At 32.2% G+C, this 53,590-nt stretch overlaps 7 protein-coding genes across 7 annotated transcripts in view; 4 read left to right on the top strand and 3 right to left on the bottom strand.

Moving 5' to 3' along the window:
* The window catches only part of LOC113399985 (mpv17-like protein), a 2,928-nt gene extending 2,625 nt beyond the window's left edge, over positions 1-303 (top strand). The window contains exon 4 of the mRNA XM_026639329.2: positions 1-303. This exon is cut by the window's left edge and continues 1,673 nt beyond it. The gene's annotated coding sequence lies outside the window, so the exon portion shown is untranslated.
* An 873-nt stretch (positions 304-1,176) lies between these two features.
* On the top strand, positions 1,177-6,471 carry Pex23 (Peroxin 23). Its single transcript, XM_026639270.2, has 6 exons — positions 1,177-4,240; positions 4,323-4,519; positions 4,785-4,994; positions 5,090-5,176; positions 5,327-5,648; positions 5,880-6,471. The coding sequence occupies exons 1-6, from the start codon at positions 1,435-1,437 to the stop codon at positions 6,056-6,058; spliced, it is 3,801 nt and encodes a 1,266-aa protein (XP_026495055.1). The 5' UTR covers positions 1,177-1,434; the 3' UTR covers positions 6,059-6,471.
* A 5,836-nt stretch (positions 6,472-12,307) lies between these two features.
* LOC113399947 (splicing factor 3B subunit 1) lies at positions 12,308-21,847 on the bottom strand. Its single transcript, XM_026639266.2, has 21 exons — positions 21,664-21,847; positions 21,148-21,416; positions 20,941-21,067; positions 20,474-20,553; positions 20,177-20,374; positions 19,902-20,094; positions 18,986-19,236; positions 18,692-18,881; positions 17,981-18,264; positions 17,297-17,500; positions 17,017-17,215; positions 16,776-16,934; positions 16,377-16,669; positions 14,764-14,922; positions 14,267-14,455; positions 13,997-14,179; positions 13,690-13,868; positions 13,325-13,570; positions 13,008-13,220; positions 12,609-12,825; positions 12,308-12,499 (listed from the first exon to the last, which is right to left on the bottom strand). Exons 1-21 carry the CDS (start codon positions 21,689-21,691, stop codon positions 12,341-12,343), a joined length of 4,020 nt encoding a protein of 1,339 aa, XP_026495051.1. The 5' UTR covers positions 21,692-21,847; the 3' UTR covers positions 12,308-12,340.
* A 1,120-nt stretch (positions 21,848-22,967) lies between these two features.
* On the top strand, positions 22,968-32,199 carry LOC113399948 (vigilin). Its single transcript, XM_026639267.2, has 17 exons — positions 22,968-23,039; positions 23,129-23,195; positions 24,828-25,092; positions 25,450-25,665; positions 25,748-25,954; positions 26,366-26,581; positions 26,670-26,853; positions 26,930-27,060; positions 27,165-27,348; positions 27,425-28,381; positions 28,689-28,975; positions 29,091-29,336; positions 29,432-29,569; positions 29,654-29,748; positions 29,820-30,033; positions 30,139-30,351; positions 30,555-32,199. Exons 3-17 carry the CDS (start codon positions 24,874-24,876, stop codon positions 30,852-30,854), a joined length of 3,807 nt encoding a protein of 1,268 aa, XP_026495052.1. The 5' UTR covers positions 22,968-23,039; positions 23,129-23,195; positions 24,828-24,873; the 3' UTR covers positions 30,855-32,199.
* A 1,997-nt stretch (positions 32,200-34,196) lies between these two features.
* On the top strand, positions 34,197-35,453 carry LOC113399992 (phosphatidylinositol N-acetylglucosaminyltransferase subunit P). The gene is made up of 3 exons (XM_026639336.2): positions 34,197-34,289; positions 34,486-34,614; positions 34,824-35,453. Exon 3 carries the CDS (start codon positions 34,948-34,950, stop codon positions 35,422-35,424), a length of 477 nt encoding a protein of 158 aa, XP_026495121.1. The 5' UTR covers positions 34,197-34,289; positions 34,486-34,614; positions 34,824-34,947; the 3' UTR covers positions 35,425-35,453.
* A 5,002-nt stretch (positions 35,454-40,455) lies between these two features.
* LOC113399967 (serine/threonine-protein phosphatase 2B catalytic subunit 3-like) lies at positions 40,456-43,461 on the bottom strand. The gene has a single exon (XM_026639301.2). It carries the CDS (start codon positions 43,232-43,234, stop codon positions 41,747-41,749), a length of 1,488 nt encoding a protein of 495 aa, XP_026495086.1. The 5' UTR covers positions 43,235-43,461; the 3' UTR covers positions 40,456-41,746.
* A 4,740-nt stretch (positions 43,462-48,201) lies between these two features.
* LOC113399986 (protein RER1) lies at positions 48,202-53,383 on the bottom strand. Its single transcript, XM_026639330.2, has 5 exons — positions 53,108-53,383; positions 52,652-52,756; positions 52,193-52,289; positions 50,519-50,742; positions 48,202-48,604 (listed from the first exon to the last, which is right to left on the bottom strand). Exons 1-5 carry the CDS (start codon positions 53,183-53,185, stop codon positions 48,521-48,523), a joined length of 588 nt encoding a protein of 195 aa, XP_026495115.1. The 5' UTR covers positions 53,186-53,383; the 3' UTR covers positions 48,202-48,520.
* Between the last annotated feature and the right edge of the window lie 207 nt (positions 53,384-53,590).

Raw genomic sequence — 53,590 nt, 5'->3', positions numbered from 1 at the left:
TATATAAAAGAAGATTTTACAATCGTCCGAACTTTTTGTAGATAAGTCTTAAGTAAGTCGCAAATGAGCATTACTAACCACTTAAAAATATTTTAAAATAAATGTGGTTACAAATAAATTTGTATACCCTACTATTATATAAGCTGCCTCAAGGTATGCCTAATAACTGAACACTACCAATCTTAGTTATAAAATATCAGTTAATGTGTTGGTAATAGGTTTAGATGCCTACCAAAATTATTCAAATATCATGTCCTCCAGTGCAATCGTATGTAAAAGCAATTATAATATGAAATCTCAATTGATTCAAAAAATAAAATATACAAAAATATATGTATAAATAAGGTTATTTTATTATTAAGGTTAGATTAGGATTTATTAAAATATAATTTTAACGTTTTCGATGACTAATTAAAAAAAATTAATTAATTCCGCATTTTTATTGTGCCATTTTCCCAAGAGTTTTAAAATTTGATTAAAATAATTTCTAGTATCAGTTATTCATTTTATGTAATTAGAAATAAAGATGATAAAATACAGGGATTCCAATCGACTTAACTTAAAACTGCTGTTCAAATTCGATCCAGTTCAGGTTTCTGATGATGATATACCTATGTATCTACCTGCAAGATATTGTAATAAGACAATATCTTTTAACTTTTACACAAAATTCCGCATTAAGAGACTACTTTAGTTCCTTATAAGATAGTCAATATGAATAAAGTAATTAAAAAAATATATTTATTTATAGGTTTTGTCCACGTGTCGTACTTGACTGGTATTATTAAAACTGATTGAGAGGCCTACATCCATTATTGGAATTTTAGCATGGCTGCAAGATTTATACTGATATCAGACATTTTTAAAAGAAAAATTGATTCACGAAAAAATTTTCGCTTTTATGAGTAGCCAATATTATACGTGATTACACACATTATTCTTAAACAGTTTATAGAAAAGTTCCCGACTTTATATGATGGCTATCGATTTAGTGCTAGTGCTACTCGCGCGAAGCTAACGCAAGTTGCTAGTAGAATTACTTTTATATTATTCGAAATGTTCTGGATATTTTTGTTCATGTATGGTAGCGGACCTTCAAGCAGCCATTTCTGATTGGATCGGTTATATGAATTTTTTGTTCTGTGGAAAATGTCATTGTCAAAATGTAGTAAAATTGTCGCAAAAATATTATCTCGATTGATTACTGAAAGATCTACCAATTTCAAATACGTACAAATACAACTAGATAATAATTACTCTTACAACTTACTATAATTCTTATAATTTAAATTAAAGTCAACAGAAAAAGTGCAAGTCAACAGATATTATCTGAAATATGTTTTGCATGTGTGAAGTGTTTTTATCAATAATGTACAAACATTACATTTAAGTTAAATCGTCAGGAACGCCCATATTACATACGTTTTTTCCAATATGAGCAGTAATTCTCTTTTGTTTGCCATAAACAATGAGGGTAAGGTTTACGCTCTTTCTACGAGCGGATCTTGTTGGAGAGAATTTATGTATCTCGGTTTAGAATTTAAAACATTATCAGCGGTTCCGCACTTTTTATGGGCAGTCGGTGGGGATCGACAAATATATTTACATGTTCACGGCTTAGAGATTCCGATTAGAGTGAAAGAAGAATCATATGAAAATGAAAGATGGCTTCCATTAGAAGGTTTTAGCGGAAGACTTTTGCCTACGGACCGTTACCATTTTTCTTCTCAAGATGGAACAAAAGATAGATCAATTGACTATATTAGACTGCCTTCAATGGCATGGCAATGGGAAGGCGACTGGCAGCTTGAGCTTACATTGGATGGCCAACCACTAGACCATGATGGGTGGACTTATGCTGTGGATTTCCCTGCACAATTTGGCTCAGTGAAACAATGGAAGTCATGTGTAAGACGAAGAAAATGGATTAGATACAGAAAATTTAGTGCTATGAATTCATGGTGTGCTATTGCACCTCTTCATAAAGATCCGACTCAGGAGCCTTTCATAGATGTAAGTATTGGTGGGAATCAAATACCATACGCCTCTGCGGGAACCTTGGCTGTTTGGGCTATAACTGCTCAAGGGCGTGTCATGTATAGGGTGGGTGTTAGTACAATTTCACCGGAAGGCTTAAAATGGATAAATGTTAGTATTCCTCCAAATTGTGACATCAAACAAATTTCAGTTGGACCCACTGGATTAGTGTGGGCACTACTTTGGTCAGGAAGAGCAATAGTAAGAAAAGGTGTCACTAAAGATTGCCCCTCTGGTGAAGCCTGGCTGGAAGTTAAATCACCTCCTGATACCAAATTGATCACTGTGTCAGTTGGATATAATACAGTTTGGGCTGTTAGTTCTGATACAAGGGTATGGTTTAGGAAAGGTATAGAGGGAACCCTAGTAGGAAATTCCGAAACAGCTGCAATGGGGACTGGGTGGTTAGAAATAAATGGTAATATGATCCACATTTCAGTAGGCATTAACGATCAAGTATTTGCCATTGGAGAATCTAATAAAAGTATTTACTGGCGTTATGGAATAACACCTTCTGAATTAACCGGCAAGAGGTGGAGAACTATACAAGCAAATATGCAACTTAGTCGCACATCTAGCTCTACTAGTATAATTTCATCATCATCAAATCCTAAGCACCACAGCTTAAGTTTACTAAATGAAAATGTTCCAGAATTAAAGACAAATATAAATTTACGAAATTCTTGGGAAGAGTCACATTCAGCACCTATTGAAAACACATTACCACTAAAGCCATCAAAAGAGATACGACCAAAGAAAAACTCAAATGTAGAACATATTGATTTATCTGGAAAAAGCTATGAAACAACATTGAAAAATCCAAGAGCTTGGAGTCCAGTTCGAAGTGTTGGTTCTGTGGTAGGAATGGAAGCTCAACCAGACAGTGACAGTAGTGTTTTTGATTTAGATTCTGGAATGTATTTTGATGAAGAAGTGAGTCAAACAGCTTGGGGAACTTGTGATGCAACATGGACATTCATAGAAGCTGGAGCTTGTTCTATAGATACTGTACAGGCACCACATTGGTTTACAGATTCCAAAAATGCTTACAACACTGATATTACAGCTAAATGGCGATTCCAAATTCTTGATTCTTTAAAAAGTAGAAATATTTTAGATGTTGACCACAGCAACTATGGATTAGCAATTGAAATGAAAGGTTGGACTCGAAGTTGTGAAGCAAGATTGATGTGTGAAAATAACTCCAGTGAAGATTCTATAGTGTCACTGTATTGGCATGCTTCAGAAAATACCGGAACATTATCAGTGTTTCAGCCAGATGGAACTATCAAATTTATACTTAATTTAGGTGAAATAACTAGTATTATAACATCATCAGAACCTGGTTGTCCTCGAATTACATTAACAATTCCAAATCAAAATCAAAAGATTATTAAAATTCAATTTGCATCTGAAATGGAGCAAGAAGAATGGCTTAATGTCTTAGTGGACATTTCATCTCAGATTAATGCTTTATCTGGTAAACCTTCAAATCATTCAGCATGGGTTGTAACTAATTCTGGTGATGTACTCAATTGGGATCCAAAACCAGCAGAACACAATACTGATCGCAATGGCAGTTACACAAAGGAGTTTCAAGTTTTTGGTAAAGACATTATTAGAGGCTTTACAACAACTCTACATAATAACTTTCCACCTGGAACCATACTAAATATGACAGGATGTTTATTTGATGAAATTAATCGATTTCACATTAATTTGCAAGGCCCTGAGATTAAAAAACAAAGGCATAACATTGAAACAGAAGTAACTGAACTACCATTACATTTCAATGTTCGATTCGATGAATCTACTGTTGTTTGTAACACGAAAAAGTCTGGTTTCTGGGGAGTAGAAGAGCGACATGTCATGCCTTTGAAGCCTGGTCAAGAATTTTCTATTAAAATAACATGCGAAAGTAACGGATTTATTATAAATGTTAATGAAATTCACTTTTGTTCTTTTAAACATAGAATAAGTCCAGAAAGTATTACATCTTTATTAATCATGGGACCATTAAAGTTATACACACTAGAGTACAGTTCTGCAAGTGCTATTATTGGACCTGATGAAATGATCTGGCGTATGATGGGCGGCTATTTACGAAAAGTTGAATGTTGTAAAAATGGGGTAATTTGGGGAATATCTCATGACCATAGAGTATGGGTTTATACAGGTGGTTGGGGTGGTGGTGTTCTTAAAGGTACTAATATTCGAAATTGCTATTAATAAATCAGTTTTGTTAATATTAATAAATTCGCATATCAATGTATATTTACTTGCAGGAATTGGAGGTAATGAAGGTATTCATGCAATGACAGATACACAAACTTACTGTGTCTATGAAAATCAAAGATGGAATCCTTTGTCTGGTTATACTTCAACTGGTCTACCAACTGATCGGTTCATGTGGAGTGATGTAACAGGCAAACATAAAAGGACCAGGGAGCACACAAAATTACTTAGCCGACACTGGCACTGGGTAATAATTTCCTATTTACTTTGCAATTTAACTATAAATAATTTTAAAATGATTAATTGATGCTTTAATATTAATTTAGGATGATTAAAATAATATGAACATTTTCTTAAAAAACATATTCTTTTTTATAATAAACTTTTATAGAAATTTTAAATAATACAATCATTGGAATTTTTTCCAGGAAACACCATATATATATATTCATTTAAATATTATGAGTATAACTACTTTGGTGTGTTTAAAATATAAAACTTTTATCCAACAGATTTCTGAATGGATGATAGACTACAATACTCCAGGTGGAGTAGATGGTGAAGGTTGGCAGTATGCAACAGATTTCCCAGCTCCATACCATGGAAAGAAAGTCTTTACTGACTGTGTGAGGCGTCGAAGATGGTACAGAAAAGCTCAAATTGTCACAGAAGGTCCATGGATTAGAGCTGGAAGTACTGCCTTACTCGATGTTTCATTGTGGGTTAGTATAGTAATGAAAAATGAACATAGAAAATTATCTAATTAATTTTGTCTGTATTTTGTAAAATCTTTACCAAATCAAATCATTTATTTTAGGCTCACGAAAAAGAAGTATCTTTGTGGGCTGTCACATTAGCTGGTGATGCAATTTATAGAACTGGAGTCACAGCAGCCACACCAACGGTATTTGTAAAATTAATTGATGGTGTTAAATTATTACATATTAAAATTTTGCTTTCATTATACTAATATGTACATAGTATATTGTGTTACAGTGTGTTAAGCCACAGAGTAATTATATTTTCAAATATCAATTATCATTATATATTCTAGGGTCTTCATTGGGAACACATAAATTGCCCTCATACACTTGTTGCAATAAGCACCGTCAATAATTTGATATGGGCCGTAGGTCGAAAAGGAGAGTTGTATTACAGAGATGGTGTTACAAAAGAGAACCCTGGTGGTTCCAATTGGAAATTAATTGAAGCTCCTAAATGCACCGTCCCTTTCAGCCAAAAAACTAATATTGGTGCAAAGTTGGTATCACTATCACAGAATTCAGCATGGGTTATCCTCACAAATGGTATTATTGCTGTAAGAACTGGCATTACTAGCAACTTGCATGAAGGCAAACAGTGGAAATATTTAACAGGTAACTCATATTTCATCTGTTGTTACTGGAAAAGATGAAAGCAAACATAATGTACTAAAATAATCCTTACTTTAAAATTAATAACACTTTTTTATTATTATATAAGCAGCTTTCAAAACTTTTTAATAATTAACCAAGGTTTAATTATTTTACTGTTGTTTTACTGAAGTGTCGAAACATTCGTATTGGTATCATGATATATATGAAATAGACAGTAATTTCATTTTTCAGATTGTGATTTACCATTTAAACATGTGTCGTGTAAAGAGCAAGAAGTATGGGCGATAAGAAATGATGGTGTACTTCAAAGGCGCCTCGGCGTAACTGTGGATAACGTGGCCGGCATCGCCTGGCAAGAAGTTCACTGCGGGCCTTTAGTTCATGTCTCAGCGAGAATCTGTTCATCTTAATGATAAACTTTTGACAGAGTATGGCTTGTTTATTGCTTTAATTATTCATATATTGTGCATGCGTTATATTTAATATAATATGAGTATTCTAATCTGATGGCAGTTATATGACAATGCATTCCTTAATTATTTAATTAAATTTTATACCTTAGATATTTAAGCGATATTTGTGATATTCTTTGAACTCCAAAGTCGAATTTTCGAATAACGTGTATCTCTTTATTCCAAAAACTGCTCATTATATTTTTAGTTTATTATTAGCATATTCTTTATTATAAGATAAATGATCTAGTCATAAAAATGTATCAAGTTCCTTTGTACTTAATTTTTAGTTTTATAGCTACATTAAATCATATACAACATATTTATACATAGCAGGATCAGAATAATGAATAAATGATATTATGAAAGAAGTAATTGCGTTTTATATTAAAGTTATTTTCTTCCTCAAAATACACATAATATTACATTACAATATCATTATATTGTAATGTAATATTTCTGTATAATATAATGAATTATGTATATAATAAATTAATTCTGTGTATATACACACACATTTCATATTAAATGTAATATGGGAGACAGGAGCCCATACTGAGTTAAAGTCGGGTTAAAATGCCCTCCGCCACTTGTTCCCGCATAACAAAAAAAAAATCACTTACTGTACATGATGTAAACGGATTGATACTAGCTGTGCTCGCTAATTTATCCGCAATTATTTTAGTTTGTAACTAGAAGAGTAAATAAAATAAGATGTTATTGCTATTATCGGATAGTCGGTTAAAAAGATTCAGATTTTTATTTGATATCTATTACAAACAAACCTTTATTCATAATATTATTGTATAAGACTCGGTCCGCATGGTCTCCGCTAAAATACTTTTTATTATTATAATTTTATGTTATAATTATCCATATAATAGTAAGTAATTGTTTTTAATAATTCTTTTATTAAAATAACATTAAAATTCTTATGCCATAATTACTTTAACTTCAATAACATTAGACTTTCATACAAACTACCATCCCCTGTTTTAACCCCAAAAGGGGATCCCCTTAGGGGGTTGATTTCTAACGATACATTATTAATACACCTGCACACTATACACTACATACATTTTAAATTTCAAGTCTTACTTCAAAAACAAGACTTTCATACAAACTTCCAACCCCGTTTCACCCCCTTAGAAGTATAGTTTCATAAAATCCTTTCTAGACTAGACCTACCTACCTTAAAACACCTACCTGCCAAATTTCACGTTTGTATATTTGTATTGTTATAGTTTCTGAGATTTCTTTATTAATCAGTTAGTGGTATTCCGCTTTTATATATTTTTTTTTATAATAATAGTGTGTTTTAATAAATCAAATCAAAATATTATTCATTCAAGTAGGCTCATAAAGCACTTTTGAATCGACATGTTACAATGTTGAGAGTAGATTATGTCAAAAAACAACAATAATTTATATATCCTGCCTAGAAGTCAATAAATACTAACGGTCTTATTCATAATGAGTTATCGGAGGTTTAAAACATCGCTAAAAGTAGATTGTCAAAAAGTGTTATTCATAATCGTTCGATAACACTAAAACGTTCGATAAATCTCCGATAAAGTGTCTTTGATTTATACAAGCTAAGACCCTACTATAAACCTTCGATAAACGTATATTAGCAAGAAACATGGCCGACTTTGATCAGTTGACGTTTGCAATGACATTTGATTTCTAATACATATCCGACATTGCAATTTTTGTTGAAATAAATCTTACGTATTTTCCTAAATATGCAAGCATTACAAGCCCTGGAAAGTATTGCGGTCGTTGAAAATGATGTCATTAATCGGCGCAGAAAAGTGTATCGGTCAAGAGGGAATCCATTTTCTTTGGACGATGAAGAATTCCGGAAACGATATCGGTTTTCAAAAAAAACGGCTACTTTTATTATAAATTTAGTCCGGGAAGACTTGAAGCTGAGCGCTAAAGGTTGTGGTACCTCACCAGAGTTGCAAGTATTGACGGCAATAAGATGTTGGGGACGTCGTGAGGTATGCGAACTTATACATAATGTTCATCCTTTTCATTGTTAATGTTTCTTTACTCGTTTTAAAATGTGTTTTTTTAGGTTCAAGAAGATGCTGGAGACCTTCATGGATTATCTCAGGCTACTACTAGCCGTATATGCAACAGGGTGGCGCGGGCGCTAGCACGACATTCATCAGAGTTTATAAAGATGCCTACATCTCTTGCAGAAGAACAGAAGCTGATGATGGAATTCCGCCAAATAAGGAACTTCCCATCGATAATTGGCTGCATTGATTGTACCCATATTAAAATAAAAAAGCATGGTGGTGATTTAGCGCAATATTATATTAATAGAAAGGGTTATTACTCCCTCAATGTTCAGGTACGTATGTTAATGATTATACTAAGGAAGTTTTTCTTTTATGTTATAAAATCTAAAGTCAGGATTGTTGTAGGTGACCTGTGATGCTAGTCTGCGCATCAGAGACATAGTTGCAAGGTGGCGAGGAAGCACTCATGATGCACGGATATTTAACGAATCCGTCCTTAGAGAACGCTTTGAAGCAGGGGAGTTTAGAGGAAGATTGCTAGGTGACTCTGGATACAGACTAGAGCCATATTTGTTTACTCCGATATTAAATCCACATAACCATGCTGAACAAAATTATAATGAGGCACATATTGCAACAAGAAATGTTGTAGAACGTTGTTTTGGTGTATGGAAACAGCGCTTTCAATGCCTGCTCCATGGCATGCCAATGAAATTTGGCAATGTTAAAACTACTATTGTGGCACTTGCAGTTTTGCACAATATTGCAATTGTATATAAAGATACAAATGTGGTGGAGGACAATTGTGAGCCCAGTACAGAAGAGCTATCAGAACAGCCCAGTAACATGGACTCGAACCATAGGCGAGGTAGAAATGCTGCAATCTTGCAAGCTTTTATTGCAAGGCACTTCGATGAATAAACTCCTCCTCGCTTGCAGGTAAATGCTTAAAAAAAACAAAATAAGATTTATATTTAAAAATTTAATTGCCCATTTTTTTTTTATAATATTCTATTTTGTTTTTTAACAATTTTGCCTCTAACTTTAAATTATCTGTTTTAATTTTTTCATTTTCAATTTGTATTTTGTGCAGTTCCCTCCTGCATTCCATTTCACAAGCAGCAATTAGTTCTGCAGGTGAACCAACTTGACTTGTGGTACTGAGACACTGCAATAAGAGAACATAAACATTGAATGCTAAGTTCAATATTACAACATCTTTTTCTTGATATGAAACTACTTTTATATACCTTTTTCTTATTTTTTCTAGGTTTTGAACCCAGAGAGTTTGGAGATGGTGGATCCAATACTGGTGAGCTTGAAGGCTTTGGCGGAAGTGGTGCCTCTGCATTATCTACATTAATACTTATCTGAAAATATGTAAATGTTTTAATAAATAATAATTCGTGTATATCAATACTTGTTGATTTGCAGGATGTTGATTTTTGTTGGTTGCAGGGAGGATATATTATATATAATAACTTTGTATTTTAAAATGTTGAAAAAGAGTAACTACTGAGTTTCTTGCCGGTTCTTCTCAGTTGAATCTACATTCCGAACCGGTGGTAGCTTTACTTAATATAGTTTGTAAAATCACATTTCAAAAATAGTTGTACAAGCTTACTTGAATAAAATATTTTATTGATTTTGATTTTATTAAACTTATACATTAACATAAATTGTTTTGTTTTCTTTTCCAAACTCATTCTAAAACAAATATGACTAAATCAATTGATTCCACTACTACATCCATAATAAACATTTTTGAATTACACTTACCATATCATTTAATTTTGAAGAAGTGGAGGGATGTAACATGCACTTTCAGTGCATTAGAGTTCGTGTCGGTGTTCTTATTTTCAATAGCACGAACTCTCTCCTTCACCAGATCTTTTAAAATAATCTTAAGAAGCAAAAACAGTAAATGTTACAAATGCATGCGTGAAAATTACAGTGCAAAATTGTAGACTTGCAAATATAATAAAACTGTTACACTAACCTTATCTTCTTCTACCCAATTTTCACTTCTCAAAGATGCATTTTTTTTAAATTCGTGTTTATCCACACATTAAAAACTCGTTGAAACTATTTTCTACCATTCACATTTTACCATTTTTTTACCGAATGGCAATATTATGTACAATAACGGCATTATAGTAATCGGAGGTTTATCGAACGATTATGAATAAAGATTTTTATCGAACGTTTGATAGGCTTATATGACGATTTAACTAATATAGGTTTATACCTTCGATAAGTGTTTCATTATGAATAAGACCGTAAGTCCACGCTTTTTTATCTTTAATATAATCTTGTATTGAGTTATATGCCTTATTTATCAATGAGCTTTAAATTTTTTAATAGGCCCAGTTAAAAATATTTTTGGAATCTTATTATAGAAACGAATATCGTGCCCCGGGAAGGATGTGATAACTTTGCGAAGTCTGAAACTAGGTGTTATTAGTTTACCTTTCCTCCTCGTGTCCATACAATGATTGTCACCGTTTCTTTCGAAAATATGTATATTATTGTGAATATATGTATAGGTATGTTGTAAATATATTGTGCAGCAACTGTAATTATACCCGCTCTATTAAAAATATCTCGAAGGGAGTTTCGAGGTCCATGATTATAAATAGACCGAACAGCTATTCTTTGGTTAACTTTATGGAAGTCTACGAATAAATATTATTTATCCGTCGATGTGAGTGTGGTGTGTTTGTGTATGGTTGAAAGTATTTTAGATATTTATATTTAGTAACTATTCTGTGACTTCGTATTTGAGCGTGAGAAGCCATTTTATGAGTTTCTCCTACATTCTATTACGATAAATGTAAAGCAATTTATTAGCTATATTGTATAGACGATTACCTTGGGAAAAAAATGTGACTAAAAGCAGTCCTAACTGGTACTGTTTGACAAATCTGAAAATGACGCCGCTCGATTACATAACTGATAAACATTTTAACAAATTGTTTAAATAGCTCTGATATTTCTAATAACAATCTAATTTAATAAGCGACTTAACTGCACCACCCCAGGAAGAGATACAGGAGGAAATGTTGATGGTCTGTATATACGGTTTTTATAACTTTAGAAACAGCTATCGGTTTTAGCTGTTTGTATAAATATACTAGTTTACGAACTCTCTTGTTAACATCAGCCAGCCATCAACAGTTCTGTAAAATTGAGGTTTATAATGACTCCAATATGTTTTATGAATTTTGTTTTATTAATATTTGCAGTTATAAAATTGTGCTTTTTGTTGTCAAGTTTGATAAAGAAAGCATCTCGAATGAGGGAAGATTATAAATGAGTTTTAGTTAAACTCAGGGTTTGTGAGTTTATACCTTCTAAAAAAGATGTGAGTTGTGTCATCAGCAGAAGATATAAATGAACAAGTTTGCATAAACAAGGAATGACTTAAGATGCTTCTGTAATGGACTCCCAAAGTTAATAGAACTCACCGCTCAATATGTCAGCTATCCTTACCCGTTGTGTTCGATTAAAGGGATTGAAATGAAAAAAAAACCTATTTTTTACTGTTATTAACTAAAAATAACACGTAACTAACGTTCAAATATGAACGTTATTTACGTGATTTTTAGTGTTTTTACATTCGTAAGCAAAGTAGAACACATACTTTTACTACATAATATTGCCCTTAATAAATTTCTCAATCCTAACTTATGTATGCTCATTAATATTAAGGTTTCCTTGGTCTGTAGCAATACCCTTGGCTTTCATCAACTCATTCGAGAAACCGTTTCCTGCCAGAAGGACATTGTAGATTAGTAGTAGGAGGCTAAGTAAATGATTCAAGAAAAACATTTTCTAAATTTTTTAACTGGTAAATTGTACCTGACTTTTTGTAAAAGCGTATGCATTCTCCCACTACAGTTTCCATCTCTGGGTATTGGTGTAATAAAGACTATTATGTTTCAATCTCACTGGTAGAAAACTACAATATTCCTGAGTGCTATATAGGATATAAATTACATATATATATATATATATATCTCTCATATATTTTTTTCTAAAGCCGGGTGGGACATTAACTATACAAGAAAATAGGTGTATAATGTAGGTAAAATGTTAAAACGTGCAGTTAATTTTACTCATAAAACGTTTTATTATTATCCAATTTACTTTAGAATAACTAAATGAAACACTATTCGCCACACGCATATATTTATTAATAAACGTGTTACAACAAATAATCTAATTCGTATCTAATAAAGTGATTGTTTGGATCATTTTGTATTCGGGGGTATCCACCCACCAAAGCATCTTGACCTCCAATATACAAAGTGTTATATATCTTCCAATAAACGTCGCGAACTTTTCTTGCGGGGTGGAATAGACCCTGAAATAATAAAAAAGAATTATTATCACACAATTTACAACAACAGCACAGGTGAAAGATCACATATAAGATGTAACATATTACAATAATATATTTTCATTCCACTGACCTGTAAAGCATATTGAAGTATTTTAACAGGCCCAAGAGCCACTCTCATGCCTTCTACAGCATCCATAAAGGCTTGTACGAGATGGGGGGATGTTTCAAATATGTTAGGCCAGACATGATTCAACAAGTGGATGAGAGCATCTTCGCAACCAAATCCATATACACCCAGAGCCATATGTTTTATAGCTGCACATGCAGTCTGCCGATGAACAAGGTCTCTGTAAATTTAATAAAAACATGATTAGGGGACAAATTTATATGCTGTGATGCTTAAATGCTGGGAGACCGGACAAGTAATAATGTAGATTAATTGCCAGAACAAATTAAAGTCAATATTATTAGTCATACTTGGATAATGTATTTAATCTAAATATCTATTGTTTTATAAGCTATGTTATACCTGTCCATAAGTGCGTCTTCGAGGAGTGGACAAACGGCGTAAATGTAGTCCTTTCCCATCTCACCAATATATTCAAACAAGAAAGACAACGACTTGAGAACACCATTTTGTACATTCAACTCTGGCACTCTGTATTCGTTCATCAAAGCCGGTAAAACAGTGAAAGGGGAACATGTTTCTGCTACAATGGCAATGGCCACTGTTGTGCACACTCTGAAAAATAGTTATTAATTTTTAAAAATAAAAATACCATAAAATAAATTTATTTAGCTCTTGAACATGATTAATATTATATAACTAAATACAATTCTAACTACCTGTTTTGTCTCTCTTGCACTTTTAAATTATTGAGCAGCGTTGCCAACACGTCATGTGGACCGATAGCTTTAGCGATGTAACCGAATGTATTCACTGTCGCTCGCCTAATAGCTTTCTTGTGTGCTTTGAGCAGTTCAAGCAATTCGAAGCAAATCCTCATCCATTCTCTCGCCGATACAAACTCTGGACCCCTGTCCGCAATCCGCCCGACCAAATCAATGCAATTTTCTTGCACTTTTTCATGCCTGTAAAAGAGACAAACGACATTTTAGTTCTTTAACAATAATTTGATCCTATCTCATTTTAAAACACGAGACATATGAGCCAAAATCCAAATTAACAATTATTATTTAGTTTCAAGTACCTGTTTTTCAAAATTGGTGTCAATCTAGGCAAAAGGTCTTTGATGGGTGGCGTCATCTTCGTCATACCGATAACATTAACGATTGCTTTCAGTGCGCCTAATATCGATCCCAGTACTTCTGGGTATTCTTCACCTAAATATTCGTATAGTACGACACCTAAATGCCCCATAAGTTTTTCCTGATAAAACATAAGATAGTTTATTTCAGTTATAAAAAAAAAGAAATTCTGAAGGAACTTAGATTCAAATATATATATTTATTTTATAATAAAAAAAAAAGTATTACGATTAGAAAAAAAACTAGTACCTCTTGGCAAGTTTTCATTACGACTGCAATCCGGGAGATGAGATCGGCAGCCTGTTGACGGACCTTCGCTGATTTGTTGTTCATACGCCAGAGGATAATACCACAGATTTGTGGTAGATAAGGCTTCACGCGTTTGCCTAGCTGATTTACTATTGTCCCGAATCCGTTTAACATTACGACATCCTGATCAAAACATTACAAATTACTCGTTTTAAATTAATGTTCAAGTTTCAGCTGTAAAGTACTTAAAAATAAAACTTAACTACTCACCTCTGTGGTTTGTTCTTGGAATGCGTACAGTATGCCGTCAATTAAGGCTTCTTCAAGTTTAGAGTCAATATCCGCGGCGCCTAGATTAGCAAGGATCTTTTCAATAGATTCCATTACCATTTTTCTGTACTGTTCATTGTCGTCTTTCAGATCATCCACAATTCTGTTAATAATTTCTGATGCACCAACCTTAAAAAAATATTTCAATCTAAACAAGACGCTTAATGCGACATACTGCAATTATTAAAAAAAATAGCGAAATGCTGAACTTATTCTCTTTTGTGGATTAAGTTTTATAGTATGTGTCGATTTTATGTGTCAAAATAAAATTAAATTTCTGAAAAAAATCTCGAATTTTAAGTTTCTCTAAGATATTATATTATAGTGCAGTATACATATTCTAATCCAAATTTTTGAAGTTTCAATTTTGTCAATTTAAACATGTTTTACGGTAGAACTTTTAGAAAAAAATAAACGTATCATTGTAAAATACATGCCTTGTTGGCTATTTCAACAGTAGTATCGACTAGTTGCCTGTAATTGCGACGATCGAGCGCCATTCGATGGTTCCAAAAGTGTTTGAAAAAGTGTGGAAGAATTTCATCCATAATATACTGAGGTTCAACACCGTCAGTACCGCAACACTGCTTCACTACCTGCAGAAATATTGTTAAAATTTTAAGTCTATTTTAAAGTAAATATAAAAGGGGACTGGTGAATTACTATCAACATTTAAGGAGAATACTCAGTACATGATTCTCATTCGAATTATGTAAAAAAATAGGTACTTCATTCTTGACCAAATTTCCAAAAAATTCAATTTAAATAAATGAAGTGTGGTCACACATTGCACAGCGGCGCGTGCGGCTTGGTGTTGTACTGTGTCGCTTGCCACCCGCAACCCCCGCCCCCTGGGCCGGAGCTAATTACGTCAGTAGGGCGAGCGCCACCGTAACGTAAGGTTTGTAAGTCCGCCTTCCCGCGCGCGCGCCTAGCGATCGATCTTACGTGTAATCTGCCGTTTTTGAGTGTGACCCGTCATTAATAATTAGGTATGGCTTATCAATACACAAATGCTGAGACCTTGGACATGATTCGTGCTTATACGTGTGCGAATGATAGCTTGCCGGTTGCTACCAATTTGTACCGGGACATGTTCCCAAATTGCTGAGTACCTACCGCGAGCGTAACCTTAAACACTAATCAAAGACTACGAGACTTCGGACAGTTCCGTATTCCAACACATGTCCAAGGAAACATCTCGTGTATGTTACAGAGTATGCAAACAGAGAGGAGTTGAAATTAAAAATCACCAGTACTTTCGAAACTGTTAAAAGTGACCCATTCGTGTTAAATCGTGTGAGAGACAATATGCGTAAACGTGCCGAACTGTGTATCACACGAAAAGGAGCTCACTTTAAACATTGTTAAGGTTAGTGTAGTTATGCAGGTAAATAGGTACAGTTTAATGTTTGTGTGTTGTAAATAAGTATGATTCTTTTTATACACGTCGGCTATATCATGATAGGTAAACAGTTCATATTATTTTTTGTCCCAAGTTAACATAATTTACCTAGTCAACAAATTTGTTGCTTAAACGAGTGACATATCTTGGTATTTTTGCCTGTCCTAGGCGAGGATTAAAGTATGAAGGTTGATTGGATCATGCATGTTTATCAAAGATAGCCTGCTACCCTGTTAACCCATGGCGGCGTTTATACTATATATATACTACCGCGCGATAACTAAATGCACCTATCTACATACCTATATTGTGCCGACAGCGCAACTAGGGTGTCCACACGACGCGTAATTAAATATATAGCTTTTGGTTAACTTTACTTAGAAGTTTATCAATATATATGTATTTTCTTTGTCATGATCGCCAAATATCACGTCCTTAAGTATCGATAGTATTCAAAGTAATGCCGTATACAAATTGTAATTTTAAATTAATATCAATAATTATAAAATTTATTACTTTATTATATTACTTTTGAAGAGAGGAATTACAAAAAAAAGACTAACGGAAAAACAGGAAAGATCACCATTTTATGACTAAACATATATGAAAACTGCGAAATTATTATTATTTCCACATTCTTTTTACCTTTAAGACGATCTTTTTCATTTCTTCATCTGGTGACTGAAATTCACGAATAAGAATGAGCATCACTTCACGCGTGTAATAGTTCGCGTATTCTGCGTCCATCAAAGGTATAAGGTAACCAATGGCTTTAAGAAAGGCGGCTAACCCTTTACCGCGATGTGTTCTGATACCCTTCCACAAGGGCTTGAGCACGGAATCGAAGGATTCGATACCGTAGGGCGTGGCCGCCTCCGCCAGCGCGGCGCTGGCTAAAGCAGTAATCGTTCGCACTTTCTGCTGTTCATCGACCAATCCTGTTTTTGAATAAAAGTTGTTTGATTTAATTGCATTGAATGATACATATTTACTATAATAAAAGGTCATTTTAATTAGACTAAATTCATAAACAAGTCGACTTACCATGTTCAATAATTTCGACAAGAGATTTCAGATGTGGTAGTATAGCACATCCCATCAAAATGGCAATCTGTTGCACGATTTTGATACCAGTGTGCCGAGCTTGCCATGATTTTTTCGACCTACAAACAGCTTTTAAGAATGGTAACAGTGATGGTATACCTGAAAGATGTGTTGAACAGAAAGTTTAGATAATATTATATTTAAATAGTATAAAATATTTTATATTGTTCATTGTACTTACCGAGAGCAGATGCAACCACAGCAAAAGCTCTAGCAGTGGTGTTCCGCACATATTCATCAATATTGTCAATATCAGGTCTCATAGTAGATATCATAGTGGCTAACCCGGCAGCTTTAGCCAAATTCGAAATAATCTCACGTCCTTCAACACGAGCATAGTAATCTTCGTCAATCAAGAGTGGTTCTATTACGACCAAAATCTATAAAACGAAAATATATTATGTTTTCAAATTGATATATTGATTTTTTTAAGACATGGCTCTAGATACAATATAACTTACTTTGTGTACATAAGGACGAACTAAATCATCCAACTTATAGAGAATTCTGTCAATGACTTTCACAAGCAAATGGCGCTCCTGGTCTTCAAGGGTGGGGCTCATAAGCAATGGTAAAATTTGATTGAAGAGTGGACCAGCACCGAAGTCGCGGGCTTTGTCAGTGATTTGACGTAGCGCTGCTTTGCACATTGGCGGGGTGCCATTCTATGAAAATAAAATTAATAAATTGTATGCTTGTATTATATAAATAATTTAGATGTATTATAGATAAACACAAACTTTAAGGTCTTTATCATTGGTGTTTATCAAATTATTATGTATACTCTATTCCAACCATAAGAGGAGAAAAGCCCAATAAACAACATTTGACAGCAAATTGACGCGATATCATCGAGAGCTTGATATTTTGAGATGATATTCACTATGAATTTGCGAAAAAATTGTGTTTTGAACGTTGACGAATAGTTATCGGAAGTCGAAGAAACTATTTTCGGGATTTCGGAAGTAAAATTAAAGTGGAAATAAGAAATTAAGTGTAATATTATAAATAAAAATATATTAATCATAAACTTTTAGTAGTGCAAAATATAGCCGAGTTATTAGCAAATCGCATGAAATACGTAAATATAAGGTTTATTTATCTTTTTTCCTACTTCCATTGGAATAGGCTACAGTTATTCTTACTTTAATTTTAAGCAGCAATTTCATGATTTTCCTCTCTTTTAATTCCTCTGGTGAAAGAGAATCCTCGTCTACTTCTATAAGCAGTTTGTCGAAGTACTGAGCATCCTCGGGCTTCATAAAGGGCAGCTGCTGACTGCCCTTGGGCTGCGGGTCGAGGAGGCGCGCCGCGGCCGCCGCCGACCCCCCCACTTCCTCCGTCTGCATGAAAAAGCCGATTGGGGTACCAGCCAAAGGCGTGGGCGTTGCGGTCAGCTTACGAGCCGGGGTCCGAATCGGAACATAACCTGGGCAACAACATAAAAGATTAACGATGCAATCGTATGCCATCAAACGGAAAACTATTTGGTTATGCATAGTTTCGCATGCTCTGCTAAATATACAAAACGGCAACTGAGGAATTAAAGCACAATCTGGATGTCTATCCGACGGCATGACTGTAAAGCCTTATTTGTCATCATTCATCTGAAATAAAAATGTATTATTAAAATTGGTTCTTTGATATTTAAAATTAAACAACACATGTATTGTGATTGACACTTTTACGTCGATGTACATCCGTGACTTTGATGTTGGCTTTTAATACATGTGTCCTGAAACTAAAGTTATGATAAATTACTAAGAGTTTACCTGTGCCTTAAATCGATTTTAAGTTGTGTGAAAATAAATAATAATTTAAAAAAAACGTGAAACCCTAGAGTATACGGTACTTACCAGCCGGCGGAGGCAAAACCTTGTACCCAGCTGGGAACATGGCGTCGAGTTCTTCATCTGTGTAGGGTCTGTTTCGCTCATCTATTTCTTTTTCCCAACGGTAAGCTTGAAGTTGCTCTGGTGTCATTGCGGCTATGTGGCCTGGCGTAGGCGTAGCCATAGCCATTGCCTTCACACCCACTGGGGTAGACTATAAAAAATATAAACAGAATAATGATGAATAATTGAAATCTTATGTTAAATTTTTATAGATTTTTGATTGAATTAAAACATATTGTTCACAAGAGTACTCACACCGCCAGGTGTAAAAATGGGCGTGTGCGGCGTAGGTGTGGCGTGTGAGGGCGTGGCGTGTGAAGGAGTCGCGTGTGAGGGCGTGGCGTGCGACGGTGTGGGCGTGGCCGCGGCCGGCGTAGCGCCCGGTGTTTCATCCCATCGGGACCGGCGCTTTGTGCCCGGCGTCGGAGTCTCTTGAATTGTATCGACTCCGGCGCCGCGGTCTGTACGTGGTGTCTCGGCCCATCCGCTTGCGTGACCAGGAGTCTCTACAAAAGTACAAATGTATTTATTTTATTGTTACCACTAAAATGAATCATTCAAATAAACTTTGTATTTTAATTGTGATACATTCAGCAACTATGGGTTTCAAAAGAAACATTTCTTGCAAATGTTATAGCATATGAGCAAGTTACAAAGAAAGCGCAAACAAAGAAGAACTTATTATTTACCATATGTATCTTTAATATTCATGAATTTAAAATTTTGGTCTTTTGGGAGGTATTTAAAGGAATTAGTGACATATAAATGTTTAATAACTAATTTTTTAATAATTTTCTTAGTAGTATTGCAAAATACTACTATTAGTAGTATTTTGTATACTTATATTGACTATTGTCTTCAATAGTCATCACACATACACTAAGATATCTTCTAATCACAAGCATTTCTAATACATTCCAATAATTTAATTAAGAGGGGCACACCTTTGTGAGATAATGGATCTATAAGAAATATGTCTATCAAATTTTTAATAAAAAGGCTTCTTAATATATTGTCATAGTAAACATTTAATAATTATTAGTTCGTGGACCTAATAATACAATTATTTACTACTATAATTTTCGAAGTTTAAAATAGTAATATTAAATAAAATAATATTTGATTTAGGCCATCATTAAAGCATTGTTTCTTTCTATGTATTTAACATTACCTCTATCAGTTTTAGGGGTTTCATCCCAGCGGTTACGTCTTGAGGCATGGTGCGCGGGAGTTTCTCGACCGGGTGTAGCATGTCCCGGAGTCAGGTGCGCTGGCGTGGCGTCCCACACGCGCGCGGATGGTGTTGCGCCGGGCGTCTCTCCACCACGACCTCCTCCACCAGGTGTTTCTTCCCAAGCACCACGCTGATTTAATCAAAAATATTGTCAATGAAGTATTATAATATTCGTTTAGAATTTATTCATATAGCCTTTTTACTGCACAGACCTCATTTTCCCAAGAAGGTGTAGCTTGGGAACTGGGTGTGGTTGCAATAACTGGTTTCTTGACAGAAGGGGTATCTTCGGAACTCTGATCCCATCGACCTTTGCGTTTGGCTGCTGTAGGTTTAGTTGCTTCACCATTTGACTGAGCCACAGGTTTCAATGTCCCCTCTCTTGCTCTTTCTAATAGTTTTTTTCTTAACTGTAATTATATTAAAACATAATTACTATCTCTTTTTCTTATTTAAAGCATTAATACAATTACTGGAACTAATAATATAATTATTATAGAACAACTTACTTCTGTTTCTTCAGCTCGTAAATACTGCTCTTTCATTATTTCTGTATAGGTTCTGGAGCCTACATCTGGTGTCTTACCACCTGTAAAACAAATTTATATGAGTATTTCAAAAAACAAAATATTAAAACAACTAATAACAAAATATGGAATAATAATAAAAATAATCTATGGAATCACCAATAGCTCAACAATATAGCTAAAGAACAGGCTGCCTAGAGATGTAAAAAGTTGGATCGATCCATTCCCCTCGGGCTATTGTTGTCCCCACTCCTAACACAAGTTTGTAGCATAATTGGAGGGGTTAATAGGAATATTAAAAATTCCCTATATGTAAACATTAAGATATTAAAAACAATAAATCAGTATAGTACATCTAAATTTTTTTAATAAATACAATAAGTGATAAGAGCTGACTAAATTATAATAAATCATACCAATAATTTCTAAGAAACTTGTATGTAATTTACCTTCAGCAAATGGATCTGATCGTTCTGGGGATATAATCATCCGACGCCTTTTCTGACGATATTCATCTTCTCTATCTGCAATAGTGGGCCTCCTCTTATCGGCGAAGGGATCATAATCTTTGTCACTCTAAAAACAAAAAGAATATTCAATGGACCAACATTAAATTAATCAAATTAAAACATTCTATAGAGGATATAACAATTAACCTGTGCTATGTCATTAAGTAAAGAAGCAGGTGCTGTATAACCAGGCCTCTTTTGTGATATTGGCACATTCTCGACATCTTCGTCTTCAACTTCATCGTTTGCAGCAATTGATGTCACATAACCATCATACCTGGATTTGCCTACTTGTCCAGCATTATCGTATATGTCATTGTCATAATATGTTTCACCCAGAGACACTCCTTTTCCTGAACCATTTTCAGGAAGTTCATTTTTTTTCGATTGTATTTCACGAATTTGTGCTTCAATAGCTGTAATAAACAAATGTTATACGATTATTTAGACATTTATATATTGATAAAATAAATAGCGTGCTGCTTGGCAACATCAGTATTAGACATGTTTAAAACAATATTGCCTAATATATTTACATAATTAAACATTACATATAAATAAGCAATTATATTACACTTCACATGAAAATATGCTTTAAAAAACTAAAATGGCTGTATATTGCGGTTTATTTAACAATGTCCGCTATGGGAAGAAAGTTATTACCTTCATGAGTTCTTGGTATTTTATCCATTATTTTATAAACATCTAAAGTAAATAATCGTCATAAACGTATTTCACTAGCACTACACTTTCTGAAATACTACATTAATATTCTTAAAATCTGTAATCACTAATCATTAACCCAATAACCACACCAACAGGCAACAACTCGAACAAAAAGCCCACAGATTATTAAAAAATAATCTCAAGTGAGATCATATACATAGACTAAAATACAGATTATAAGTTTAGACAAGATATATTATTGTCCCATTACACTCTCGGTAACTATATATATCAATAAAAAAAATTAAAAGTCAATACGCCATCAACCTTAAACCTTCCAAACTAAGAGATATTACGCCTTTAATTACATTGGCCCACACACAAATCTGTTTGGCGGTCGGAGATTTTATGAGAACCCACTCATGTAAAAAAATTTATCTTCGATCGATAAAATTGTTTATAACCATTATATATGATATGGCTCCGTATATAGCTATAATTTTTAACAAGAGTTTTGGTACTGGATAATACGAAACGAACACTTTAATAAATATGACATTACTCAACAATTTAACATAACATTATAAAAAACATTAAGTTAATACCTATTAACTTTCAGACAGAATACAGAATACAAATTTAATTGTATTTTATAATGATATAACTTTATATTTCAAATGATGGAAAAGGGCAACTGAGTGATTCAAAAGTGATTGTAAAGGCCTAGTTTAAAAAGTATCATGATTTAATTCAAAGTCAAATATGTGATGAGCTTTTGTAAGCACAGTTGTAAACAACAAAATAACTAAACGTTTGCTTTAATATATAGGAGGTTCAAAACAATATGCTCTTGACTAATAACATTAAAATGTACTTACGGTTTCCTATTCATTCACTAAGATGCGGCCCTCCACGTTACAATATTATCGGCGTGGATTAGCATGAGTGAGTGACGCTCATGATTACAAAATGTCTTTGTGTATGTTTATTTTATTAAAAAAATATATTTAACGTGGATGGGCGTGCCTTGGTGAATGAATATATCTATACGATATCTTTAATAGTGTCACACAAATTATGACTTTATTTTGTTTCCTAATGTCATCATTATACGAGAGTGATCATGTGATTTGGTGTGTATAATGATCGGTTTGCAAAAATTTTAAAGCAATGAAAAAACATACTACTGACTACTTTATACAACGTTTTCATTTTTTTTACGAAAGATTACCAAAAAAATTCGGTTAAATTTACCTAAGTGTTAAAAATTTTACTCAATGCATACGGTATTCAAAATATTACTGGTAACCCTAATTCGTCGTACATGATCCAATGTCTGTGGTTTATATTCTCCTTGCTAGCGGTAGCACTGGGTACGTGTGTGCACGAAAATAATATTTTTTGTTTTCTTTTATATATGTATATATAATAATATTAAAAGATAATTGTCTGTTTTTGATAGGAGGAAGAAACTGCGATCCTGGCGTTTCAAGGATAATTTTCCAGGTTGATTAGCTACAGTACATACGGTACGTACTGATATATTTTACAAAGATTAGTTCCACGTCAAATGTGTTGGAAGAAGGTGACACGTATTATCAGAATCCGGAATACCGATTTTTGAATTATAAACATTATTTTTATAATTTTTTTGGCTTATTATAAAAAAAATTTAATTTCTTGTGCATACTCTCAATATTATTAAAAAATCGGGCATGACAATACTTTCATCGAAGAAAATTAGAATGAGTTTTACAAGTCCAATTACTTACCATGTTATTATTGTTTATTGCAAAAAAAAAATACATGCATTTCTGCTGTAGTAGCTTTGTAATATAAGTAATTATCGTATTCTATTAAATTATTGTTTTAGAGAAAAAAAAACACATGTTCATAGTAAATTAGCTTTATTGAATGTTAAAAATATAAAAAAAGACCTTAAATAAATGTAACAACGCTAATTTTCTAGGAATTAAATTCTAAAAGATTTTTCTTCTAATAAGTACACTTTTGGAAAACTAATTATAACTTTCATTTCAAATGTGCAGGAAATGTAGACAGTTACTGTATATTTAAAAACTAAATATAATAGTTCTTCTGATCTGATCATAACTTAATTTGTGAATTTAGTGATGGTCAGTTAGAGTGAGTCTCTATGGACACTGACAATTATTTACATAAGTTACTTGGTCCACATGGTTTGCATGGACCTTTCAACTTTTTTTATAATATATGATGTTTAAAATAAAGGATTACTGTTTTTTTTTATATGAACAAAATCATTATTTTTGTAATAGGCAATGTTACAGTATATAATATTTTCACATGTTTATTCTAAACATTGAAAAATTTAAAAAGTCTACTTCAAATATTCTGGTATATAGATTAATATAATCTCAGTAAAAGTGTAGAAGCAGTGGGTAATGATTACTGTATTTTATGGACATAGTCAGTAATATAAAATTATTTCATGGCTAGCTGATTTCTTCTTAATGCTTAAAACATAAATTATTTATTGCATTGTTCCATGATTATAGAATATTTAAGTCTATTATATGGTTAAGCGATTAGCAACAATTATTTAATCAAACTTTTCAATTAATTATCTTCATGTTTACACTTTTATCTGCATAAACTTATATATATCTAAACATATTGTGTCATTCTGATACCAAAAAAAGTCATAAATCAAGATGTATATAAAAATTTGATTGTGGTATAGTTACAATTGAATAATAATTGAATGAATCAAATAGCTCAAAGTTTTATATACCTGCTATACTAAGTGGTCACATGTGTCACAAGTTTAAATAAAAAAAAATTGATTGTAGTGTAAAGGTGCCAATTTTTACTATTACATCTCAGGAAGAACTATAATAAACATTTAATATTGTTATTAAAAAAAAGTAGAAATTGAAAGATTTACAATAATTATGACTTCAAAATTTACATTAAGTTGACCTGACCTCTGTATGCTGATAAAAATAATTTTATCTGCTATAATACTTTTTCACTTTCAATATTCAAATGTCCTTCACTTTCGTAATTTAAATGTAAGTTGATGAGCGACTTAAATTCAACAAATAATTTAAACAATTGTTCAAACAAGTTATGTAAACTGATTGCTTATTCTATTTAAATTGACGTCTTTCATTCTATAGTACTGTAACGACTTGGCGCGAACAAGGACTGCTGGAGGAGACGAAAATGATGCATCAGCAATCCATGATGGTTGGAGATATGATACCCGTACATTCTGAAATACCCGTGCATACTGAAGAGATGAATAACGTTGGGTACGACAATAGTAACTCGTATGCTTATGACGACTTGTTTCCGGCATTGCCGCATTCACAGCCACCTGTGCAACGCAACATCCAACAAGTCACTAATAAACTACGTGTCGGCTCTTCGCTTCATACTCAGGTAATCTTAATAATAATTAAGTTAAAGATAATATATACATTAAAGATAAAATATTTTTATAAATGGTGCTGATAAAAAAGACACATTCTATATACTTACCATATGCAAGCAATGCATAATCTTTTATTTCAATTGATTAAATATTTTACAACATTCAATCAATTGAAAAAAAGATAATTTTAATGTTAATTTACACTATAATTTTGTAAACTTTTTTATTTCTTCATCATTAACGTAATTATATAAATTTCAGATTTTCGGCTTTTTTTAAAAAATTATTTGCTTTTTTTATATACTTTGATCATTTTCAATATAAATTATAATGTAAAAATATTATAAATTTATTTTCATATTTAGGTTTTCCATGTGCCATATGAAGAAAGAAAATTGGACAATGCTAACACTTTTGGTGAGGGCGAATCTTTGAGAACTTGTCAATCGATCACCAAGGACACCGGAGCCCATATTGAGATATCTACAAGCAAGGATGGTAGCTTGACTTTTCTGATAACTGGAAAACACAGCTCCGTTCTCGATGCAAGACGACTTATATTAACTCATTTTCAGCAACAGGTTTAACAACACTATTAAATTCTTCTTCCATTATAGTATGAAAAATATTACCAGTTATACTTAGAAATTGATATTTTTTTAGGCAAGCAAGCAAATAACAATCCCGAAAGAACACCACCGTTGGATTCTAGGCAAACAAGGACAAAAATTGAAAGAGCTTGAGAAGGTTACTGCTACTAAGATTAGTGTCCCCGGTATAGCTGACAACAATGAGACTGTTACGATTACTGGTACAAAAGAAGGAATTGAAAAAGCTGAACATGAAATTCGTGTCTGCTCCGAGGAACAGGTATTTATGTTTTTAAGCCATATATATACTAATAATTCCATATTAAAATAAATTATAAAATTGAATTACTGGATGAAATGAATTGAATATTATGACCATATGCATTTATTTCTGCCAATTCTTTACATGTAAAAAATAAGATTGTAAAGGCTAGAAGGATTGATAGCTAATAGAGTTCATAAAAGCTAATGCTGCAAATCACATTAAAGTAGATGAAACCATCAGTTACTAATTCCACTACAATTGTTTAAAAGTCATTTGTAGCTTTTAAGATTGATCGCCATATTGTCTTATATGAAATATCTATCCTATATTCAGGCCAGAAGTAACACCTAGTCCTGACTCGAAAGTTCCTGAAGTAACCTTACGGGCCATGTAATGTTAATATAATAATGTCTATATTTATTTCAGTCGCGTAAAGCTCTTGAGCGTATCACAGTACCGAAGATCTATCATCCATTCATCCATGGTCCATTTGGGGAGCGCTCTACTGCGCTTAGTGCAGAGACTGGTGCTCGAATTCATATTCCGCCAGCATCGACTCAAAGCGATGAAATTGTTATTGCTGGAGAGAAGAATGGAGTTTTAGCTGCTAAAGCACAAATAGAGCAGATTTATGAAGAAATGGTAATTCTAATGTTGAGCACTATAGTAAAGTTTTATTTGTATCCTACAAAATGGTTAATTAATATATATTGTAATTTTATATAAATAGGCAAAAAAATGCTCAACTGTCCGCGTCGAAGTACCTAAGTCTCAACATAAATATGTGATTGGTGCTCGAGGAAATACGATTCAGGAAATTTTGAAAGAAACAGGAGTGTCCGTTGAAATGCCCCCGCCTGATTCTCCGACTGGCACTATAACTCTTCATGGTCCACATAATAAAATTGGTCTTGGTATGTCAACTATAAATATTTATTGTGAGGAAAAAATTACTGGTATTGCTAAATTAATTGTTTAAATTCTTTACAGCCCTATCTAAGGTTTGCGAAAAAGCTAACTCTGTCAAAACTGCAACTGTTGATGCTCCAACTTGGATCCATAAATATATTATTGGAAAGAATGGTTCTAACATTAAAAAGATTACCCAAGACTTTTCAAAGGTAAGATGCTGATTAAAATATAAAAACATTATCATCCTCTGCATTTTCTCACTTAAACAGAAGTGATTATGCATTGTTATAATAATTTGTATATTTCTCTTTAGGTACATGTGGATATAACGCATTCTGAGGATAAAGTTAAAATAGATGGGCCACCAGAAGAGGTAGAACGCGCTCAAGTTGAACTGGATGACTTTGTCAAGAATTTGCTTGCAACACTTACATATGTCGAGCTTACTGTTGATCCTAAATTCTTTAAACATATTATTGGCAAAAATGGAACAAATAGTAAGTACTTAAAACCAAAGCTCTTAAAAATAATATAAAATATTTAAAAATAAATAATGATTGATTATTTTTGTAGTTAACAGACTGAAAGACGAGACTGGTGTAGTAATAAACATTATTGAAAACGAAGGAAACAACGTAATCCGTATCGAAGGTAGTCATCAAGGCGTCGCCGATGCAGAGAGGGAATTAAGAGAGATGGTAATGAAACTAGAGAATGAAAGATCCAAAGAAGTTTTTGTAGATCATAGATACATTAAATCATTAATAGGAGTTAGAGGCGACAAAATTAAAGAAATTCGTGAGAGGTTTGATCGTGTACTCATATCACTGCCAGACCAAGGTCAAAAGAGAAGTCCAATTAAATTAAGAGGACCCCAAGAAGACATTGAAAAATGTGAAAAATACCTCCACAAATTAATGAAAGAGATTGCCGAATCATCCTATGTCCAGGAAGTGCCTATTTTTAAACAATTTCATAAATTTATTATTGGTAAAGGTGGTGCTAATTTAAGAAAGATTCGAGATGAAACTCAAACTGCAATTGATCTTCCTGCAGAAGGAGATGATAGCGATGTTATTACTGTAAGAGGTAAACGGGAAAATGTAGAGGAAGCCGTTAAAAGAATACAGCAAATCCACAACGAAAAAGCGAATATTGTAACCGACGAAGTTACCATTGCGCCTAAGTACTATAATTCATTAATTGGTGCAGGTGGGAAACTCATTCATTCCATTATGGAGGAGTGTGGCGGTGTACTTATTAAATTTCCGGCTGCCGATAGCGATAGTGATAAGGTATTGATTAGGGGCCCTATAGAAGATGTAGAGAAGGCTAAACAGCAATTACTGGCGCACGCAAGCGAACGTGAACTCACATCTCACACAGCACATGTTCGCGCTAAACCAGAGCATCATAAGTTCCTAATTGGAAAGAGTGGTGCGAATATTAAAAAGATTCGGGAGCAGACCGGAGCTCGTATTGTATTCCCGACAGAAAAAGATGAAGATAAGGAATCCATATTCATTATTGGTAAGTCAATTATTTTTCAAAATTATAGCAATGCAAATATATATATTTTCATGTCATTTTAAGTAATAGTCATTAAACAAATCATAATTAAATTTATTATTTTTTGTTGGATTATATTAAAAGAAGTCGATTTTTTTTAAATATAGTTATTGTCAAATGGATTTTGCTTATAATATAAGTGTCGCATGTGACACACAAAACTAACATTTAATTCAAACAAACAAATAATTAATGTTTTTTACATTAATTGTGCAATTTTATATTAGGTTATTGTGTATATAATATTAATAACTTTTAAATATAACAGGACGCGAGGAGCAAGTGGAAGCGGCGCGTAAACAACTTGAAACTGCCGTGGCTGAAATTAGCAACGTATCGGAAGGTGAAATGTCTGTGGACCCTCGCCATCACCGGCACTTCGTGGCGCGACGCGGGGAAGTGTTGCGACGCATTGCAGACGATTGCGGCGGTGTGCAGATATCCTTCCCGCGCCAAGGCGTCAGCAGCGATCGTGTCGTTCTAAAGGGACCTAAAGAATGCATTGAGGCGGCTAAGAACCGTATCAATGAAATAATCGAAGATTTAGAAGCCAAGGTTTGTAATATTGTCGTTTATTAGTATATTACATATGTAGACAATTACAACAACAAAATATTTATCTTTTATTAAATGAAGTTTGCGTTATGCTAATATATACAATATTTTTCAGGTTACAATTGAATGCATTATTCCTCAAAGGCATCACCGCACGGTAATGGGTGCTCGCGGTGCCAAGGTTAAAGACATCACAGCTGAATTCGATGTGCAAATTAAGTTCCCAGAGCGCGATCCTACAGAAGGTGCGGATATACCTGTTAAAAATGACGAAAGCTCAGAACCAAGTTTTAATGACATTATCAGAATAATGGGCCGCCCTGAAAATTGTGAAGCTGCTAAGAAAGCCTTGCTGGATCAGGTGACTTGATTACGTTTTTCCAAAATTAGCTGTTCTTTAAAATTTAATTGTATATCCAATATATTTTACTATTATTTACACTCATTAAAAAATAGGTGCCGGTAACAATCGATGTGGAAGTACCAAATGATTTACATAGATTGCTTGCTGGTCAAAAGAGAAGAGAACTGATGCAAACCTACGATGTTCATATTTTGATGCCTCCTAATGAAGAAAGTAGTGACATTGTAAAGGTAAACTTACTTTTTTTTAATGCTTGAAAGTTGATGTCTCGACATTTATTTTTTAATTATTATATCCGTTTTTTAATGTATTAGGTAACTGGAACACCAACTAATGTTGAAAAAGCTAAATTGGCACTTGCTGACAAAATTATTGAAATGGAGAAAGAAAAAGAAGATAGACTTTTGAGGTAATTTTGTAAGTAATTAATATATACCTTAAATATTTGATTTTTTAAACTAATGTCTTAAATTTCTTTAGGTCTTATGAATTGAAATTCAAAGTAGATCCTGAATATCATCCTTTAGTTATTGGCAAAGGAGGTTCAGTGATCACAAAAATTCGCACTGATTACGGAGTACAAATCAACTTGCCAAAAAGAGGGGAACCAGATGATGACATCATCACTGTTCAGGGTTATGAAGATAAGGCAATTCAAGCCAAAGAAGCCATCATGGCCATTGTGCACCAACTTGTTAGTTTGTTTTTAAAGCTTTTGGTTTTTTTGTATTCTTTTATTCTTTATTTATATTAAAAATAAATTCAATGTAATCATTATAAAATAAATCATTCTATATAGGACAATCAATATCGGGATGAAGTAGACATCGATCCTCGAGTTCACAGGAGGCTTATTGGCCTCCGCGGCAAGAACATCCGACGCATAATGGACGAGTACAAAGTTGATATTAGATTCCCAAAACAGGGCGATGATAGCATTGTTGTAATAACAGGCGATGAGGATAATGTTTTGGATGCCAAGGACCATCTCCTAAATCTTGCAGAAGAATATGTGAGTATACTTACAACTCTATATATTATTTATTGTTACAGTTGGTTTTAAGGAATTAAATAGAAATTTAAATTATTAAGATGCTAATATATAGATTTGGAGACTTTAAAGTTGATTACTGCAATTTAAATTTATATTAACTTATTGTTGCAACTAAATTGTTTATGGAATTTTTAATATTTGAATAAACTGTTTTTTGTTAGTTGCAAGATGTAGTGGATCGATACCAAAGGCCAGCGGCACCGTCTCTCGATTTCGGAGACGTGCTGACTGGTGAGGCCGCTCCTGCTGGCGGCGGCGGCGGCGCAGCTGGTGCCGCTGGTGCCGCTGCTGCCGGAGGTGTGCAAGCAGCAGCGACCCCCGGTTTCGTCGTGAAAGGCGGCCCGTGGGAGCAGCGCGCGCCGGACACAGCGTCCACGCACGAGTTCCCCACCATGCCGGGCGCGCCGAGGGCAGCTGCGCCCAGCCCCGCGCCCACCGCCGCGTGGGGTCCGCGACGCTAAGTCTTCCCAGTTCGACCACGTCCCCCGAAGTCACTTATTCGTATATAGATTTATAAAGAGACAGCAATTCGCTTCAAACACGTCGAAACAAAGCGAAAATAATAAACGAACTATATCAATATTGAAACTGCTGATGACACAGTAACCATGCTATCGTGAGCTCTTTTATTAGACACGTTAGATACCGAGACAACGGGTGGGCTTGTGATTATACACATTATAGATGTATACTGTTTACATATACTAAATCTCTTCATATTATTGACAGAATTAATTTTCTTACTCAATTATTTTATTATATCTCCGATTTGGTAAACTTGCAAATGGATCAGAAACGCCAAGTAAGATCGCAATTATTATTTAGCATTGACAAGCGATTAAATAATTCATTCCTTCACTCAATTTATAACAAATTATTTTAAATTTACCGTTTTCGTATTAATTTTCAATTTAGAATAATAGTGCCGAAATACGCCATACGTATGTATATTAAAATCGTTATTATATTGATAATATAACATTTTACAGAAAATTACATTTTCTGATTTGCATAGATAGTACTTTTGATACATATGCATAATTAATTTAAATGTAAAGGACCGATATATACGCGATAATATTTTGTAATAAAAATAATATTGTTTATCAGAAACATTTTTAAGCAAATAGGTTATGAGTAAAGTTTGGAAACAGATATGTTATATTTTTAGATTGCTTCTTTTATATGCTAACATGGTAGAGTATTTTCAAAGGACTTGTTATTCAGTTTCATATACTGGCCGTTGTTCAATTGTCTTTGGATAGCATATTTGCATATCACATTGTTAATTAATTACTTAACAAGTCTGACTATGAATGTGAACCAAATTATCACTATCAATTTATACATAATAAACTAATGTTAATTTGCATTAAATTTCCTTCAAAAATCGAATGATCATATCTAAAATATAACTGAAAGCGAATTATTAATAACTAGTCATAAACTTATCAGTAAGCAAATCTAAATTTGTGTATGGGCTTATTAAATTATTTATTTGCAAAATTCGTCTTATAATATAAATTGAAGGAACAGCTACGTCAAACTTTTATATGTACATTAAAAATTCCAATCTTTAAACATAACATATTATTGTTAAAAATGTTATGTTGTACTTATTGGTTAAAATAATAATGAAATAATTTTACATAATAATTGTTTTGTTTTTTTCTACATTGTTTTGTAAGTGTTGCCTAAAGCAGTGAATAAATCATTACTAATTAATAAGACGAGAATGAATATTTTTACAAAGTAATTTGTACATAGTGAATTGTGTTTGAAATATTAATAAAGTCTTTTACAGTACTCTTTTCTTTTGTATTTAATTATTTTCTATAATATATTAATAATAATATACTATTTTCTTTTTTTCTATTATAAGGTATAAAGTTGAGAGCTTATCTGTTCCATAGCTTTCTAAAAGAACGGATGGGTTGCAAAAAATTAAAATACCAAAATTCTCTTAACTTATCAACTGAGGTTATTGATTTCATCATTACTCATTATTTTTTTATAAATTTGGAGTATCGTAACTTTACTCGTGTGAACTAGATCTTGAAAGTGCAACATTGTGTTGAATAATTTTCCTCGTCTTTATTCCTTGATATGGCCTTTGGGTCTCGCTTAGACGCTAGTATTCATCGGTTATTGTGATATATCTTGTATAACCAATTCATAAAACTTATTCACAGTCCCAAAAATCTATCCCATTTTCAGCTGATTCTAATATCTTAATTGTTTAATTGTGGATGTATTATTATTGTGCAATTTTCTTGTTATTTTTTTTGTCTCCGACTAAAAGGTGATTTATGATGTTTCTAAATTTTACTGTTGGTTTTGATGCGTGAGTGAGTACTTTACAGATTGTGGTAACTGATTACATTGGAATCAGTAAAGATAACTGTTTATTTTTCAGGCATGCATCTTTTAATATACAATTTTCGACAATGTTTGACGTGACCTCATTCGGCCGCCCAGGGCGGAGGTCGTCAACAATCGATCCTTGACCTTGTTTAAATAGACCATTCCCCTTGTAAACCATGGTTTTATCAGGTCAGTGAGTTCCATAAATGGTTTGCATCTCACTCTTTATAACTTGAGTGGATTTTCTATGCTTGATCAAGAACTATCATAGCGTTATGTTTAATTATATTTATTTTTGCTATTTTCTTCAATACTAAATCGTCAAATAAGTCAGTTTATTTTTTATAAATTGTGTATTGCTGGTAGTCCTACTGAGTTGGATTTAAACCGTGTTAAAGGTGAGATTCAACTTAGAAAACGGTAGAGTTCCGTGAATATATAACTATATCAAACCTATTTAAATGTTTTAATATAAAATATTATATGAAGAAACTGTCTATTGTATTAAAAATAATGAAATAACAATATATCTATACAAATAGATAAAATGTCTGTTTATTCTGACTAATCTCGAAAACGGCTAGACCGATTTTGACGCGACTGCTACTAACACAGCTGTATAATGAGGCTATTTTTAGAAAAATAATTAGGGTTCGCGTTAGAAACTTAAACTCATGTCAAGAAAATCCGATTCAACTTCCACGCGGAAGGATTACTGGTAATATATACATTATTATAGCATAAAGTAGGTAAAAGTTGAGGCTAATAAATACTATACAAAATAGTAGTTAAAATGTTATATACAACTAGCTTAAAATGAAATGAGATACTTTGATATATGAAATAATAAAACAAGCTACCAGGTCCGACTTTGCACATATAAGCCAACATTCCGCCTATCAAAACATATGCATGGACCTCAGTTCGAAAATTATAGGTTTGATGTTTGCTTGGAAACACAACGTGCTTGGAGTCTGGACCGAATAATTTCTCTGCGATTCTATTCTAAGTAACGGCTTATTAATTGAATGGACTCAATGAATTTCGTTGTCTTAATTTAATCAAAATATTCTCTATTCAAGTAGGCTCAAAAAAGCATTTTAGAATCGTCATGTGACGGTGGTGCATTAAATGTAAAGCTACAACTGGTTCGGAAAATAGATTCTACAGAGAATAACCAGCATGAGACTCAGTATTTACTCTTTTCCATCATTTTAATTACAGAGTATGTCAGTAAAGCACTATACTACATGATTGTATAAAATATCGGATACCAAATTATTTAATACGAGGTTCGTTTCAAATTTTTTTATTGTACAGTAGTTCATTGCATAGTTATAGTATAACTTATTATTGTAACGATTTTTTTAATAAAACGGTAATTTATCGATTTTGACAGTTTCTTAAATGGTCTGTAAGCTATCATTCTATTTTGTAATAGCAACACTCCTGGTTGTCAAAAATGACTCAATTTTAATTATTTCAATTTTCAGTTTCAAAATGAAAATGGCAGATCAGTCACAAAAGAAGATGTTAGTAGTATTTAAGTTTCATCAAAATAATATAATTTAAAGAATAATAAGTGTAAATTTTAAATTTATTGATGCTTAAATATATATACGCAAATTGCGTAAATAATAATTCGAACGTCACTTGTGTTTTTCTATCAATTTTGAAAAGTTTGACTTAGAATAAGTGGAAAACTAATTTCCCATTTTTAAATTTCAGTTTATTAAAAATTCCCTTATTAAATAACGAACAAGCCCAATTGGTATCTGACGTATTAAATGTTGATAAAGAACTTAAGGGTAGTGGAGTCAACAGGAAAATTAGTATAGATGAAGATTGTCTTTTGGTGTGAGTATGCTTCAATTCAGAACTGATACTTAGTGTGTTAATTAATATGGCTTAACTTGTTTATACTTTGAATTTAAACTACCCTTATAAATATTTAGTTAAAAAAATGTTAAAGAAATATATCTGAGTTAATACTTCAACACAGTTCTCTATAAACCTTTTAATAATAAAAAATATTAGTTTTGTTACAACTATCCCTGTATTTTCAGTATATTTGTTGGCGCTGACTACAAGAAATTACGAGTGACGATTAATGCTCTACTGAAAAATGTTAATCTGATAGTTAAAACACTAAGTTTATTTTGCTAATTAACCTTGTTTTCTTCTTTTAAAATGCCTGAACACACTCCAGCTCCTACACCTTCTAGATCATTGTATGGTTTCTTCATGTACTTATTCAGTAAAACTATTTTAGCAGTTTATTGTGTTTGGGCTATAACTCCTGATTCTTATTTACATTATTTAAATATTTACTATTATCCACAAAAGTACTGGGCAACAGCAGTTCCTATACAGTGTTTAGTGGGATTGACAATGTTTGCATTTTTAGTTTACCCCAGTTCTAATTTGATGTTAACAACCACAATAAAAAGTCTTAATACTATTCATGATACTTTTACTAGATATGATGATAAAATTACTGAAAGTCCAAGCAGCATCAACAATAAATGTATATGTGTTAATAATACTAAATGTATGAAATTTACATATTCAGCTAGTAATAAAGAACTTTTAGAAAATACTGTACCCCAACTAGTTGACTTAGATATACGGATTGTCTCTAAGAAACTGTACCTTTGTAAGAAATAAAAATAAATTATGAGTGAAAGTTATAGTTTCTTTATTGTTACAATTTTTATATTACCTAATGCCCTAAAATTGAGCAATGCTCTTTAATAAACATTGCCAACAAAAATATTATCATACCAAAATTAAACTATGGGAAGAAAAATACATTAAATCATAAAATAGGAACAAATACAAGCTATTACATGTCCTGACTTATTTATCAATGCTCAGAATATCAAATAATTGAAAATAAATAAATAAAGTTGAAATTTTTACAACATATAAACACAATAAATATGGTTTTTCAATATTGCATCTCAAACAGTTGATTTTTTTAATTAATATTTAGCTGAGATTCTAAAAATAATTGGGTTGTGATATAAGGCTGTGAGTAAAATACTAACTAACAAATTTATTGGGGTTCTAACAAAAGCAAAATATCATATATAAGAGCCTTTTTTTTAAATGTCTGATAAATAAGCGATCCATTAAGTTGCGAAAAAGAGCAGGTAGGTAAAAAGTAACACTGAAAATCTACTCAAGTGGTATGCTAGGACGAATACTCTGTTAAATTAATTATTTCCATAAGATGTCATATTGTAATCTCTACTTAGTATAAAACAAAGTTGCAATTTATACTCTTAGATCTTTTGAACTACGCAATGAATTTTATTGCGGGTTTCATCTATAAAAAGAGAAATTCAAGAAGGTTCACACCTATAATATATACATTATACATACATATATTATTGTGGCAAAAGGCCCTGAATTTGAACTTTCCTAGCCAAAAAAAAAAACAAATATGTTTGTCCTTCGATCTAAAAGTTGTATATGTCACCGTAAGATTACAAACATCGTTAGATTACAATGTATCTCGTCAGATTGTAAACTGTCGAAATATTGTGAACCATGAAATATGATTGCAATTTAACGCATTATTTTTCACTATACTGTAATCTATCGATGGGAAGCGGGCAAATTGTGAACTGACGTAGAACGGAATGCATTTCGCGCGCTGATTGGTTGAACGTTATGCCACCCGCCTCCCCGGCATCCGCCATATTATTTCACCGTAAAATTGCAAATACCGTTAGATTATAATCTATTTCACGTAATTGTTATAGATTGTGAACGTTTATTCAATTTGCAATAAAATATAAATAATTTCGATAGTTCGTAATATTTCGGTTAGTTTAGGTTAGAGTTTTTATGGGGTACATGTCAGGCACCTCCTCGTGGTGTACCCTGGGCAACGGGGCCGGCTTGAGCTTGCTCGTCGGCCGCGGCTAAGACTGGCGGGAGGGATGCCGCGGGGCCGCTCCTGGTACGTCCCTGATCGGCGTCAGGGCGGACCATGTGAGTGGCCTCGTTGGCTAGAAGGGAGTGGGAGGGCTCGCTACTCGAGCCTCCCAGGTGTTTTACACCGGCGGTCAGCGGCGGAGCCTACCATCTTATCCGCCGCAGGGCGTCAGCTTCGTTGACGCCCAGCCTCCAGTGGCGGACTCGGGGGAGTTCGCCACATTCCCACGTGGAGGATGAGGGGGAAGGCGCGCACTAGGCGCGCTTTCCATGAATATTCAGCCGCCTTACGGCGGCTGCCGCTGGTGGGGTCGCGGTTGCATGCCCTTGGCGATCCCGTTGCCTCACCACTCGGCGGCATGGTGGAAACCCGAGGATGGTTTTAGTGGGTAGGACAGGGCATTAGCATCAGCGTGCCCTGGCACGGGGCATTAGGCCCCGGTTGAGTCCCACATACCCGTCCCGGTCCCCCGACCGGGCGGCATGCGTAAATGCATTTCCTCCTCGTTAAACAAAAAAAAAAAAAGGTTAGAGTTTTTATAATTTAAAAAAAATGAGAAGATACGTATTTAAGCGTTTCTGCATATTTTACCCCTTAGTGGGTGAAATAAGGCTTAGAAAATTGGATTGAGAAGGACTTCAATTTTAAATTAAAAGCATTAATCATTATTTTTTGGCTACTGATTAGGAATGAGTAGATATGTATTTAAGCGTTTCTTGATATTCTACCCCTAAGGGTTGAAATAGGGGTTGAAATTTCGTATATAGGTTAGTCTCGAAGTCCGTCATTTTTTAAGTTAGAAGATTAGCACGCCAATAATGTTACTGAGGAATTTAAGACATAGAATAATATTTTTTGTCTCATCACCTGGTTTGCAGGTCTCATGATGTGAAGCTTTGGATGTGTGGTTATCGATCGAAACATTGTTTCACTTCATTTCGGAAACTATTTAAATTATTATATTGTTAGTTCACGGAATCAAGATAGTTTGCAGACCGTTGTAAACTAATATAATTTCATTAAATTCTGTACTTTTCAAAAATTGATTCAAAGTGAAAGATAACAACAATTAAGTGTGAAATATAAAAACACTAAAATTTGTGAAAAAAAAGTTTCACAAGTTTTAGTGGTAACTGTAGATAGTATTGCAAATGACTCAGTGTTATTTTATTGTAATTATTAAAAAAACTTGTAATAATTATAAATATGTTACAGTTATATTTTTAATTATTATAAAGTTTTATTTTTACCGTCATAATTTTGTGCTACAATATTTTGTTACATGAAATATTGTACCACAAACTATTGAAATATTTCCTAGGGCACAAGAGAATACAGGCACAGCACAACTAAGCGGATAATGGCCCAGTTTCAGCGTTGCATTGAAATAAAAAATCTAGGTCTGAACGAAATTGTAATTTTATTTTATTAATATCGCCCCTCACCTTAAGCAGGGTTCTAGTGCACACAGCGTAAGAGAATATATTGGCTTTCGGGGCTCCCGTGAGATTGGGGTCCCTATGTAAATGCCGCTTTCGACTTCGTCCAGCTTAAATCCATACAAAGTTACAACCATTTGCCTACCTGCACGTCATAATTTAACCTTTCTTTGACTGAAAGTGAAGTCGCGGTTTTCGCGTAGATCTAGGTGAACTTGGCAAGGGCTATTTTGATTCTAAAACAGAAATCGACATACATCATCAAATTATTTTATGAAGAAGATGAATTAATTGTTATGTTTTGTGAAGGTTGAGACTGGACGCAAATAATATAAGTACACATTCGTCTAAATGAGTAGGTGTAATATTATACTTCCATGATTGCAATCCACTAAATAAGTCTCAAAAAATCCTTAAAAATATTAATGTTTTTATACACACTAGCTACCCTAACTGACTCTTGGCTTAACATTCTAATTTACTGCAAAATTAAACTCTTCCTTTTACCTTATGATTCTATTTTAAATAATGTTATATATAAACAAATAATATAGTACAATAATTAATTATCGAACCAAGCGATCCATCCGCCCGTAGACCCGTAACGTGTTAATACGACTAATAATAATACATCGTATCACACGCCTCACATCTTTATGCGTTTTTTCCAATGTCATATAGTTTCTCTAGTTTAGTCTATCTGAATCTAGTAGCACTTCACTGATCCAAATTACAAAACATAAATAGTTTTTAATTTTAAAAATAGGCCTAAAATATTATTTCTTTTTATAAGAGAAGGTATTGTGGGCAAAACCTTTTTTTGTTTTAAAAACTAAAATGTTCTTATTTTTTTAAAATATAGTTTCGGTTGTCTCTTTATATGTAAGCAAGCTATCTTAAATCCCAATAGGCAACTAAGTTCACTAATATATGTATTAGTGAACTTAGTAAATAAAAAATGAAAAAAAATCGTACGTATAAATGTTTATAATGAACGTAGTAGGACTACCAGTTACAGCGTTATCTTTTTTGCCAATGGAGAAGCCAATGTATTTGAAGAGAGGAAACCGGTAATTTAATATAAAACAAAACATTAAACAACAACACTTGACACGGACTATCTTCAGACCTCATCGAGCGGGGCGAATTTAAAGCATTGAACGGCTGGCTGAGGTTAAGTTTTCGTGTATTTCCGTAGATACTCGGTTCCCGCACTTCCCGCCCTCCTACATTACCTTATCGCGCCACCATTAGAATTTTATTTCTAAAATACTGCGACGCAATATGCTGCAGCTTCAGGGCGTTAAGGCAGCGGCGTAGTTAAAATTCTCGCACTATATATTGTTATAAATCTTATGTTATTATTGTATTATATATTGCATATATATATCTATGCAATTAAATATGTGTTAAAACATTTTCAGTTTCCTTTCACAAGTCATAACGAATTCAGTAAAATAATATCAGTTCACACTTTTTTCAATTACTAGTACTACGGTTAACAGACTGTTTTTCAATTAATACTATCTTAACAGTTATTTCTTCATAATAAAATAAATTGTTAATATGCAGAAACTAAATCTTTCACCATTCGAATAAAATTCTCATGTCACACGCCTACGAATTTCCTTCGAACAAATTTTTCAGTGTATGAATAGATAATTGGATATTCAGGGTTTTTAAGAGATATGAATCCACGCCCTTTTTGTACGTGTATTAACCATTAATATTACTTTGTTCATATTATATTATTAATAAAATATGCATTGTAAATCAAATAACAAAGTGTGATCTTTTGCATAATAAATAGCATTGTTATTGAAATGTTTCAATAATTATTATTCCAGCTTCATTGTTATTTCACACATTACTTGATGTGTAACAAACAAAATTGTCACTTGAAGCCTTGAAATAACCAAAGCATAAGTATCATCTTATAATTTTTTTCTTTTTTTACCTATTTGTGTTAAACAATTGAGCATTATCAAATTAGAACACAGAACGATCAGTGTTAAAAAAGTATTAAATTATGTGTTAGTGGTTTTTTTCTTTAATTTATATAAATACTTTCCTGCATGTTAGATTACGTGAATTCCCATTAATATATTAACTTTGGTTAAAAATTGAGCCAATACAAATTTTGGTACCTTGTTACGCGTATTACATGCAAAGCAAACAGGTACATCAAAAATAATACTTTTATGTCCTTAATGTGACGGTTTTAATATTAACGTAATTATACAAATATAAGAATAATAATTGTGAATGCATTTACCAAGGGTTATTTAGGAGATTTATTAAAACGAAAATATGTAGAGCTCAATGTTAATATATTTTATAAGGATAAAACAACACTTCCCATGATTAGTACAAAATAAAATTAAATATATTGTTAGTTTTTACATAGGTAAAATTTATTTAAAAGTACAGAACATATGAAGGACTACACACTGAATTGAGATAAAATACTTAGAACTGACTTTGAAAATGATGTAAGCCACTTTTAGTATTCACAGTATGAACTTATTGCATTGATTAATAATTATTTGGCAGACCAAAAGAGATTTTCCAACAGTGCACAGGTCATTAAACCTTATTAATTATATAAGTGAAATTTGGAATAGAAGCTGTAAGAAAATCTGCGATTAGACTAGCCACTACATCTTATATACCGAAACATTATGACTAAGAAAATTTATTAATGTGATGTTCCAGCATACAAGTTTAGTTGCATGCAGGCAACAAGGGGCCAGCATACACCCAAATATAAATTAATTTTAAGTATAATTCATAGATAGTAATTTAATATATTTTGTACAATAAAATACAATTAAGTACAACTTGTAGCAAAGATATTAAAGAGAGTAATATTTATCTCAAGTGTTAAAGCTGCAATAACATGTGTGTACGCACAAGGCATATTTACACAGCACACACGTATGGCAACAACACACGATGTGCTGCACACTATAGTACATAATTAATTTTATTACTTAATAGAATATAAAGACACGCCCAAGCTGAGAACTTCACCACTTACTTTACATATTTCAATGCATGATTAGCCAATGAACATGCCTGTACTTCACTAGCAGATCGCTATTAAATAATACATTGATCGACGCTTAATATCACAGCTAATTATGCTTTGAAAATTATAGACATGTCTAATTTTCACTAATGTAGATAACAATATAGAGTATAAGTAGACAATCTGAATAAATTTACATTACAATATCATGTCTTTTCATATGAAAAATTTAAAATTACATTACCAAAAATTAAACAGTGCAGCGCATTATAAATAAATGTGCATACCTTAATATTTAATTGACTAAATAAATTTGTTGCCTGCAGATCTGATAATTATTTTAAATATCGAGAGGTAATATCTTAAGAGAAAATTTAATTTCAACTATTGAAAAAAAGTTAAATCCAAATTTTAAAATATTTAGTATCTATAATGACAATTCCCTTCAAATCCACCTAGCTATTATGAATGTGAAATATCATTCCAAAAGCTGAGTCTCCGTCACACATATTTCACTATCACTATAATCGTGGGCCAAAAAGTAAGGATCGAAGAGAAATATCAGCGAGCACTTCACGAGTGTGCATTGCTGTTTACATGAGGCTTCTTTTCCTGTGCATCTGGAGTGCGCTGCCCATCTCTGCGTGGTGGCATTCGCTCATTTATGGCATCTAAGCCTTTTGCCTCAGCAAAGGAAGTGATTTTGTGGTTGGGAGAAAATCCTTGAAGAGCATTTTTAAGAGATGTTTTTCCACCTGATAATGCACCCAGAGGAAGAGCACCAGTAGGAGTGAGCCCCTTCAGCTGTAAAACAGACTCACTTTCCTCACGAAGCACTGAAAAGACATGTGCCATTTTACCAATAGCACGGATTTTATTACGTATAACTTCTTTTCTGAGATTAGCTTCCTCCAATGCATCATCTCCTTCTGACATCAATTCATCATCAGAACAAATGTTCAAAACATTGACCAACATCTCAGTAACTTTTTCACCCACAAAAGGCAAAGACCATGTAAACACATCCATGAAGTTTGGCAGCCAGTAAGGATGAGGGGAGCAGTTGAACTGTCGAATATTCATGACATTGTTCTCATATTTTAAGACAGCAGCCTTATTGTTATAGACATCCAAGTAATTTGGAGCAGAAAAAATCGTAATAAGACTTGGAAACCCAGTAGTCTGGCTTTTCCGATACATTCGATAACCAGCATCCTGAGCCTCATGGGCACGAATGATCGACAGTAAGTTGTTTCTCTGTAGAAAGTCACAGCAAGCAGCATAGCTGTAAAAATATGAACAACCTCTCACAGAATTGTGCGAAAAATGCTCTGCATTTTTTTCATTTCCAAAGTCTTCGAGTGGATCAGACCACAGCAGATCACACATAGCTCCAAAAGCAGGTGGTTCTTTGAATCTATCTAGTTTACGAATATCATCTAGGCTGTTAATCTCGGGTGAAAGCCCCCCATGCACACATAGGAACTGCTGGTTCATAAGAGCAGCGAGAGGTAAGCAATCGAAAGCATCCATACAAGCATCATACACTTTTTCAGAATACTTAATTTTACATTCTTGTTTGAAAGTAAAATATTCTGTCAAATGTCGGCATTCATGATTACCGCGTAATAGAAATAATGTCTTCGGATAGCACAATTTCAAGGCCCAGAGGTAGAGAACACATTCTATACTAAAATAACCTCGGTCGACATAATCACCTAAGAATAAATACTTGGTGCATGAGGGAGAACCTCCCACTTCAAATAATTTCATCAAATCGTAAAACTGGCCATGGACGTCTCCGCACACGGTCACCGGTGAATCAATCTCGATCATAGTTTTTTCAGATCGTAATAAGGTGGCACCATCTTGGATGATTCGTAAAGCTGCATTTTCCTCGATTCGACCCTCTAAGATAAAATGTTGCTTCAGTACATCTGGCAAAGGCTTTCCAGATTTTTCATCGAATACTTCAGATACCGTAAGCTTGTGGCTAGGAGGGAAAGCGACACTTTGAATCATACGCTGCGTAGTCGACACTTTATCATTGCTCCCGGACATATTTGTCACATAAAAAACACTAGGTCTAATCCATACACGCCACTATTTTCAAAATGGCAGAATAGATATAATACTAAAACAGAGTCCCGATTTCACGACAGAGAAACTACTGCGCACTGGAAAACAATGCGCAAACATCTGGCGAGTGGTCAATAAAATAAACAGGGATATCGAGCGCGTTTTATTACTTTTGAACATATCATTTAAATAGTAACACTGGCGATATCAGCAACAGTTGCCAGTATTTTTGCTCGAAAAATAAACCTATCAGTGTGGGGTTGCTATAAATAAAAGGCGTTGCTAAAATTTCACTTTATTCAAATAATTGTATTTATTGAATATGCTTTCTAAATTAGAGGTGATAACTTAAATAATAAATGCTACTATATAATTTATGTTACTGAATTTATAAATAATGCATCAATTACCTAATTACAAACTGGATAAACTTTTTTTCTACATGATCAATTTTAAATATATTTTTTTGTTTAGTAAATTCTTTTAAATTTTGTGTATACACTAAATCGCCACATAAGAGGCATTATTATTTCAAAATAATACAAAAGTTACTTACGAATTCGATAAAAATTTATTGCTTTAAAAAATATATTAAACAGGATAAGTCTAAAATAGCCAAATAATGAAAAGATTTTTTAATAAATTCAGTATAATAGTGGGATATGCATAACTCTGTTTAATCACACGTCACCCAAACGATAGGTATTATTTTTATCGTTAGCGGCTATTTTTAACCCTAGGGTAATAATTGCTTTGTACTATGTCGCGGTTAAATATACTCCTTGGTTTTATTTTACTTGTTTAACTGTAATTCGATACGACACAGAAAATTTGAATATAGTTTAGGTACTATCATGATTTTATCTAATGTTTAAGCTTACTTGTTTATAATACAACAAAACATGTCATAGAATTTATTAAAATATATATTTTAAAACTATAATGTGTAAATATATTTTCTATTAATAGGGTCAATTTACTATATTGATTCTAGGTTACATGCAATAGGCATATAAGTTAATATAGCAAATACAATATTTATGACGTTATTTGTTTTGTCAGTTATTTAAAAAAGTATCATAGCTTCAATTAGCTCACTTGGTTAAATTAACCCCTACTTATTATAAGTGTAACAAACCAGAAGTAGGTCATAAGGTCACGGCTTAAAGTGATGTACGAGTTGTAGGATTGACATTAAGCAATTTTACAGTACAAATATTGCTAATACTTAAACCACGAACTATCCTTATTGTTACTTATAATATTGACTACAAATAGGAAAAGGCATACCTAATTTTACGTAATGAAATATTTAAATATGATTATCATTTTGTATGCCCTGGAAGTAAATTTTTTACGCTAACAGATATGTCTACTAGAAATATACATAAAATTTATATCTAAAATGTAGTGTAATAAGTTTCATAGATAAGTCAATAAAATGACGCTCTCATTCATTTGAAGAAGCTCCTCTTTATTTGATTGGTAAAACAAAATACATTATTTTAATCTATACGAGCTTGAGCTAAATTTTTCAAATATTCTTCATCTTTAGTCATCTTAAATGACTGAAATGTATATTTTTATCAATAACTCAGATTTTAATGCCAATATGAGGATAAAAAGGGGTTAGAAGTTACTTAATTTCGTAACCCATAAGTATTGTAAGCTCAGGTCGTTTATTTATATTTTGTCATAATTTCCAATATTTGATTATTATTTATGTACTCTTAAAAATAAATAATAAGATCCTTTATAAATTGTTTCGATTTTTTTACATAGACAACCCCGACTGAAACAATAATAATTCATAACGAAAATTCAACATTACGTCAGAGATGATAATTATTATATAGGGTACCATTGTTTTAATTCATACTTACTTAAACATGTCATATATATATATAAAGCGCTAAGTAAAAGGTTGCGTTATATTTTTTTGACAAAATATTCATAGTAGATATTTGTACCAGCGCACAATACGTGCGTAATATGTACCTAGTTATTTTTATCTTAATTATATTCTATATTGACTAACAATCGCGCATTTTCCCATGATTATTACAGAATACTCTGTGTATTAGTTACAATGAGGTAACATTTATTTGATTGTATGTAACACGTGAGGGATATTTAATCTTTACTTACTGAAATGATTCTAAAATAAATTAGGATCATAATAGTGTGCGTTCCGTTATATCATTATGTAACGTAAAGCTTATAAGTCAACAAAGTATGACAAAAAAACGCACTCTGACCATTTTTATAGCAAGCTGTGAAAAGTTAAAATCGAAACATACTTTATTCAAGTAGCCATTTTACATCATTTTACAAAACTTATATAAAGTGAAGCTACCATCGATTCGGAATGTAGAATTAACCCAAAAAAACCACCAAGAGTTAGTTAAATATAATTATATATGCGTATAATACATATGTATATCCTGCATGGAATTCAACAAGTATTATCTCCACGCTTTGTTATCTTCTATAATATAAATAGATACCTACAATTAACAGGAAATATTTGAAACTCGAACTTGAAAGGTATTGTTAATTTTAATGTCTCAGTGACTAGTTCTTAATGTTTCTGTAAAAGTCCGAGGCAATATAATATATTATTTTATTAAAAATTAAAATTCACAGTAATCATTTGTATGTTTAAGAAATATAAAAAAATATACAGTAATTTTAATTAAATTTATTTGTAACACAATCATTATGAATCCTTAATAAAATAAATATATAATAATAACAAATTCGTTTTAAGCGTTTTCTGTTAAGAGCTTAAAAATACGGCCAGAGACATCGGAATTCATATTAAAATATATTGAGTTAAAGACAATATTTATATTAGATTTTAAATTAACATGGTTATTTTTATTACTAACATGTATTTATATTGTTATTAACTCAATATATATATATATATATATATATACCTATATTGCATATGCGGTACTGTTAAATTTTATTTATATAATGAATAGATTTTTCTACGGAAGCCTTTCGTTGCGCTGCACAGAAATATACGTAGGTGTATAATTATCACTCTTGCGTTTTTTATGTTGTTTAGTTACTATTACTATATACTGATTATTACTACGGAGTCCCGCAACATAGTACTTTAACGTAGTCTTCTGTCAAATATTATATAATATACCTACTCGACATCAATGGGATTTACACAAAGACAATTATACTAGTTTTTACTATGTAATATTCCTTATAAAACGTAATAGATAATACTATTTCTGGAAATGCTTTCGCTTATAAAATAGGGGAAAGTGCCTTAAGCTCATTTTGTTTTATGACATGAGGAAATGTAATAATCTTTAGATGTTTTATTAATCTTGTTAATCATCGTTAACATAACTTTTGCGCTAATTTGTTTAGACAAATGATTATAATAAAAGACAGGTAGACGAAGACAGGCACCCAAATATGAGCGAACTGTCTATAGTCCTAGATTACAGCTGCATTCTCCTAAATGAAATTCTAACATGTGTGTAAACGCATTAAATTTTGCACGGTATTAACTTATGTAACCACGATAAACACTACGTAAGGTTTTTGAAAATTAACTTCCTCAGAGAATTTAATAATGGGATTCATAGTTTATATGAAAATTCGTCATGTTAATGTCACTAAATATTTTTTATTTTTATAAATAAGCGTTAGGTGTATGACTGTTTTGGGAAATTTATAATTTACTTTTTTTATTAATATTACATAAAATGGGGTTTAAATGTGTATGAACGTGGTTTATTTAGACTTTATTTATTTACGCGACGTTTATTCCTCGTTGCGACCAATAGGTAAAGAAAATAACAATAAGCAGCCTGCCAAGCCGGTTACTCTCTTATACATTATGAGATGCTACTAATGGAATATTGCATTGGATACACTTCTACATACATAATCCCTCGTTCATCAGGATTGTATAAAATGGTAGTATTATGTTTAATTTTACTATTAGGTACTTTTCGTGACGTAACCGTAGGTCAGTGTTATTATTTATTTTCCATGTCTATGAATAAATGACGAAATAGGACATTAATTTACTTAATTACATTATGTCATTTAAATAAATTTAAAATAAAAGGTGGTTTCTCTCTTTATGATGTCCATTACTTCACATAAAAAATAATTTATTTGCTTTTTAGTTTTTCACTAGTTGGCCGGTATTTTCTAAAACCATTCTCATTTGATTGCTAGTATAGTTATTGCTAATGTCAATATCAAATAAACGAATAGTAAATTTGATGAAATCTCATTCTCAGAGGTAGAACAATATCTCTTAAAGAACTGTTTTCTTATTTGTTTCATAGTGTTTTGGTCTATTACTAATTTAAACATTGAATAATAAACAATTTTATTTTCATTTTAATAGGTACCTACTACAACACCATTCGTAAAGCTTTTTCATTTAGAATACATTTTAATAAATAGACTAAATAATAAAAAGTATTCAATGTAAATATTCTATTGAAATAGGCTTTAATCGACATTATAAAACAAAAAAAATGTGTAACATAAAAATTTATCTCTCTCTAAGAAAACAACTATGTTTAATTCCAAATATTGTACGTTACATGAAAATCAATTGTTTTGAACGGTTTCTTGCCAAAATACGATATTATAATTTATACGATATTACGAAATAATAATGGTATCAATATAATTGACACCATTACTAGAAAAAATCTAGTACCGCCCCTTGAATAAATACCTATTCACGATAAGTATAACTTTATTGGTATAATCTTTGGTCTAATTAAAGATGACAATCACTTGGATATATATTTTGAATCTATACAAATTGTACGTTAGTTTTGATTTTTAATTATATTAAGGATAAGACGGAGAAAAAGTAAACATTAATACTTTTGTTCCTTGCAGTAATTACACACGTTTAGAGCATTTAAAGGGCATTAATAAAATATAAATCTGCTAAAGATATTTATTATTTTTAACTTAACTACAAATATCTATAAATAGTAATATTAGATAAATTCTACTTTTGCTCGAGCTTATCCATTTATGTAAATATACACAATAAATTTATTTATCCATTCATAAATTTGAATACTACATTATTGGCTAAGGACCAACAAAAAACCTTATATTATTATTACAATAAATCAAAAATGAAAAACATTACAATAAAAACTGTATTTCTAAAAACATTTGCATACATCAGTTTTTTTAATTCATTTTACTTTTCACACTGTTTTAGGTATTGTATAAGTAGGTTAACAGATGCCGTCAGTTTACAGACACTGCTGGATCCACAGTTCTGTATTTAGGTTTGCTGTGAGTAAATGGTAAGTATCGATACTTAATCATATGCTGAAAAAAAGAAACAATTAGATGAATTTCAATTCAAAAGTAATTTAACTTATAAAGTGTTAACACTAATTCATTATATGACTAGATAGATGCTGAAAGCTGAGAACTGAGAAGGGTAGTACGACGTTTGGCGAGCGTCGCATAGCTATCACGCATGCCAAGATAACAGAGTTCGTCTAGGCTCGTTTGTTTTAGTTCTTTTGTAACGCGAAACTATATTTAGATAGAATAATTTAAGTGTTATCATGACACAAACAGACTATAGTCTATTCCAACTTAAGTACTTATATCCACTGTAATTTTACTTCCGAAGTTCCGTTACTAACTTTGCTGACATTCAAAACGCCAATTTTCATAAATGCATAATAAATACCATTGATTAATACAGTCATACTAATATAAAAAGTTATGCATTATTGTGTATTAGAAAAAGTATTCATATTTTTATGCATATTATTAATCTTGCATAATATTAATCATTTCGTATGTATCATAATTTATTTTGACGATACATAGTCTACATATATTATAAGAACTTATTTATTATAATACGTGGGTTAGAAGAACAGATTAGTTTTGATATTAACAGATTAAGTCGAGAAAAAATATAAATGACGACAATTGAAACCGCATTATACTAGGTCTGTTGTAAGCCAGATCTAAAGATCTTAACCACTGCTTATTCTAATCATGATAAATGACCTTCCATATTTGTGTAAAATATACAAATTGACTTGCATATGATGATGATTTAAAACTATAATTCTCAATTACTTTCTATGAAGTTTACTTCAAATTACAGAATGCCTTAACAGTAATGGATAAAATATAACTCAATTAATGTTTGTTAATGGGAGGATCCGTGTTCATGTCCAAATACATAAGTATAAAATGAAACTCATTCGATAATTTCCACTCTCCCTTAGCTGTGAGACAAGTGGCCCCACAAACATATAATTTCAAGTAGATTAGATTTAATTAAACAATAAAAAACATTTTTTTCCAGACCAAGTTATCAATTCTTCGTAATTGTTTATGACTTCTCTATAAATAATATAACTTTTTATTTTCTGATTAATAACCAAAAAAATCGATAGTGAATCACTAGCTCTAATATTTAAATTCATAACATAATGCATTGTTCAATTTCGAAAAGTTCTATCTTAACAGCGTTTAGACAACATAATAATGCGTTTTAGATTTGGATAAATAGGAACATAAATGCTGAAAACTTTCCGTTTGAATAGTTTTGAGTAACTTTGCGATCGAATACCAAGCGTATTAAGAATATTATGTTTGTTCTTTGTAATAATATTTTAATATATATATATTTTTATTAATATCTAAATGAAATTTTAGTTCCTAGGTGACATATCGTATTGATAATAATAGCTACATTCTTCCAAAGTAGAATATCATAAGCTAATATATTTGAAAGTAATAATTTATAGTCGTATTTATACTTTAACTCATTTAAAATATACATTCTAAGTCCAGTCGTCATAGACATTTGGAAATACATGTGCACCGAAAAGGCTGATTTTTGCTGCGCTACAAGACTGAAAGAGCAAAATCATCGTTACGTTCGTGGTCGATATCTCAAAAACCAGTAACGGTATGTTAAAAATGTAAAGGACCTAAATCGTAGAGCGTAAATGAAGCAACAAAAAAGCATCACCATATTTCTTGTCTCACGACGCACAGTCGAGTTATGGCAAAAAAATTATATTCAACCCTTTTTTTAAAATGATGGCGAACGTATATAGGAAATCGAGGTCGACAATTTCAAGTAAAACTTTTCTAAGCCACAACATATCCAAAAATCAGCTAGTCGGTGCATTTGCATTTCTCGGCCAGTTTTTTGTAATGACTGGACCATCTCTATATGTATAAATTAATTAAACATTAACTCACCTTTATTTGTCTCTTCATCGTAATACAAAATAATGTAATAAAGTACATGACTAATATTGGCCAGAATACTGGAATATTGAATGCATCTATAAATGTGCAGAAAAATCCTATGATTGTGCTCTTCGTAACAGATAGCCAAAACTTAAATTCGGGAAGCCTCCGAATGAATGGTCGAAACTCTTCTGTGGATCTCGTTGGGAGTGCAGGTCCATTCTCATCATCTCCTGTAAAATAATGTTTTAATAATTACCAGTAGTCTACCCATCCATTCAATTAAATAAGAAATAAAAAACATAGTTACATGTTAAGTATTAAATAAAATTGAAGAAAACTATGTCTACAAGAGCGAAAAAATAAATCGGTGATCCAGACAGGATACATCTTGCCAGAATTAGCAGATCTGATTTGTGTGGTGTAGGTTAGTGAACGATTAGTGGTGCTTCCTGGGCGTGGTGGGTAAGCATTGCCAAGCGCTCTTAAAGTGCTTACCGGCCATAGCGATTGACTGACACGAAAGTGATACCAAGGAACGCCAATAGTAAATCTCTCATTAGCAGAGCGTGAGAGACTCTGACACCTAGTAGAGTGCCAAACACACGCAGCTGAGACGTTTTCACGCGCCCTCGGCCTGTGGGCGTGTCAGGATGGTGGGACCCCTAACGTCTTTCATGTCCTTCAAAAAAGCCTAGAGGAGGACGGATGCCGTCATGGCCTCGTGCTACCGTACGATCTAGTGCGACTCTATGATCGAGATCTATCTTTCCCCCCTGAAGCGAAGTTTTCCCTTTGGAGTTTTCAGCCTAATGTGCTCGGAGCAACGAATCGGAAGGACCGCGAATCAGTTATATCATAACAACCCCTCAGCTCCTCTATTCCGTGCAATGGACGGCCAATGGGCAATGCTTGGGTAATCGCGGATTTAAAAGAATTTCACATAACGCATATTCAAGGGAGTCAACAACCTTTAGAAGGTTTTCCCTGCATAATGAAATAGAAAGGATCTGTTTTGTAACAGAAAGCACTGCACTATAGAATTCTTTATTTATGTGGCATTGTGCTGAATATATATTAGGTAACAGAAAGTTTAACCATAGTTGTTTTATTAAAATATCATTAGAAAATTTATGAACAATTTTATCTTCTGAGAGAGTTAAGATGTGAATGTGTTACAAACAAACAAAATCACTTATACAATTTTATTACACACAGTTGTTGAAACAAATAAAATCATGACATGCATAAATATAAAAAAATTGCCTCAATATTTAAAATTAAACAAAAATCATGTTGTTGGTGTGGGTGGAAGATAAACATATGACTATTATGTCAAACAAGTACACTTAATTCTTTATTATCTGTCTGTTGGTGATAGCCCAATATCACATTGTTATTTAAATTTTATAAGAAATAAATTTGTATAACAAAATTTGTCAAAATAATTAATTTCGAAGACTTAGTTACTATTTGTCTTATATCAAAGAAAAAAATTTCAATATCAAACTTTTTTTACTGATTTTAAACATTATTAAGTTTGTTTGAAATAAAAATAAATATTAGCTTTTAGGTTGACAAAAAGTCATATGTTTGAATTAAGTACAAATTTATCTATCTAATCTATCTATCTAATCTAAGTATCAATATCAATAAATAAAAAAAGTCTTAAATAAAACTTACCATCAAAATCCATAGCAGGATCAATCTTTGGTGTAAGGAATGCAATGAAAAGATTTAAATGATATATACCTAAGGCATATGTTACTATATACCAGCCCTGTAAAAAAAATACATAATTCTTAAAAATTTTTTATTAATTATTGTTTAGTATGGTTTGTTAACCATTGCATGTAGTGTCAACAACTGTAGGTGACCACTTACCTACCATCAAATATAAAAAAATGTAACTTGGCTTAAAAACAATAGAATTGTGTTAGTGCCATTTGAACTTAAAAACATGAAAATAGTTTGAAAGTAATTTTTCTTTGAAAACATGATACTATTGAAGTATATATTTTCTTATTAATATTATTAAATATATCATTAATCATAATCATTCATAAAATCACATCAAAGATGAGCAGATTATGAATCAAATATCAACCTTAATTTTATTAATTATCTTGTAAAAGGACTTACTTGTTTTAAACATATCCTGAGAACAAATATTGCTAAAAGTAATATAGAGGCCACCCATCTGCTTTTTGTATGTGGCGTCCATTTGTCTAGGAGTCCTTGATATATCTGCAAGTATATGGAAGAGATTTTTTTAGTGATTTCATCTATATTTCTTTTTTTTTCATTGAACTGATAAAAACATTTTTGACATGAGTGGTAGCTGCTTGTTTATTTTAATTAATAAATTAGTTATTAAAATTCATACAGTAACTTAAAATAAACAAATGACACTTTGTTTTAGATATTTTACAAACATTTTGTATTAGTTCGTTTGGCTTTAAACGTGATCTAATTACAATATTTGTGTAATAAGAGCATTAGACAATTGTTATCATTTGGTTGTTAGAATGCAGTTTTATTATCAATGTCTGTGTATATACGTTCCTTCTTTGTATAAAATATATTTATATGTATTACTTGGGAAATTCTGGTCCATCCTTGAGATATGATACCTCTTCTACTCGGTTCTGAGGCTATATCATTTCCGTCCATCATTTTGGTAAGTTATTCAAAACTTTATAATAGAGTACATGAAGCACCGCTAATGAACAGGAAACGAATTGTTATAATTTACTAAATTTACACGATTTTTAGTAGGTAAGTACTTATTTTATTTTAATCTAATTCACAAATCACACAAATGTTCTTCGTTTTTAACGATCTTGTCATCATCATCAGACGTCTACAAATAGTATTGCCAGAACACAAAGTGTTACGTGTAAATCATTAAAGTTCATCCAATGAGAATCCATTAGATAGGAAATATAAAATTAAAGGTTTTTATATTTTTTATGATTTGAGTAGTAAAAACGTTAGTTTTATTAACATATTGTGTTACAATTACTTGATTATTCAATTATTGGGATAAAGTAGTGTTCATTTGTTAATTTCTGAATCCCT

The sequence above is a fragment of the Vanessa tameamea genome, chromosome 8 (genome assembly GCF_037043105.1).
Source record: "Vanessa tameamea isolate UH-Manoa-2023 chromosome 8, ilVanTame1 primary haplotype, whole genome shotgun sequence".
Taxonomy (NCBI): Eukaryota; Metazoa; Arthropoda; class Insecta; order Lepidoptera; family Nymphalidae; genus Vanessa; species Vanessa tameamea.
The sequence above is the reverse complement of the archived record's forward strand: the minus strand, read 5'-3'. Positions and strand labels throughout refer to the sequence as shown.

What these genes read in the sequence shown, in the direction of transcription:
- Pex23 (XM_026639270.2), top strand. Translation starts at nt 1,435, where the DNA reads ATGAGCAGTAATTCTCTTTTGTTTGCCATAAACAATGAGGGTAAGGTT. An exon ending in GGGTGGTGGTGTTCTTAAAG is followed by an intron (nt 4,241 to 4,322) that starts GTACTAATATTC and finishes ATTTACTTGCAG; the next exon opens with GAATTGGAGGTAATGAAGGT. An exon ending in TTAGCCGACACTGGCACTGG is followed by an intron (nt 4,520 to 4,784) that starts GTAATAATTTCC and finishes TTTATCCAACAG; the next exon opens with ATTTCTGAATGGATGATAGA.
- LOC113399947 (XM_026639266.2), bottom strand. Translation starts at nt 21,691, where the DNA reads ATGGATAAAATACCAAGAACTCATGAAG. An exon ending in CTGTTGAAATAGCCAACAAG is followed by an intron (nt 14,456 to 14,763) that starts GCATGTATTTTA and finishes TATTTTTTTAAG; the next exon opens with GTTGGTGCATCAGAAATTAT. An exon ending in TAATGAAAACTTGCCAAGAG is followed by an intron (nt 13,869 to 13,996) that starts GTACTAGTTTTT and finishes ATGTTTTATCAG; the next exon opens with GAAAAACTTATGGGGCATTT.
- LOC113399948 (XM_026639267.2), top strand. Translation starts at nt 24,874, where the DNA reads ATGATGCATCAGCAATCCATGATGGTTGGAGATATGATACCCGTACAT. An exon ending in GGAATCCATATTCATTATTG is followed by an intron (nt 28,382 to 28,688) that starts GTAAGTCAATTA and finishes TAAATATAACAG; the next exon opens with GACGCGAGGAGCAAGTGGAA. An exon ending in TAAATCTTGCAGAAGAATAT is followed by an intron (nt 30,352 to 30,554) that starts GTGAGTATACTT and finishes GTTTTTTGTTAG; the next exon opens with TTGCAAGATGTAGTGGATCG.
- LOC113399992 (XM_026639336.2), top strand. Translation starts at nt 34,948, where the DNA reads ATGCCTGAACACACTCCAGCTCCTACACCTTCTAGATCATTGTATGGT.
- LOC113399967 (XM_026639301.2), bottom strand. Translation starts at nt 43,234, where the DNA reads ATGTCCGGGAGCAATGATAAAGTGTCGACTACGCAGCGTATGATTCAA.
- LOC113399986 (XM_026639330.2), bottom strand. Translation starts at nt 53,185, where the DNA reads ATGATGGACGGAAATGATATAGCCTCAGAACCGAGTAGAAGAGGTATC. An exon ending in TCCTGCTATGGATTTTGATG is followed by an intron (nt 50,743 to 52,192) that starts GTAAGTTTTATT and finishes ATTATTTTACAG; the next exon opens with GAGATGATGAGAATGGACCT. An exon ending in CGATGAAGAGACAAATAAAG is followed by an intron (nt 48,605 to 50,518) that starts GTGAGTTAATGT and finishes TCTTTTTTTCAG; the next exon opens with CATATGATTAAGTATCGATA.